The sequence below is a fragment of the Gymnogyps californianus genome, chromosome 13 (genome assembly GCF_018139145.2).
Source record: "Gymnogyps californianus isolate 813 chromosome 13, ASM1813914v2, whole genome shotgun sequence".
In the NCBI taxonomy this organism is placed as follows: domain Eukaryota; kingdom Metazoa; phylum Chordata; class Aves; order Accipitriformes; family Cathartidae; genus Gymnogyps; species Gymnogyps californianus.
In genome coordinates, this window is record NC_059483.1 from 3763858 (window position 1) to 3835946 (window position 72089).

General features: G+C 39.9%; 1 long non-coding RNA gene across 1 annotated transcript; it reads left to right on the forward strand.

Moving 5' to 3' along the window:
- The first annotated feature begins 21727 nt into the window (after nt 1-21727).
- On the forward strand, nt 21728-35164 carry LOC127021739 (uncharacterized). Its single transcript, XR_007767257.1, has 4 exons — nt 21728-21857; nt 23565-23652; nt 28513-28679; nt 35051-35164. It is a non-coding gene; the product is annotated as an uncharacterized LOC127021739 (long non-coding RNA).
- The last annotated feature ends 36925 nt before the right edge of the window (nt 35165-72089 follow it).

Consider the following 72089-nt stretch of genomic DNA (forward strand, 5'->3'; position numbering starts at 1 on the left):
GTTTCCTTCTATACTGTTATTTCTTCTGACTACCATAAAGTTAAATCAGACAGTCTAGAATGTTGTGCTAGGGATGTTCAATTAGTTCCACAGAGTGTCCATGTGAGTTAATGCGATTTGAGGAAAGCAGTACTTGAGTGCTCATATAAGATTTGTGTTCAGTTTTGTTAATTCAGACAGATCCTAGCAGATGTCTGATTAGACTAATTTAAAATTAAATGACAAGGAAAAAAGTTTGCATTCATTTAAAATGATTGAGCAAAAAATGAAAACTCTATATCTTTTTGTTTGCTTAGTGTAGAGTATTTCTGTAATAGCCTAGCTTGGCTTCCTTGTGTCCCCTCTTCTCAATTCACAATAAAAGACACAGACACCAGGCAGTACATTTTCATTGCAAAGATTGCTTTTAAATAAGCAAATGTTCTAAGTTAAACAAACATTTGGTGAACACAGCACTATCAAATAATCAGAGGAACTGAAAATAAGGAGTCAAAAGATACTGTGCTGGTCCTCCACAGGCTTGAATTTTGGCTGCCATCATGGGCTCTGGTTATTCAGCAAAATCAGAAGTCTTTGTTCAGAAGTCCCTTCCATGTGCGTTGAAGGAAATAAGGAACTATATTTCCTGTGCTGGATCAAATGATTGTTCCATCTAATCCTTTTCTGGAAGACATTTTTATGAATTTGAATTGTTTGTGCATTACTTGCAGTTTTTTATTCAGCTTTAGTGTTGATCAGGCTTGGGTTTGCACAATTTATGTCATACAGAGGGTATCAAAGTGAGATGTGAAATATGCTGTGAGTGCATCTTCCTGGATTTGCCTGCTTAAAGATGAAAGAAAAGTATAGAGAGAAACATTCAAATCAGGGTAGAAATCCTGGGTAGTTTAAAAAATACCTGAAAGTCAGGGCTTTTTTTTTTTTTTTTTTTTTTTTTAAAGGAGTTCATATCAGGAAAAAAAAGACAGTAGGAGCCATTTGGTATTTTCAAATGTTCCTAAGCAATTTAGCAAACTAATTGTATCAAGTACTAATTTCAGAAAACTGGCTTGTAGGAGGCGAAGTCTCACTGAAAGTCAAATGCTCCTGATACTAGGTAATGTGGTGAGATTGGAAAGGTGAAATTATTTGTGGCAAGGTCCAGATCACTCATGTAGTACTTCAATAGCAATTGGCGTGAGAAGCGTTTGGGCTGGCGAAATGTCACCAACTTGTCTATGTGCAGAAATCCTCTGTGTGTGTGTTAGTGGGAGGGTGAAGTGGTTTAGATCTTCTCACAGTATTCTTGACTGCTCATCTTTAGCACTTCAGCTGACCCCTTTTGTCGCCTGTGAGCAGTGTTAGGTGGTGTACAAAGGTGTTCACCTGCTTGAGTGAGACCTCGGCCCACTGGCTTTAAAAAAATGCATTTACAAGAGGGAGCCAAGCAGACCGCAGTTCCCGAATTGGAACTGAGCAACATGATATGATTTCTGAATCGTGGGGAAGATGGTTCTGGCTTTACACAGCCCTTAGGCACTGTTTAACTTCTGACACCTTGATGTTTGTAGAAAGGCAGGTGCCAAGGAAACTAAGGGGAGTCATTACTCCCCACCAAATCTCCAGCTCTTTTAGCACAGGACTGGAAATCTGATTATTCCTAGCCCATGCTTGCAGTTTTTCTGCAGATCCTCTGCTTAACATGCTAAAGGACAGAGGTTCTCCACAGCTGCAACTCATACTACAGACCTCCTCCACCATATGAGGTAGAGGCAAGGTGCTACCCCATTTAAATGTTTGGGCCCATTTGATATTTTACATCTTTGAAGGAAAATATCTGATATTGTTCCAAACACCCATATTGCAGCTTGAAAAGACTTCTGTTTTTTAATGTGGTATCTGACTGTCAAGAGCGGACTCAGTAATGCAGTAATGACAGTCCATATGCTTTCAATGTACTACAACTAAAAATTTGAAAGTTTTAAATGGGTCTAAATCCATTGCTGTTAGAGGAAAGGTTGCAAGGGTTTTGCATAACCTGAGTCTTACCTCTTTAAAATAGTGTGTATGCATCTTTCGCTCAACAGCCAAAACTTTTGAATTTTCTCAATTTCTTTGCCATAGTTATCTCTGGAACATTCTTCAAGCAGAATTAAATGATTGCTCCATGATCTCAAGATATTGCAGGAAATATTAAAGAACTACCTGCAATACCTAAGGCTACAAACATAATGTATGCAATTAAGCCTTAGATAATAACTTTTTAAACTTGCCTTTAATATCAAGTAAGTTTCAAATTAAAATGGAATTTTATCCAGTATAGTATCATTTAGTATATTAAAAAGTTCTGTTGTATTTCTTTACTGTAACAGATGCACATCTCAGCTCTTATTTTATACCAAATGTGCTAGCATGTGATTGTGTGAGAGAGTGTTTTTTAGGAAAAGTAGATATTTTCTTTGATTGCTTCATGGGCTGCTGAAGGGATTAGGGATGAGCCAGAGGCTCCATTTCCCGTGTTAGCAGCTTCCTGTGCTGGTGCAGAAGGGGTAACCACACGAAAAGCTGGCTGCTTTCAACTGTTCTTTGCATTGTCTCTGGTTCGCTACTTGTCTTCTCTAGAAAAGGGGAAATAACTGGTTACAGCGTCCTAATTCTCCAGCTGTGAAGCTCTGGTGGCGACCAGGGTCATTCTGCATAAAGGATCTGAAGAAAAATAACAGTGTTGTCGTAAGAAGCACAAATCAATGCAAAGGTTGTGCTATTCAATATCCATGGCTTTCCCTGAGACTTAGAGAAATGAAGCTCTATTTGCAAATAACTTCCAAGAGATGGGAAAGGTCAGAATTTGTGTTTTAAATAGGTTTGTTTCCTTTTGGTTAATTCTGAGCCATGATTCTTGGGGCTGGCCTGGATCGCCTTATTCAGCATGTAAGAGCAGGCTCCTCATTTCCCGTTGTGCAGTAAGCAGCGCGGCTCTAATGCCACGGGTTTAATAGGGTGAGCACACTTTCTGTAATAGAGAATAATGGAACAGTTTAAATCTACTAATACATTTGTTACTTTATCAAGCAGAGCATATCATGCTCTGTGTGTGGCAACCAATTAGCCTTGGTTAATTTTAGCATGTAATACAGATGGCATTTTCTTGGAAAGACAGAGTTTATGTATCAACTCTGCAAACTTCTCACATTCTCCATCAGGTTTATGGAGCCTGGAGGAAAGGAGCTCAGGAACAAGGAACAGCTGGCACAGGCTGAATTCAGGAAAGATGAAAGTGATGTTGTTCAGAAAGGCAAAGTGCTTTAAATAATCAGCCAAGACACTAGTGCCCAGTCTCTGTTCCTCAAGTGCTGCGAAGGCTTCTGGATGACTAGGTGGCATCAGGTTAGCTAAATGTGCTTCTCACCTGCTGCTCCAGAATGAGCTTTACCTCTTCTTTCAGATGGGGTCTCTGCCACAACGATCCACAAATTTGTCATCTTCAGCCTGCATCATCAACACTCACGGATTACCAGATTTAATTTGTTCCTGTTTTACTGCAGTACCAGGCTCCATACATAGGGCACGTGCACATGTCTGAGGAGAAATTTAGCTATGCAGTTAGCCTTTTCATAATGCTTTGAAGTAATTCTGTATCACCAGTGGTGAGGGATGTAACGCAGTTTGGAAATCCCTCCTTGAGCACGTAGTATCTGAAACAGAATAATAAAATGGACAGAGGGACATAAACAGTGAAATACAGTTGATTGCACCACATTTTAAGAGGAAACAAGAACACTGCTACACTCAGTCCTGGGAGAATCTGCAGTTACGTGTTTAAGGGCTCCATGAGCAGACTCCTGCAAGGCCAGGAATAGGATTTTAAGCTTGAATGGCTAAATGGAAATAGGGGATAAATGTTCCTCCAGCCTGCTTTCCCCCTGCTCCCCTCTTCTGAAAAAATAAGGCATTGAAGCTGAAATGATCCCCCAGGTCCCCAGTAGATATCAGTTGTTATGCTGTAGGACAACTCGTGCCTATAGAAGATAGATATATGACAGCAATAGTAATTATTTTTAATTTGCATTTCAGTAGTCAGGTTATTACATATATAAAACTTCAATTATAATTTTAAAAGGCTATTTGGATGTGTTCCAGCATGCACTGTAAGAGATGAAATATCCATTGCCCCAAACCTGTTAACGCTGCAGAGTGGCTGGTTGCTGCAGGCTCTGCTTTCTCTCAAGAACCAGCAGTAGACAAATTTTGGTATCATTGGTATTTTGGTATCAGATATTGGTATCATGTATGGTTTACAGAAGAGCGAAGTGTCGCTCCTAAAATAAGGAGGAGGAAGAGATTTACACTTCTCTGGAGCAGAGTTGTTTACTGGCAAGTTAAGTGCAGGAGATGACTTTCTGATGCGGCTTCAGGATAGATAAAGTAGTTTTTCTTTTATTTATTCACTAATGTCATTTGTTACCATGTGGTCTGTTTCTGATATTATAAATACCTCTATCTACACTTCACCTTAGCTGGGATTGGATTGTAATTTGAGATAACTGGATAACAGTAAGACCTTCTTCTTAAGGCTTAGCAAATCTATACGCGCGTATCGCAGCTTTCCAGCACATCCTCCAGTATATCTGATGGACAACAGAGTGTGGAAAGCTATTTGCCAGGTAGAAAGACACAGGGTGCAGGGAGGTAGAAATGTCTTCCAGTGAGTGTTGTGACATTGAAGACTGACATTCAATAAAATAATGGCGTTTGTAATTGAAATGCGTTTATCACAGAGAGTAATGTCACAAGGTTTATAACTTTTTATACCCTAAAATCTGAGGGCCAGGGGGAAAAAGTGGCTTTTTACTCTGGTTTTGCATATTCAGCAGTACCTCAGTATACATACTGCTATGTATCTCTCATAGATTTCATGAAATTTACGCTGCAGTTAAATCAAAAGAAAACAACCTTGCGAGTATTCCTATGTTGTTGCAAACACCACCGTGAATAAGTATCTCATGGAATAAACATTAGGTAATTTAATACAGTTAAGATTTTTCATAAGATATTTTTGGGCGAGGCAAGAATAGAGCTTCAATGTTAAAGAAGGTCAAGAAATTTCAGATGAGATTGTGAAAAAATAACTGAACTTATAACATTTTGTTTTAAACTGAAGACTGGGAAGAAGCCGTAAGCAACAGACTTTCCGTTTTTGCCTCCAGCATAAAAATGTACAAATGATGCATGAAGTATCAAAAGAAGGAGGAGATGGAAAATAGACTGTCAAGACTGTTGCTCTATTTTGCTTTTAATAAGGTGCATAGAAATTGCTGTAGATGAAGGGCATAACATATTGGTATCTGCAAAGCTGTATACTCGGTGAACCCAGTTCTCCTCCTTACCAATACAAGAGCACAATCTTGTCCTTTAAAGCCATCATTGCATCGAGATCAGTCCCTTTCATCTCTGACTCCCAGCCCGACTGCATTGCTTTGGGAGAGCGGAGCTCAGCTCGCTGGCTACAGAACAAGCTTGTTCACACCTGGAGTCTTTCAGTAGTTTTTCAGGAAGGAAAACTCCACTAATCATATCATTCTTTAATAACTTCTTTGTTGTCTTGAAGCACACGCTCCTTTTCACTTACCTCCCATCTCTGCTTTGCAATTAGCATCTCCGCAGGGGAAACGTTGCTAGCAGGTGCGCGCTCACCTCGCATCTCTGACAGCTTTTGCCATAGCAGCCTTCTCGCCGCGCCAGCTCCCGAGAGGACTGCATCTCCCTTCCTGCCTTAATTCTGACGATTTGGGAGCTCTGGGGGCTGCTTCAGGTATTCAGAAGTGTGAAGGGAAGAAAAGAAATGTGTTTCCATAACCTTCCACACACTTGATTTCTGTTCCAGTAACTTCCAGTCTTGGTAGAAACAAGAAATCTAGCTTTGCCAGATTTTTCTTTGGTCTTATACTATATGGCATGGAATATCCCACTGTATCTCATAATATATAATTATATTTCTGAATTATTTTTATTTAAAATAGAACTGAAGAACTGCAATTAAATTGTGCTTAATTACCAGGAAGTCCTGAGAGGATTATATCCTGACATGAAACTCATTTTGCTAGTTGACCATTAGAAGTTCATGTAGTTGTTTAGATCCTTATCATCACTGAACTATGACTGTTCTTCATAACTTCAGGCAGGATTGTTTTGGGTGGGGATTTTTTCCCGTTATATAGAATATGGCGTTTTATTTGTCACTTAAAAATAGTCAGAAGCAAAGCTGAGATTGCCAAAAAATCAGGACAGACACAAGCTGCACTTAAAATTCAATACCACAAGCGTATCTACCACATGCATACCTACCTGAATTAATCTCTTTTAACTGCCAGCACTAATTTTTGAGCCGACCAAGTTCATCTGCAAAACACATGCTAACTTAACCAGACATGCATTTGCAAGTTTTCTGTTTAAAAGCATAAATCCCTCTTATTATCATCAGCACAAGTTTACAGATCAGTACCTGCCCGTGTGGACATTCAGTTTCTAGGCGCAAGTGGTGTTCATTTGTTCAAACAGTACAGGTTTAGGGGATTCTCTTAGTGCATATGATGTCTTCTGAGGATATACCTTGCCCTCCACTGACAGCAAAGATGTAAAACAGCTTATCTTTTTGTTGAAAGTAATTATTGGCAGTATTATGAAAGTTGAACATAATCATTTCCTATGCAGGTCATATTGTGCTGTTTGTACTACAAACAAGCTGGGTGAAGATGTGCTAAGTAGAGGTAAGCTTAAAACACAGTGTGTCCATTAATGAAAAGACTAGCTAACCATTCCAGACTATTCCATTATGTAACTGGAACCAAAAGAGATCATATTTCTTAAAGATTTTTTCAGTTTTTATACTGAGCTAATTCTTGAAGAAATATAGTCATTTAAAATTATTATAAAGGCAGGCATAGGCTGAAAATACTGTGATTTATACCAGTGAGAGATATGTAGTAGCTATTTTTATGATATTATCTTTTAAAATTAATTTCTGTTTAATAGTGGCATATTTCCCTTTCAGAAGATGTTTGTATACTCAGAAGTCTGTGACATACAAGTAGAGGGTTAAGGGTCAATATGATTCATTAATAAAAATTAACTTGTCTATGTGTACAAATTCAGGCTTTTTTCAGGCATCTATAAACAATCCCCATATGCCTGGATGGATGCAAACTGTAAATGCGAACAGAACTGCTTAAACCTTTGCCACCCAAATCACAAGCTTGAAAATTCCACATTTTAGCATTTAATGGAATTGTAGCAGATGGGAAACTTTTTCTAGTTGTAGTGTTTAAGACATCCCTCTGAAATGTACTTGTTCTTCTACAATATTTTTTTTTCCTACAGATAAACAGCAGAATTGGTTTCTGAGAAACCCAAATCACCAACAGTTCTGTTTATAAATATAACAGCAAGCCTTAAAGTGAATGCAATCGGAGTTTTCACAGATGTTTTTCCAAAGGGCAATAATAATAGTAGACTTTGAGCAACTTTCATACCTGGGAGCTTAAAATGTCCTTGCAGAAAATCTCCTCAGCTGTGCCACATATTCTGTAGCGCCTCTGCCAAAAGATAAGCATAAAAAGAAAAGATATGAGCACAAAGAAGAGTCTTTCTCAACATATTCTGAAATGTGGAATAATATTCCACATCCGTTCAGGGCCAAATTCAATCCTTGCAGCTTATTCCATCCACCACCAAACTGCAGACATGGCCCTCAGCTTGTGTATGGGCTGTGCTGATGCAAAGCAGGGATGCTGATCACCTCTTGTACCTTTTGAAAAAGGTCTTTTTTCTCAGTACTCTAAACGTTGCCCAGATTGCCACCCTCTGCTTAGTTTAATTAAAACCAGTTGAGATTTTTTAGGGCAAGTGAGATAAGAAGAACTTGTTTCATATCTCCTCTGCAGACTTTCTCTCTAAAGGATGCTCCTTCTCCAAATCACTGTAAGAAAAATAAATGACATAGAGTGCTTTGAACATGCAGGCATTAGGGCCGATGCATTTGGCACGTATAATAATTACCTTCTTTCCATTTGCTATAAAGGAGCAAGCCAACAATATCCAGGTTTTTTCTAGGGGGTAGATTATCCACTGTTGTAGTAATTTCAGAGGCAATCCAATTACTAATAAATATCCTCAACACAAAGCATAGCAATTTTGTGCTGGAGTGACTGCTCTCACCTACCCCCAGGCTGAGTCACTGTGCTCTTCGCTCTTCCAAAAGTGAGGTCACTGGCAAGAAAGTTGTTTTTGCTGGAATTAGACAAATGCAGGTGGTAATGAGAGTTAATTATATAACAGTATGAATGCTAGATATCCTAAAGGATGTCGAGCATTTTCCACTGATCCTAATCTGTTTGGGAGCAAGTAGCACCTGTGAAGAAACATTTCACATGAAAATGGAAGTTTGGAGGAGCTCAGCACATGGCCTTGTCCCAGAATTCCTTTTATGCTGAATTTGAGCATAAAAAGGGGGAGATAACAGCTGGACAAGGACTACAAAAAGCGATACTACAGAGGAAAACATACAGCCTATCTGTCTACAGGAAAATAATCTAACACACATGAAATCTTGCTTACAAAGAAGACTGCTGTAAATTTCTGCTCATAGAGGAATCTCACTGTAGAGAGAAAATAAACCCTTCCTGTATGTATAAGATCCCACTGCAGCTGGAACAGTGCATGCAGCTCTGGGCAGCGCATGGTCAGAAGCACTGGCAGACTGGGGGGGAGATCACACCCTAATAACAGAAGTCGTTAGGGGAGCAGAGGATTTCCCCCATCGCCCATCCTGCCTCTCCCTGTTTGAATCCATCTGCTGCCTTTTGTTTTCTGCTTAGCTTTCTGTGTTTCTTGTTCAGGGTTTGCACCTCACCAGCTACAGTAGCAGCGCTCCAAGGGATTACTAATATTAAGTGACTCGTGTTAAAGCAGTAAAAAAATACTTGCATGTGTGTAACTTTGGTAAGCAAGAGCTGTGAACAGAAACCAGGAATTGGTTTTTGGTACAGGTAACTGAATACCTCTGAAAATGGAAAACACTTCAAAGTTTCTAGCACTTTGTTAGAAAAAAATCTTCTCCCAGTGTGGACTATAAACTTCCCATGGTGCTCCTTCATAAAAGTCAAGTTTACTGTAGTGTCCTAACCTTCAGTATTCACCTCCTATATTTTCTGTTGTGCAGCACCTAGTGTTTTACGGTTACCAGGTCTGCCTTGGAAATGACTGTATTTTAAGTATATATAGTGTTGTGGAAAGTCTATCTATTTTAGCAACTGAATCTGCCTGGGCGTCAACAGGACCCTTTGTAGACTCAGGGTTAACCCTGGTTGGAGACAGTAGCTGAATCAACCTCTGTTTCAACAGCTTTAGGACATTTTGTTTCAGTCTTAGTTATTCCATCTGCTTGCAGATTTCCAACCTGCCATCCTTCCTTCTTCTGACAAAAGCACGTGGAGCTTGATGAGAATTTAAAATCAAATAAAAGGAATGCGGCGGGATCCTGGATGCTCGGTTCATGCGTAGGACAGAAATAGCCTGCAGTTTGTCAGCTATAGTGAACGCTGTGCGCAGTTGGTAGCTCATTGTTTCTGTCACCTGGCAACGTAAGGCAGTCTTGTTTTGGGGGGAGACTACTGATATATTTTTCATAGGATAATTGGCTGGTGTCTGCCTTGCCAATACCTAATAATGAGGAAAAAGTTAATTTTTTTTTTTTTTTTTTTTTTTGCATGGGAAGGAGGTAAGGGATTGTTTCAATTCCCTCGGTCTGTAAATGAGCAGTCAGGCATATAAATTAACTTTTGATTTTAAGAAAAGAAGCATTTTAGGGTATAGAGATGGAAATTCACAATGAGACTATTTTAACCCTTTTATCATAGAAATGCACTTTTTCTTTTACCATTATGCTTAATGACAGTGCAGTCACAGGCTGAAATAATAGGACTGACGTCTGGTTTGTGGTTCACACAACCACCCACAATAAGATCAATGCTATTACAAAAACTACTGCTCCAAGCTTTGCTGTGCCAACAGCATACAGTTTATACCTGTTGGTTAAATTTGGATTCATCCTAACTATCGTTTATATTTAAAAGGGTGAGTGCTAACATGTCCAAAAGACCAAAGGCAGTATCATGCAAGAGATTCAAAAAAGGTGGTTGTCTTTCCTGGTTTAAAGAGCTCCTTTTGTTGGAAGATGCACAAGTTCAGAGGGCCTGTACAGAGGGTGCCCCCGTTGCACGGTGCTGGGGCAGTACAGAGTAGTCCTGAGATGTCCAAGGAGGACCACTGGCTGGCGGTGGGCTGGATCTGCTGGTCATGCCGCTCCACGGGGGTCTGCAAGGCTGCCCAGCCCCAGAGCAGAGGTGGTGTATGCTCAGTTCTTCAGATGAAAAGAAATTCAAGGGCTAAATGCCACAAATCCTCACACCATAGTGAGGAAAGCGTGTGTATGTGAGTGAAAGTGTGGTACACGTTTCTGCCCACTGTTGGTAGGAATGAGAGATGAAGGCATTTTATAGTACTGGCCCTCACCTGGAATCTTGTTGTAATTGTCGGTGCATTTTGTTTAGTTTTATAAATAGGAAGGCAGGCAAAGTGGCTATTGAACTGCAAACCAAAGTGGCTATTGAACCACAGATCTTTGCTAGAGACACAGTCAAGCTTTGGGGTGAGTGCTTTTTTCCAAAATATCCTCCTATTAGCACCTGTTTCTCATGCTGGAAGGAAGATGTGTTACCACCTGAAGGGGAGCGTAAAGGCACAGGTATTTAAGACAGTTCTGCCTCCTGTTCAAAGGGGCTGGATCTTCAAAAGTGTTCAGTGCACAAGAGCTCCTGCAGTTTTCTAAACTACTCTTTTGAAAAGCTGTTGAAATCAACAGTGTTTTCTCCTTTGACATGCTTGAGGTTTGTGTCATATCCATCTGGGAGATGGAGCAGGCCCTTCATGGTATTAAGTTTATTACCATAACTCAAAAGGCATTAGAGATTCAGAGCACACAGTAACTCCAGGATGACTACTCCCAGCAAATTAGCTTTTACCTCTTCTAAGCTGTCGGTTTTTGAAGTGTACGAAGTAAGGAGAGAGGTGACCGGTACTTAAAAATCACTGCCTATTATCAGTCTTATCATATAGGTACATGACACTGTATTCAGTTATGTTAATGTGACATGACTCATGTATGTGTGTGTGTGTTTATACACGTACATACAGCAGAGCTGAACCCCTTAAGCCAGGACAAGTAAACATCCATGAAGAATACAGGACATCACCCACCTACCCAAATCACTCAGTGTGCATAAAATCCGCAGAAAATGTCAGTACTTATGAAGAATGGAGCACATTTACATTTTACTGAAAAGTACAGTTAACTTTTTTTATCACAAAGTGAAATTTGCTTTCTCCTGGAAGCTATTGGAAAGCTCTTTATAGCTCGATTAATGCAGCCCTTTGGGAAACAGAAGCTGCTGCGCAGCCTGTTGCAGAGGCAATTTCAGCATGACTCTGGCCTTGCAGGATCACGGGATTTCTTCCGATTTGATAAGGCTCCCATTTCCACAGTGAAAGAAATTCCTTAAACTGGTTTCGCAAAGCTGTTTGCTTGTATTACAATGAAGAAAGATGAACTTTATGTTGGTGCTTCTAAAAGTCTGAGACTGGGAAACATCCAAACTTATGTAGTTTAAAATGAGCTTTGCTTGCTGGAGTAAAATAAATATTACTCCACCACTGTTTAGTGGTGGTATGTTCTGAGGTCAGGACTCTAAAAGATCACAGATCAAGAAGGCAGGGGGGGCGGGCATACCTTCCTTACAGCTGCAGAACTGAACGGAGTAGTAATAAATATTAAATGATGTTTCTAGCTAGAAGATGATCTGTATTCCACAACTGTATTTCGGGTATTAAAGAAAGAGAAGTAATTTAACATCAAAAGGAGATATTTTATTTATGCTTTCTTATTTCCAAACTTGATAAACACAGAAATAAAACTCGGACATATAGAACTCCTCTTAGTTAATACATCTTTTAATCTAATTTTGCTAGAATTTAATAATTTAAGATGAAAATAGAAAAAACATTCCTTGAAATTATCATAATTTGGGACTGAAAATACGCTTTTTTTTTTTTTTAGCATCCACTAAAGACCAGAAAACAAGACATGCCAGGAGACTTTTAAAAATTTCATATTGCAGAGAAATAAAGAAAACCTCCATCAGATGTGAGTCTTCTCATGTACCTCGGTTTCATTGCAGCCCATCTAATGACCCCAGTGGGCTTAACCCTGCTTTACAGTGTTGCAACTGAGAACAAAATAAAACCCATCGTGTGATGTGCAGAGTTGCATACATGGAAACAACTGGTTTTAGCATTCATCGCTGTATATGGTCAGATTTTAAAGGACTTCTCTGTGTATATTATGTTCACATGGACGTTACAATATTCATCACTAGATTTCGGGGAAATCCTGGGACATATTCACAATACAGCTGAATCACAACATCTGGCCTGATCGTCATAGCATTTTGGTGCTCGTGTTACTGCAAGTATTTTTACAAACAGTTTTGCTCACCTGTGTGTTTGGGGAGGTGCTTTTTGTTTGCTTGTTTGTATTTTGTGAGATGTGGGTGTTGAAACCATCTGTGGGCAAACAACCACAACAGGACGGAGACATCACTGGCTCCTCACTGGCAGCAGCCACAGTTTAACCTGTTCCACTAATTCTATACGTTGGGAGATATGGAGAGTATTTAAGGGATTTCTTGCTGTCATTGAAAGCTATTCCTGGTGTTTGGGAGTGGATAATGTCACTGTGAAAGTCGCTGGAAAAGGGACTGGAAGCCCAGGAGAAGAATGCTAGCAGGAGCTGGAGCAGGAAAGGATGGAGAAATAAAAATCCTCGGACGGCAGCAGGTACGAGGGAAGGAGTTTCCCGGAGGAATGAGCCATGACAGTTGGGGTTCACAAATCACTTGTTTGGAGCGAGAGCCTCTCTACAACTGTGTAGCTGTGGGAATAGCCACGATGGTCTGGATGAGAGTGGGGCTGGGCTGGCAGGCAGGCTGCAGCGTGGGGACTCTGCCCAGCCACTGGTCCCAAAAGCCTGCAGATGTCTTGTGCTGCTTTGCCTGGCAGGTGGGCCAGGGCAGTTCTCGGTGCAGGTGGTCTCCGCGAGTCCTTAAGGTGTAATGCAAGGTAATTTTATGCTTTAACATCTTTTCCTCAGTGGCAGCATGCAGATGCTTTTTCTGCTTCTTAGGACCCGAGATTCAGAGATCTGGCACCCATCACCTGCAGGGCATTCACAGAACCATCGGTTTAACATTGCAATTCTCTTGTAAAGAGCACTGCAGATGGCCTTTGCACCTTTAGGTTGCATGGGCTAGCTTGGAGAATTTCCTTGGCTTCAGAGAAAAGGCATGCCTGGAGCTCAGCTGGCCTTTTATTATTTGCAGGTGGCATGTGTTCCAGTATATCATATGAATTGGAAACTACACACATCTGTCCACCATTTCAGGATAGTTAGCAAGTTTCCCTTTCCAGTGATGCTCTTTGGATTCATAGCCCAAGGTGAGGATGTGTGCAAGTCGCTGGGAGGCTGGCCCAGGACTGATGGCATTGAATTGGGATTACTTGGAAAATGTTAAACCACTGATCATCTGGAATCCATTTCATTCCTGCCAGGCAAAGGGAGAACAGAGTGCTCCAATTAGGTGGTGCTCATTTTCAACCATGTCAGTTAATTAGCTGAAGACCAACCAGATGGGAAAGGATTTATCACACGGCTTTCAGAGGCTCAGGCACTGCATGTTGCCCAGTTTCAGGCACTTGGGAATTTATTTTTTTTTCTTTTTCCAGGAGGCTGAAGACAGGAGGGGAAGGTGGACTCCCAGTTCTTTGTTCCTTTATGAGAAGGGTCAGGTACTCATTAGGCTTCAGTTTGCAGCACATTGGTTGTAACCAAATTGACTTTGCCACCTAAAACTGTCTCTCGTAAAAGATCCAGCTATGCTCTGTATCATAATGGATGTGAACTAGGAATGAATTCAGTCCTTCAGGTATCGAGGTATATTTGCTAGAGAATTTATGTCTTCCAGGCAGGTGTCTGCCCACTGCCTTGGCGATCTCAGAGCCAGAAGGGGCAGAAGCAAGGAGACGAGCCCTGCCTTGCACACTCGTAAGGGGGGCTGGTAGGGTTTCCAAGGCACGTCTGTAATAAAGGCGGGCACGGTGCGAGTTGTGTAGCTGACCAGCAGCACTGGGGAGTGATTTGTGGATTGCAGATTGAGCCTTGGGTAAGAAGCTAGAAATCAAAGTCTCCTCTTTCCTATTCTAGCACAGTTCCAACCATCTCGGAGAAGTAGTTATGTTGGACTGTGGATACACGCAGGTGAGTCCATGTCCTGGACAATGATTATATGCAAATCAAACAGTCTCATTTGGCAATGTCATCCCCTCAGATATGAGCATCTGTCTCTGAGAGCACTGATCATGCCTTGTCCCCATGGCACAGAGACTCATCTGCACATTCTTTCCCCCATCCTTTAATTTTTTAGAGAACTCTATTTGCTATAAACAGAGCTTCTGCCCTGCTTCCCCAGACGCTTGTCTTTGCATCCCTTAGCTCAGGCTCTTCCACGATTGCTCACTTCCTTTGACATTTCTTTTATTGCTCTCTCGTGCACTACCTCATACTAACACATGTTACAACAGTAACATCTTTTTGTAGCACTAGTTTTAATTAGTCTTCACCTTCCCCTGGGATGGCTGTTTGCTCTAAAGCTTTCTGCAGGTGTATATTTTGCACTCTGTGACTCACTGCGTTACCTGTATGGTAATACAATGGCCTCGCCAGGAGCTTGTGGTGATTGCTGTTTAGGTGACTGTCCATATTTCCTCCCCAGCGTGCAGAATTCTCTGATCTTGGCGCGTGAAAATTACTGGCGATGTGGGAAGAATATTTTTAATGACGAGAGAAGGGAAAGATGAAGGTGGACACTTTCAAAGCTACTTCTGTGATTTTGGTATTCAGAGCCCACTTGTTTGAAGGGAAATCAGCATCTGAGTCCCATAGGTGGCTTTTAAGAAGTCTTTCTTTCAAAATGTGTTAAGAGCAGAAATGGAGCAAGTAGTTTATAAGACAAATAAGGAAGTGGATGATACAGTGCAAGTAAGCTATTTTATCCATGTTTTGCTGTACTTACAATGACTAATCACAAGACTAACCGGTAATGAAGTTATATTAGTTGTGCTATGAAGGCCTGCAGATCCGCTCTCTGAATCTGCCATACGAGACTTTCGTATTATTATACTCCTGTACAGTGTCTTTGATAATTTCACAGTGTCCTGTGTTTAGCTGGTAGGCTCTGTAAACCTTGACTAATTATTTTTACATTCTACATCTTCTCATTACAGCATGTTTGCCTGAACCTCTGTGCCATGCTGTTCACAGCAAGTTCTGTGAAACATATCGGATCATCAGCAGTTTTGCTTCTCTAAGTCGTGGAAAATACAAAAGCTGGCAATTCTTTCTCAGTTTGCTTTCTAACACCTGGTATCTTGACTTTGCTTATGTGAGCTGCATCTTGGCCCATTTAATTAGTCTTCTGTTTGCATGCTGTAGCTGACAAATTAGCTGTAATCAAAATATTTATTATAACTGCCCATTTACCCTAGTTCTGTATGTGCACTGCCACAGGCTTTCTGTGTAAACGGAAGCTCCCAGTAACCCCTGATCAATGCAGCAGGTTCTGTTTCAGCGGGGAAAAAAACCCAAGGAAGTATTTCAGATTTTCAGAGGGACTTCTGCCTGGGACAGAGGAGAGAAGGACACACCATCCTCTTCCCTGGCCTTGACAAATCCCGTTGTGTTCCACTGTCATACATTCCAAATATTTCAATGATGAATATTTGTTTCTCTAATCTGAGTACTTCATCCCCCTGGCAGTGCTCCGCCATTAGCTCCTCTTTGTGCCGGAGCAAACAGAAGCTGCTTGTTCTCATTTTCATGACCTCTCCTCACTCGGTTCTCTCTCAATTCATTACTGGGATGTTGGCTTCATGGCCCAATAACACCAGTAGGCATTGCTCATCTCTGCCACTTCCAGCGAAGCCCCCGGCTGCGGCTGCAGCACTCATCTCCGCTGTGGGAAGAGCTCCCCCAGCTGTGCAGCCCCTCCGTTGCTCCCCTCCAAATTCGAGCTGGGCTTTCCATCACCCTTGTAGAGACCAACAGCCGGGCCCTGGGTGGGCATCACGGGCACGTCCACTTACCGAGCTCTTTGACTCTCTCTGTCCTTCGTGTGAACTAAGGCATAAAGCATCAAGCTCAGTGAAGCCCTAATGCCTGAAAAGGCCGAGAGGCACACAGTGCTGGGGACAAATATTAGAAAGAAATCCATTCTTCTGTTCATGTACATGTCTGCTAATATTCTGCATGAAAAAACCTCCAGTTTTTGCCTCCCTTTGTCTGGGCTTTGGCCGTACCTTTATACTGGCAGGGAAATCTCTACCTCTGCGGCACAGGTCTGTCTCTGCTAACTGGCTTCTGCCACATGCAGCTTGATTTTTTTTTTTATTCTTTCATTTACTAACTCAACGAACTGGGAAATCATTCCTGTGCTCTTCATGCAATTAGACAAGAAAGTGATTCTTTCATAATTAGCTAATGCATCTATTTACATGTTTTTTAACATGTTACCGTTAATCAATTACTGTTGCGGGAGTTAGTAAAACTGCTTTGTGGTGCTAAGTGTTATATATTGATATCAGTTTAAACTGCTGTTTCTTTCTACTCAGCCATTTATTGTCATGTTAGTCTGACATGCTGTAACATGATGATTATGATGTGATACGTTGTAATATTTTCTTATGACAAATTCTCATTGATTTCAGCAGTATTTTGGAATAAATTACGTGAGGATATCACTTCTGTATGGGAATGTCTGCACTGGACCAGCGGGCCAGTGAGTATATAGGGAGATTATAGCTTGAATTGTTCCTAACTGAGCTTGAGTTGTTCCTAAAAGAGAGCAACAATGGACAACATTGTATGCTCCATTGAATTATTTTCTTCATGAAGATAAATAGTGGTTTGAGGCTCTAGACAATAGTGCAGTTTTGGTTTATTTTAGTTTTAATTCATATTTTAGTGTTCCATTCTTGCCTGGTGGCGTTGAACGTCCTGCTGTGTTCTCTTGTTACTCCCATGAAGAGCAGATATGAAACCAAAACCTGAGATTGTAATTTGACAGTCTTCACTGCTGCTCCTCTCAGCATTATTCATCACTTCAATTATTATCCTTTCAAGACTGAAGCCTGAAAATGCACAGCAGCAGTAGGAACAACAGCCAAAAGGCAAAAGTGCCTGCCTCCAATACCAGGCAAGGAACAGTGCACGGGTTTGTCCTCTCCTTGCAGGAGGAGGAAACACTCAACCCCTCATCCAAGTGCACGATGAATGTATGATCGTCCCACGTGGAGCAAACCTCAGAAAAGCATTTTGTTCTTCAATGCCTTCTTATTTCTTTGGGATTTACTCTACTGCGTTTTTGTTTATGCCATACGTGACCTGTGAACGTGGATTGAGCTGCTGCCTGCGCAAGTGCTACTTTTCTCTGAGAGACTCAAAGACTCAGGAAAATCTATGCATACTCTTGCTCTTTAAGACACTGTGATTTCTGAACTTACACTTTTCTGACAGATTAATAGCTTTGGATATATTAATTACCTTTTTAACTAAGGATAAACTATCAGGGGAAAGAATGTGCTTTGGGCTGGATTGGGGTCCATGAAGGTCATAAGATTTGTTAGAAAAGAAAAGATACAATTTTTACATCCTAGTGTGTGAAACTGCATTATGCCAGAAATCCTCTCACTGATTTCAGTGGGTTGACTTGCCTGACTTGCATGAAGGTGGCTTTATCTTAAGCTGCATTGTCTGTACACTTCAATAGAGTTTAAAAGAGAAAAGTCTGAGAGAAGACAACGAATTAAACAGTTGTGTCATTAAGCCCTCAACATTTGCAGATAGGGCTTTGGCACAGTTTGACTTCCCAGTGGTAAGTACTTTGTTTGGTTTTGGTCATTTAGTTACTTATTAAACCTCTCATAAAGCTTTTCCAATATTTCTCCTTTTATTAACTACTGTCACAGAAACTGTATTTAATGCTTTCTCTCTTTTCCCATACTATAGCCCTGCAACATTCAAATTAAGTAAGTGGGAAGTGCAGTGATTTAATTATGAATCTGGAAAAAAAGTTTGCAGAACTTCCTTCTAACACCCATACAGTAATTTTCATGGCATAAGATGAACAGGTATTGAATCTGCCATTGTATTTAGAGGTAACTGAACCTTTTCAGCTTAGGGAACCTTTTCAGCTTAGCTCCACAATCATTTTTGTTGGAGATAATCTACCATTTGAAAACCTTGCAAGTGGAAATTAGTACACAATAACCCACCCACAGTCCAAAGCAGCTCTGTGGCTTTTATAAATATACTGAACAGGCTCCTGTGTGGAAATAAACAGGGCTTTTAACTGTTTCTGTGATGAGAATTGATGGGTTTCTCTTTGCTACAGTGTCCACCCACAATTTTTTTCATTCAGACAATTAAACACCAATTTGCTGGGACAAAAGTGTAGATAAAAGAATTAGCTCGTGCTTCAGTGATTCTTCGTTAATAAATGCAGCTGGAATTGGTCTGCGAGGGATGTGACAAGCCAAGCACTGACGGATGCTTCACATAGCAGTAACTATTGCTTTTGCCTTTCCAAGTTCAGTTTGAACAAAGTCCTGTCGTAGGGGACTCTGGTTAATGTTGTAACTCTCTCTTATTGTGAGATTTCCAACAAAAAAAAAGCGTTACTACATTAGCTTTCTTGTACTGAAGATCTACAAAGATGATCCCAGTGAAGGGCGGTGTGCTGTTGGACTTGTGTCAAGCTGGCTTATTCCTGCTCAGGACTTGGTACTGCACTCGATCCTGCAGCTTTTGCCTGGCCTGTTGTCCGCAGGAACAGACGCGTGTGGGCCATCCGTGCCACAGGCTCGAGTCCTAGCGAGATGGACGTCAGTGGACTCTTGGGTGGGTTTCCCAAACAGTCTCCCCAGGGACGTGGGCATGGGGCGGCCACAGGCTGCAGCCTTATAGTGAAGTCAAGTACGCAAGGGAACAAAACCAGTTTGCACGTTTTTCTCACTGTTGTATTTTGGGCCTCTTTCACAGCAGGCACACTGCTTTGAAGCATCAAGTGTTAATGTTGTACCCATTTGCATTGCTCCCAGGTACCCTCCTTCACTCACTGCACAGTAAATCACGCTGCGGCAGAGCTTTCAGGAAGGTGCCGGCTGATGCCCAGTAGAGACCAGCCAGACGGCGAGGTACCATAGTGCCTCAGCAGGAGCCACAGGAGCATTATCTCTGGATGTACAACTACCTTGATATCTGCTTTGAAAAAGTCGTGACCTAACTGTCTCAGTGTTAGATCTGAAGGTAATAAGCCCCAAAATGCTACTACCTCATGTTTCCTTTTGTAACTGAGACATGCCTCTAAGATGGCCATTAAATCCGTTGTGTGTGAGACAAGCTGATTTTATCTAGGAATGACATATAATATCTTGGTGGGTTTTACTTTGCTATGATGCTGCAGTCCATGTCCCTGTTACTCACCTACTGCCAGAGAAGGGATTGTGGCCACCAGCAGCAGCACCTTCTGCAGCCCACAGCAGCTGGGCTGGGTAACTTCCCTTCCTACAGGAGAGGCAAGGTAATAGCTTTGGAGCATCACCCTGCTAGTTTCATAAATACATTTTACAGTTTTTATTCTGTGATCTACAGCAAACAGAAAAAATCATACACATAATAAGTATAGAAATATTATATACTAGATATTTTAATTAAATGTTTTATTTATGATATTTTAGTCCATTTGAAATGTTAAGAATAGCTTGAGGTTTAACGCAGGAAGGATTTTCTTTATCTACATATTAAAAGGAAAAGGAATATGGTTGTTTTAACATTTTAAATGCTTTTATGTCAAGTATAAACTGGAATCCTAGATTTTATTTTTTAATGAAACTTAATTCAGCCTAGTTAGGAAACCAATAACCGTATTTCCTAATTCAGTTTATTAAAGTAATAAACACAGCTATTCCAGGAAATGAAAACGTTTCTGGATATGAAATAGAGAGTTCTCTGAAGAAGATATTCAAGTGTGGGTGCCTGACATTTAGCAAGTAAGCCTGTACATTTTGGTATAAAACAGAGTTCTTGATTTCTAAAGATGCTGGGTATCATCCGATCTCACTGATGTCGGTGAATGTTGCAGATTCTCAGCATTTTTGAGAACTCATCTGACTTTATTTGGATGTTTAAGGTGAATTTAGATGTCTAATTTTAAGCAATGAGATATTCATGTGATTGTCTTAGGACCTGATTTTCAAATATGAAGACAGCTTCAGCTGCATTAAGCCTGAAATGACAGAACTGGAATTCATATTTAATAATGCACTAAACTCTTCAGAGGCTACAGTGCAAGAATACCAAAGTACAACATAGTTATTAAGAGAGGCCATTAGTCAAATGCAGCAGAGCGTTTGTTATTCATCATGATCACTGAATTCCTAGAGTTTTAAGAAAGAGTGAAGTGGAAAATACAAAAATTGGTCTATTGCCATCAAACTGGAATAGGAATGTCTAGGTTCTTTCTTGGCAGGCAAGGGCTCATGCAGTTTATGTTGAAGATTTTGTTGGTCTCTTGAGTGACAATGATGTTTTGCCCAGTCTGGGATCTTGGAGCTCAAAATGAAAGGGCTAAGAAGTCCAGGGCTGGGGCCGGTGGAGCTTTGCAGCCCCGGCTGGTGGAGGCTTGTGGGAAAGCCTGAAGGACCTGACCCTTCCCAGATCCCAGGAGGGGTGTCTGAAGGGACATTTAGCTCTGTACTGGTTTTTTGAAACCGATTTTCTCTACGTTGCTTTTGTTAAAATAAATAGCATTTTAAAGAGGCTGTTTGGCTGCAGGTTATCCCAGAGGGAAGAGAAGTACAGGGACAGGCCGTAGCCTCTTGGCTTCAGGTAGCAGAGCGGGGACTGAAAGGAAGGATGGCCTCAGAGTCGCTGCAGATGCCTTGCACCGAGTGAGCGCTCGAGCCCAGGAGACAGATATGCCCCCCGACACAAACTGAAATTCCCCGTTTACTCTATAAAACTTAGATCCTTAAATTGTAAGAGGGAAGATTATAACTCAGCAAGACTTTTTTCACTATGAAAATGTTTGTTTAGAAACATAGGCAGTTTTAACAACCTTTCTTATAAATCAACACACTGATAATAGAGATACATCATACAGCTATAGACATATCAAGACAGCATTTATGGATAAATATAGACTTTTGAGCATTGATCCCAAATCAGCCGATTATTGATATTTCCACCTTTCTTTTAGTCTTTCTGTCTTTCCAGTAATTCAGTCGTCCTTGTTGGTGAAGTTGCCCTTTCTTCTTTTATAGGCACTTAACACAATTATTAAAAAAATATTACATTGTAATTAAAAGTGAGCTAAGTAAGGGTGAATTCCTTGGTTATTGAAAAAGTTTGCATAAGTCTTGGCATTCAGCAGAGGTCACTTTCATTTACCATTTAATGTTTTGAGAGAATTGCAGATGAGAGAGACGTGAGGTTTCCCACGAAAGCCACGTCTGCTGCTCCGGAGCCTTCCCTGGTGGTGCCGTTCCAGGTGGCTGATCTTTCACTTCTTGTCTCAAGAACTGGACTGGGCTTGACAACCTCCCGTTCCCCAGGACCTACAGGAGCTGCAGTTAATTAATCTTTTCTTTTTTCAAAGGTAATTACTCTGATTTGCAATTAAGGATTTTCAATTTTTTTTTTTTTCCAAAGAGGCGCCATTTCACTCCGTTGCCGTGTCACCAGTGGTTTCACACGAGTGCTCGGCAGAGTCCCCGCGCGGTCACGCACCTCTTGGGCTGCGGGACGGGAGCTCCCAGGCCCTGGGCACCCTCAGGGCCCATCACACCCATCAGTTACTAAGGAAGTTCTGAGCTCTCTGTTTTCTTCTGTCTCAGATACCTCTATTGCTTTCTCTTATGATTCTTTAAGAATATTGGTTGGTTTCCCTTAAAAAAGAGAAGAGGAAAAGGGAGTGAGCAGCTCTTGACATGAGGCAGCCAAATATGCACTGGCAATGCTGGGTAGCATGAGAAGCCTTTTCCACCTGCACTGAGCAAAAAGTATTCAGCAGAGCTATGGAGAATATGATACAAAGAGACTACCAGTTATTTCCAGAGTCCTGTCACAAACCAGTATGTGTTCAGTGGCAATATTTAGAAATTCAGCAACTTTCTATCGCCCTCCATGCAGAGCAGATCAGTTGAGTGTGCTTAAGGGAGGCACTCAGAGTAAAATGAGAGCAGAGGCAGTCACGAGAACCAGCCACTTGGAGAAATGCTTCTGAGATAGCTCCCATGAAAAATTATCACTTATCAGCAGCTGCTGAATGACACAGCAGTGTTGCCAAAGCACCAGGCTGCAGCACCTGCTCTCTGCATATTGCTTTTTTTGGCAGTGGGTTGGGAAGCATCGCGCCTGTCCTGCAGCTCCCCAAAGCAGCAGCTCCCTGTATCGATTCCTCGACTCGGGGAAGGGATGCTGTGCTCACAGGAGCGCCGCTTTCTCTTTGATTGCATTAGCCACAGAATATCATCTGGATCCATTTTTTTGTAATCTGTGAGTTGTCTGTGTGCTGAGCTTTGGCTTTTAACCCAGAAACTTTTCAAAACCATACAGTAAGGTCACTTCTTGTTTCTATTTCAGTGCGGTGTTTACTGCAGTTTACATTCTAAGAAACAGCATTAACATGCTGTAATACGTTTGAATAAAAGTGTTTTATTTCCTACTGGAATTTCATGCTGCTTGTGAATATATGAATTGGATTTCCAAGGGATAGTACTAAGCTCAAAGCAATTTTCAAAGGGGCAGGCAGAAAGTCATTAGCAACACTTTGAAAATAAATTCTTCCTGTTCTGCATCAGTGAGATTTGTGATCCCCTTTACATATATTTTATTATGATTATTCATTGGTTATCTTTTTGGCACTATTAAAGTAATCTGGAAAAATATATTGCATATTATGAGTACCACTTTTATTATACCAGTCTCCTAAGTAGGAACACAGGAACACTGAAAGAGAAATAGAAGTGGGAAAAGATCTCCTGGGTTGGCATATCCTGTCTCCTGCTGGCACATCACATCATATAATTCCTTTCATAAATACAAGTAATCTAAAATTCTATGTTCTGTTGAATTTGAAAGGAAAATATTATTCTAGTGTGTCTAAAGATGATTAAAATAAGCCAATAATAAATGTAATTATTGTGAATTATAATAGATAACATGAAGATTCTATCCTTACAGTTGCCTTATTTTGAGGTTTTGGGAAGAAGAGTTGGTTTTGTTCTGTTTAGCTATCATTTGTTTCCCTGAGTGGGCTTTGTTGAAGAAATTGAAATAACTTAGATTATCTTCTCGTCCACAGCCTCACAAGAAAGCAAGGTTGGAACAACAGGATGTCAGTGCGTGTTATGGAGGAGCAGTTAAGTGCTCGGATGCTACTAAAAGTCACGGTATATGGATCTCTAACTCTTCTTTGTGGCAGTCAGTTCAAGGCTCCTGCAGACGCAGGTTGGGGATGTTGTATCTCCACCCTGAGCTCCTCTCGAACTGGCCTGCAGCCCGTGCCACCTAGCCCAGGCCCACCACATGAAGAGTCAGCTTATTCCCCACCAGTCTCACCTGAGGAACTTGCAAAGCTATGCAACGTTTTCCTTGCAGATTTCACTTTTTTTGGTCATATGAAGCTATCACTTCACTTGAAAGTAAAGAACTGTTCAGCAGACCTGTTTCTGCTGCCAGTGCCGCAGTATCCTCATCACATCTGAACAACTGAATCATTTCCCATGTTGTTATTCTGCACCTCTTAACCAAAACGAGTGCATCTGCACTAGTGGTTTCATTCAGCCCAGGGAGTGCCCATTTGAAACACACCTCCTGGTTGTCTTCCCTTACTGCGCTTTGGTTGCCATCTCAAAGTACCCCCACTGGGTCTCTTCTGGAAGACGGGCTCCAGGAACGTGCCTATATGGTCCAGCCACGCGGACGTGGAGCATTCAGTGCATGGCCATGAAATGTGTGTAGTGTGATCAGCAGGTCTTCAGGACCAGTTTGCCCTGAGATCCCCTCTTCCTGAGCTGTGCTTGCCAGCGCAGGCACTAACCAGCGTGTCAGACAGTCAGAAGACACCCTTGCTCCAGTAGCACCATCTTCAATTCTCATCTTACCATACAAGTGGAATCCCGTTTTCTCATGATGCCTGAGAAACAGATTTCTCACTACCACACAGAGTAAATAAGATTTGCTGTTATATATCTCAAGTATGAGATTTATTTTAGGCTACAACAAGGATTTCATCTAAAAATATTTTCCAAAAAGGAGAGAGACGCAGCTGAAAAAAACCCAAGTTAATTCTTCAGTGCCTCGCCTGCAGCATTCTCTTTCTTCCAGCAGAACCCAGTGGAATTTAACAGCACAGTGGCTGAAGAGCTCTTTCAAATTACAGAGAGAGCAAAATAGCTCCTGTAGTGTTTTTTCCTAGCTTGTTTTAGCTCTTTCTCTCTTTCCGGTTGAAACTGCCTGAAGTGAGACTAATCAGCTGTTCCTCCAGAGAAAAAAAAACAGGCAATGGGAAATAAAAATAATAAATCATGGCATTTTAATATAAAGAAACAATATACATCGAGGGAGTGACTTTTACAGCGCTATATTGCTATTTTCAACAATAGCAAGCTAATAGAATGAGAAGTTAATTCGAGTAGGTTGTTTCTAGGAAATTATCACACATACTGCCATGTCTACATGCACATTATCTGTTTCAAATTGCAGTTAGAAGTTAGATTTTAAGCAATGATGGGGTTTATCTTTACTATTTCTTTCCTGTTTTCTGAACCTTCCTTAAGGGAGATTATTTTTCTCGTACAGAAGCACCCTACAAGTGATGCAGTTTATTAATGAATGGGCATTTTTTGCTACGGCACATTAGAGATACCGGTTACTTATAATTTTATTTTGGTGTGCACCAGAGTCTAGTTTTCATTCAAGGACATGATTTTTTTTTTCATTCTTTAAACACAACTCAGGTGATTGGATACACAACTATTGGAAGAATTTTGCTCTGCTTTTTGTTCAGCTACGTACGTTTTAGATAAATGATTTTCACATGATTTACTCCTATGGCCTAAATGAGAAGGCCACTGTCTCAAACACCGTTGTTTTTTCGGTCACTTGGCTAGAGGTCCTACCATTTCCTACATGTTTGTGGATTTTTGTATCACAGTAGAACTCAGCATCTGGATGTCGTAGCAATGTTTAAGAGCAACACAGAGCTAACTAAAGGTGTGAGAAATCTGCAGTGTTGTACGATGATGTTTGATACGCAGCATCCGATCATGAAACTGAAAGATTGCTATAGTGCACAAGTCTGAAAGGTAACACGAAGGCTAAATTCATTGCATCATCACACAATGTACAACACCATCTTTTAGCTTTTCACAGACAGATAAATCCTTCACAAACTGTCCCAAAATAGAAACAGCAATAGAATTCAGTGAAGTTGTCAACAAGATTTCTTGAATGAATTTCAACTCATTTTTCCTCCAGGAAAATGTTTCTATAGCAAATGTTTCTACAGCAAATTTCAACTTTCCACTGCCTGTTAAAAATAACTTGCAAATATATATATATATATTTACATGTAATTGTAGAAGAATCCATGTTTTTTTGTCAAGTTTCCCCAGAATAGCTTACGCTTAAAGAAGCCGTGTCTGGATGATTCAAATCCAACTGCAGAAATTCAGAAGGTTAAGAGTTACTGAAAACGTGAGTTAGATTAAAATTTTTCCTGTAACGTTAACTCTAGCTGTTGGCTAGCTTTTTAAAAATAAGTTTCTAAACAGCAAAATGCTCCAACACTCATATAAGCACATGAATAATTCTGTTACTTTCAATAAGGAAACTAATTAAGGATGCCCAAATCCAGAATTTAACAAGATGAAGCAGTGATCATTACTGAATTAGCATTACTTGACTGAGTTACAAATATCGGACTGGTCACCCTCCAGAAAACATGGAGGGAGACAGAAAATGCCAGGTGAAGGTTAGCCCAAAATGAGCAATCCTTTTCTAGACTGCTCCCAGAAACAAGATTTGGTAAGTCATAGCTCTTAGGTGTACTTGAGGCCATGAGTATCTGAAAAAAACCCAAACCCTGAAGTTGCAGCTCCGCAGAAGTTAAAGTGAAGTCAAATTTCTCTGTTCTTGCCTTCCTGTGGCATTGGGGTGCTCCACCCTGGAAGCTTCTTCCCGTGGCATGTGAAATGGCCCACCACACCGAGGATTTCAGAGCCACGCAGGAGTCAACATTGCCTCAAGGCACGGTCCCTTACAAGGATTTTTCTGCTAGCACTCTCCCCTTTACAAGGATTATTCTGGTAGCAGTCTCCCTGCGTGCTGGCAAGCCTGTAAGTCAAAAAGTAATCGTGTGTCCGGTATGTGTTGCGCAGAGAGTTTGTACTACCTGGCTTCAGAGTTTGTCAGGACCAAAGCAGCTGTTAATCGTACAGTGCAAATGCCTCATTGTTCTTGAGGAGGCACTTCTGATGGTGGAAGCACATTCAGACTCCTAATCTAAAGAAACTCAGGTAAATTAAAGTGATGGAGGGTTGTTAATATATTTAAATGAAATGCAAGATAAATTTCCTTACTGGAAAGAAGAATCAAACAACTTCCTTTCGATAGGATTACGAACAATGTTTTAAGTTCCTTTTCCAGCAGCTACCTTTTAATTACAAACAGTTCAACACAGTTTTCACATCAAAAACCATCTAGGATTGTTCTTGAATCTCATAAAAAGGGGTGCCAATGTTGCATTTTTACTGCTGCAGTTCTAACTTTAACTGTTTTAATCATTAGATTATTAACCTTGATGTGAAAAGTGACAGAGGCCTTTAATGGTTTAATAACTCAGAGGAGTCCTGGCTTTTGAATGAAGTTCATAAATGTGGCTTAGAATTGATATACGTTATCTTCAGATGAATACATGCCGTATCCTTCAAGGATAAGGAAAACCAGCTTAAACAGAAAGATTCTCTGTAGAAATAAAATTTTGTTTAGGATTGTTTACATTATCACATCCCCAGATGCGTTGCTTTTTACAGCTGATGTATTCCAACATGATACTGAATTATTTTGGCACTCTACGCTATCAGAGGACCCAGGGCAAACTTCTGCCATTAGAGAAAATGCTTATATATACACACCTGTGCGCACGCGTGTGTGTACGAATGTGTATACGCTCAAAACTCTAAGGATGAAAGGACATTTTTCTGAGTATGCATTTATATGCAGCTAAATGATGCAGCTTCTGTAGTTCTTCGTTGAGGATGTTACTGCTGTTGGTCCCACAGCGCAGGCAGCGTGTTCATTGTAGAGGCACTTCATTTTATGTCTCTCTCTGCGTTGTGACACAAGTGATGTTGTGTTGCTAACCAAACGCACATACTCTATGCAGCTTCTTCCCTGTGGCATTTTCTATCAGTAAAATGTTGCTGTTGCATGTCCAGCTGCTGCTTACACTGAAGTCACGACATTCAGCCCAGTTTGTGTCTTCTCTATAGGCCGCATAAGTTTTTCAGAATACAACTTTCTGAGCTGTTTTTTATTGCCCTTATGCTGATCATATTGTTCTCTCCAGCCTTGTGTTTAAGTTCTTTTTATATCTCATCTTTCAAGGCTCCTTCTGGTGTTAAGCCAGTTGATGGTTATAGTGTTTGAATAATAAATGTAATTTGTCAGTTCAAATAAAAACCTCCATCTCTATTTTTTCATGTTACTGTTCCTTTTCTTGTAAATCTTGACTACTTAGTCTAATGATCTTGATCTTTATAACTTTGTCAACAAATGGAATGGTCAAACAACCTCTCACCATTATGCGTTTCTGCTCCTAAGAGAGCTGTGCTTTGTGCGTATTTGCTTCCCACTTGGTTCAATTTGTTGCAGTGCACTCTCAATCTTTTAAAGTTTCAGTGTCATCTCTAGCACTACAACAAGTTGTTCTGCTTCCTCCCTCTTTTTTAATACATGATGTATCAGAAAACAAATCACAGTGGTAAAGTACATACTGATGGTTTATTTGCTCTTTAACATACTAGTAGGGGCCTGTTTTCTTTTTTAGTGACAACCTAAAGTCTTTAACCTTCATTTGCTAAAAGCTTCTGTTCCCTTTTAAAATGTACTGGTTTTGATTCAATCTGTATTTTCAATCTCAACTTGTATATATATATATATATACACACACACATATACATGTGTGTATATATATACACATACTTACATATACATATGTTCATATATAAATGTGTGTGTATACACAGGGAATTTCACAGCATTATGTTGGGGATGTCCAAGAACAGACCAGCAAAGCTGAGTAAGGTCAGAGAATTGAAGCCTTCAAGGCAACTCTGCAAAGATACGGATGACATTGGACCAATGAACGAGGTGGTCGGTTTGCAGGTTGTCTTTTCAGAAGACCCAGGAAGAGGTAAGCTGCTGCAGTGGTGACTGGCTGGGGCTCACCCTCTGACTTCATGGCTTTCTCTCCCGACTGAAGCTGGGTTCTTCCCCAAATCCCAAACTGTTCTGTTTTTAGCTCTTTCTATGTCTTATACATATCCTCTCTTACATTATACACATCCTATCTTTTACAGATCCTATATCTTACGCATCCTCTCTGCTTAGGGGGTTCATTGCCGTGGTCAGCATCAGCAGCCCACACACACAAGACAATTTTCTGTCCCTTCAAGCAGGGTTGTGCAATGCTTTGCAGCATGACATGTACACGGAGTGGGACACTGTAATGTCTCACTCTATCACTGGCCATGTTGCTTCGGCTATGTATTTGCATTGGACTAGTAAAAAAGAATAAGTTGGTAGAGAAATTATTCTCTTCTGCAGTCATTTCACTCTGTTTTATCCCAGCTAAGGGAGCAAAATTGTCAGCTCAGTGCTTGCAAGTGGCAACGTAAGGCTGTGACGCTGCCTAACGGAGTGCTGATAGAAAAAGCTGAGGTAGCCAATGGAGATTTTAGAGAAATGGGAGCCTGAGGAGAGTAGTGTTTATTTTCCAGCCCTAGGAAAAGACAAATATATTATCATATGGGTTGTAAAGGTTGATTAATGCCAGTACTCCACTTCCCCTCTCTGAAGTGTGCAGGAAAAGAGCTTGTGGAAGTCAGTGGATGTTTTGCCACTGCCTTCCATGATTGGGCTCCAGATGAACGGTGATTCATGGAGCCACTTACATGGTAAATGTGAAAAATGAAAATGACCTATCCGTTAACTTAATCATCATTCCATCCCTTCTCTAAGGCAAATAAAGTGCTAGATGGAGGCAGATGTTGTTGTAATTGAGGTCTTTTTCATTATTTGAAGGGACCAATTTCTAAAGGTCATTGATGGAACTTGATTGAAATAAGCCTTTAAAGTGTGAATATTGATGGCTGAATAAAGTGAGTCTTCAGAAGGAAGACTGTGCAAAAAACCATAACTGTTTTTAAAAAAATTATGGGTCAAATTCTTCTCTCACTCAGGGCACTATAAATCTGAAGTCATCTGAAGAAATCATTGACTTCACTGTAAATGAGGGCACAGCCTTCCTCACTGGAATGAGCTTAAGACTTTTATCCACACAGAACAGAACAAAACAAAATTTACTGTGATTTTGCTACAGCCCTGATAGAAGCAGAGAGAAAAGATTATGACTGTCAGACATCGATAAGAAAGTTCCTTTTTTCACTCCTCCTTGGCTCTGCCGTGCTCTCGCAACCCACCTGCGCTGTACCTGGCAGGGACTTGCCCCGGTGTGCCGGCGTGGCAGAGCCACCTCCGGCTCTCAGCAATTCCCCCCCGTGCTCAGGTGTGGAGAGGCTGCTCTCCTGCAGTGCACCCTGCGAACAGCCCACGTGGGGAGAAAAGGGAGCTCTACAACTCTTAATTCCCTTCTATATTAGAAACCTCAATATTTAGTCCTTATAGTCCTAGAAAATGAGCTAAATAAATGGTTGAAGCATTGATATCCTCACAAATGTACTGACTGGAAGGGAGAAAGAGGATCTATCACTTTTTGTTTCAATTACTTTTTAATTCCTGTATTGTCCTCTGACTGGGTTTGCTTTAATTCTTTTCTTTAATTCTCGGTCTTATGATGTGGCATCAGCAGTCTTATATTTGTCTTGAGGAATGCCTCTACCTTCTCTGTGCTTCACCGAGAAAGTAGGTATTGCTATATGGATTGTTTTAAGGTATTTTTGGAAGTTCAGAAACGTATATAGACACCAGGCAGAGGTGAGCTTTTGTTTTAGTTTTGAGGACCAATTATTATATCTAATTTTTATGCTTTAAATTTATTGAAAAATACATATCCCAAAATAGGTATGCTGTTTGTTATTCAAATAACATTTTTACATAAGAGCAATCCCCCCACTGAAATAATAGTAATCTGTATTTATATACATGTTTATTTTATGCTTCTATTGTTTCTATTAGGCATTTAGAATATATCAGTACATTTTATTTGCACATTATTCATAATTATTTCTATAAAGCACATCTAGATTTATAAACATAAAAATAATATCCTTAGCAAAAACCTACATGGATTTTTAGAGCAAATGTTTATGGCTACTAGAAACTTTTGAAGGATGTCATTTGTAATACTTTTCTGGCACAACCTTAGCTGTCATAGCACAAACAGCCCTACTAAAATTCATCTCCTTTGGACAGCTGGTATGGTGTGATACCTAGCAGATAAAAGAAATCAAGGAGAAGAACCAGGATAGCCTAGAATACAGGAGTGAGATAAAAAAACATCACAAGTAACAGTCTCTCTCTTAGCCAAAAAAAAAAAAAAAGAGGGGGTCAAATAAGTTCATCCTTCTGAGAATAACATATAGCTCAAATACGCAGCTCCTCTCCAGGCAAAAAGAAGATAAATTTACCAACATCCTAGGAAAAAAGTATGGATCGATGATGAGAATTATGCTGCATGATAGCAACCTGTAATACCATAGGAATGGAGAGCAGAGGAAGAGAGATGTTTTGAGTAGGAGAATCAGGGAGAAGCTGGCAAGAGAAGGGATTGTCACCGTAAGGAGGAGTGACAGCTGGGAGGATGCTAGCTACTGTTTGGCATGCCTGAGAAATGCAGAGACAAAATTAACTAGGCAGAGAGACATATACAAAAGAACAAGATTGCTGAGGAAAAGAAGTTTGTCAGGGGTTGAAGAGATTATCCAGTAAGCAAAATAAATGCAGATGAAGTTCAAAAAAGAGGTAATATCTAAAGGGTACATGTACCTTGCAAGGCAGATTGCTCCACAGGTCAGACTTAGAATAACTCCTGGGGCTTTGTAAGGCAGAAAAACTAGAATTAGCTTAGCCAGTTTATGGGAGCTCCTCAAAGACAAGCATAGGTAGTTGTTGTTTTCAATAATATTTACTATAGGACACTGTAGTAAGACTCTGGTTTGATTCTTGGAGCAACTGTATTCTGCTAGTCTTTCAAATAGTCGTAATACACAGTGCCAAGCCTTTATGTAATGCAGCAGTAGCTAGCAAAGGCCAGTTTCTTATTAGCACTCCAGTGTTCCCCCCACTACTATAGTATCTACACTGCGCGCAGCTACTAATTCCATTTGTGTTACTATTATGCAAGAAACTACGCAATGCAAAAATAATGATTGTGTTGGGTTTTATGCAAGTTAAAAAGTTGCAAGGTAAACTTTAGGTAAACCTAAAAAAAGGTTCCCATGTAACAGTTGTTTTGCAGAAGTTCACTTTTCATAAACATAAATGCTGTTTCAAATGTGAATAGCCTTTTGTAGTAAGAGAAAAGAATAAATATTGATTACATACTTTACAAAATTAAGATATTTTGGAAGATTTTTACATCTCTACCTGCAGAAGGGTGGTGGCCTTTCAGTAGTCTGCACTGGATAGACTTACTTTTTTTTCCTCTCAGCCATATAAAAGCTAGAGTTTGAAAAACGTAGTGCCTTACAGTAGCTTTAGTCACTTCTGAATACTTAGCCATGAGTAAATATTAAGGCACATGAATACAATCTGCTAGGCTAACTTGCTGTGGTGAGATTTTCAGTCCAGGCAAGGTGGGCAGTGCACAATTTCCACAAGGATTTGAGGTCTCTGTCTTGCTTTTATTTTTTCTCTGGAGTAATCCTTGAAATCTTTCCCCATAGCTTTGAAAAATCTGTTCAGTCAAGTTTTCCCAAAGCTACATAGAGGATCATTTCACGATGCTTATAAGTTTCTATTTTCTCAGTTGGGTACTAGCCATTGCTATAAAATGACGACATTTATTTGGTTATGCTTAAGGTTTTCCTGGTTTCAGTTACCATTTTCAGAATGAATATCTGCTGACAAAACACTGACTTCTGCAAAAAGGTTCATAAATATAACCGCCTTTACTACATTGATCAAGTTTTCACACAGAATCTGACCAAAGAGCACTCTCAAAATCCCTGCACTTTCACAGTTCTTAGGAAATTTGATTTTGATTACTAAAAGTGATCTTTTGCCCATTTGTGTGCAGAAATTCTTCTGTTTTGCAGCTGGTGATGTGTTTTTCAAGCTTGCCTGGCAAATATGAGAGAGTCAAAACGTAACAGAAAGTTAGACTCAAGGATAGATTTAGCAGCGTCATAATTTTAATCTGGTCATGATTTAAGACTTGCCATTGCTTCAAAAAAATACGTGCTATTTGATGTGATCTTTCTGCCCAAATGAGATTCCGTTTTGGTCATGCTTTTGGTGTATAATCACCTAAATTTGAACTGAATTCACCTCGTATACTGCTAACACAACAGTTAGTAGACAAGCAAGGAGCAGCAGCTGGCAAACATTAGTTCATTTAGTACATTACTAAAACTATTTTTCAGGTACCTGTAAATATTGGCAATACGGTTTTGCTAGAATTCTGAATATTTCTGTTTGAATTAAGACAGCTCAGCCCACGCATGTGACTTGGGATAGAAGTGCCTGTGTTATCACTCAAGTGGTATCTGCAGTTTGAGCAGCCTTTGTATCCCTAAAGCCCAGGAAGCATGACTTGTCTCGACTGTTATTATCGGGCTTTATTGCTGGACATTTTCCACCGACACTTTTATACAAATGCAAATAGAAAAATGTAAAATGTTTAACCTTCTATTCAAGCCTCGTGATTCACTTAGCGTGTGCAAAAATCCAGAGAGTTGTCCATTACATCCTCAACTCTTCCAAATTTCCCTGCCTGTCCTTCACACCTAAGCCATCTGTTTCTCAATTCTTGGCGCTCCCTGTACCTCTTTCACAAACGAACCATCTGCTCAGAGCCTTTAAACTTCTATTTACAATACATACTCTTTTATCTATTTTACAACTCTTTGCATATGTCAAAATTTTAATTACATAGTCACATATTAGGATGTCATTGGCTTGGGGGGCTTTTTCTAACAACAGTGTCTGTGATGGGCTAGAAGGCATTTAAAATGTGTTTTATGGCTCGCTGATATATGGTTTTTATGAAGAGTGCAACAAATTTTGAAGTGAAGAAGCAGATGATGCATGAAGTCAATAATTGTTCCAAGACACCTCCAAGTAATTGATGTCTACATTATTCCATAAATGCTATTGCTTTATTAAAATACAATAACAATATTAATCTATATGAAAATTCACTTTGGCTAACAGCTAGTGCATTTAAATTTCATATAATCTAATGCAATCCCATCTCCTGTTAGGCTGGGAAAAAAAAGAGGTTTCTTTCTAGAAGTTTGCTAGATATCTCAGATCTCATAAAATATAAGAAGGTATGGAAGATTTTTATAAATGTTATAAATATGATTAAGATATCCACCTCCCAAAGAAGGGCAAAACTGACCTTGCTAAACAAAAAACAGCTAAGAAAATTTAAAAGTACCAGTTATAGTACAAGTACTGTACGTACATACATAAGGCACACATACAAACAAAAGATTTCCTCACTCCGTTCAGATGGAGTTTCATCTACACAGATGAGACACTTCTCATACAAATTGCTGAGGAAAGTTCCCTGTTCTTTCAGGATGAGTTTGCTTAGTTGATACCATTTTAGAACACTACCTGTTTTGCATGGTGATCAAGAGTGGAGGGAGCTTTAATAAGACAAGGTGTTAGAGGAGAAAGAAGCAGCAGGTCTCTTGCCACATGGTCCACAAAACAAAAGAAAGAGGAATTACTGAGCATTAGCAGAATGAGATTCCCTTTTGGTGGACTTCAAGGGCTTTGCCTGCATCTATCTTTTCTGCCCCTTAAGGTGTGAGGGTTAGTCAACTTGTCTGTAAAAAGGAAGGATGTACCAGCAATGAAATCTAATAATACATGGAAAGCACATCAGTAGGGAAATGTTGTTATCTTTGGCTTTGGGAAAAAACCCAATCTTGAGAGAGATACAAACCAGTTCAGCGCTATCAGAGGAAGGGCTCCCACTGAAGCACAGGTGAGATGAGTCTGGTTGCGCCAGAGCTGATCCTGAATTGAAGGGGTGACTTGGAAATCACCCTGGCTTAGTTGTGATGTCTGCAATTAGCTTTTTACAGAACTAGGATATGCTATAGAAACCTCTGCTTCCCCATCTGCTTGCAGGGAGGACTAAGAGCTACATAGAGGTCCTGTAGAGTAGATCTCAATCAAAACAACATTAAGTACAGAAACACTTGCCAGTGTCTAAATGAAAAACCTTTGAAATGGCTTAATTTACTATAAGTACAATTCTAGGAAACAGTCGTTGAAATTCAGGTGCTTAGGGCAACTCCGTCTCAAACTGAGCACAGAATCACTCCAAACCACTTGACAGTAAATTGATCTGTGAATGTATTGCAGGTGGCTGCTCCATGGCAGACATACACACACGCGTGTCTGAAGACCAACAGAAGACCAGCTGGTGGGAGGCAGGATCGTAAAGACGACTTTTCCACAAATCCCGCAGACACAATAGTAGAAGTAAGCCATTTCCCAAACAAACCTGATTCAGAGCTTAAATAACCCCATCCTTAGGACTCCACAGCTGATTGCTAGGCTGACACATACAGCTGTAGTGTAGCACCATAGACTATTCTGTATGTCATTTGCTTCAGGATGGCTGGGAGAAGAGATCCTGGAGAGAGAGAGTCAACAGCACAATTAAATCCCATCAGGGAAAGTGCATCTCTTCCCTTTCATTTCCATTTTTTCCCTTGGCGCTTTGTTACACTCAAAGACTTCCCATGGTACCGTACACCCTAATATTTCTGAGAGCAGGGGAAGCTTTGCTGCAAGGTGGTGAGATAAATCAAGCATTTTGATACTACTTTGCTTCCATCTAGTTCTGCACACAGTGATGTATTTTTTCTGAAATGTTATTAGCTTGACTAGAGTGAGCAGCTGTCCTAAGTCTAAAATTACACAAAGTATTGGAGCAATTCCGAAAGAGCTATTCTAGGCATGCAAATGGAGGAGACAATCCCACCTATTTTTGTAATTGATTAATGTAAATAACTAAAGCCTGGAACAACTTGAAAGGAGCCCCTTCCCTTTTAATTATGCCTCTTTTTTAATAATGTAGCTTTTGAAATCACCATCATAACTCTGACAGAAATTTTAAGATCTACATCTAATGCTATTGTGTACATATCTGCAACGATGGCTTCTTTACAGGAGTTAAGGAAACCAAGTTCCTCTTAATATTTTTAAAAATTCTTTAAAAGACTGGCTATCATGATCCCTCAATTTACCAACTGATTTTCTGTTACCTAACTAGGGCTGCACAAATTAATAACAGATTTAAGTCATCTTCAGGCATTGTGATTCCTCTTCTCCACCTATTCAAACAGTGGGGATTATACTCATAACGCAGATCAATACTACCTGATTTAATACCCTATTTTCAGTTGCTTTCAAATCCTCAAATTTAATCATGCAGCCTGAATGATCAGCTACATTGTTTTGGAGAAATTTCAATTTTTTAAAAAATGCATTCATTTTGGAAACAGGTTTAAGGAACAAGACATCATATTTTTATATAAAAGTTCTTATAAATTTTCAGCTGAAATGCTTTAATGTTTCTATGGTTTAAATGAGTGACTTGGAACACCTTTTCTGTTCTTCATAAATTGATGAAAAATAGTAGGCAACAAAATGAATTTCTTTCAATATGGAATTGTCTAAGTTACAGATCCGTATAGAGAAAACTCATTAGATAATAACTCTTCCTGTGGTGTCAACATCAGTTACCTCAGTGCTTTTTGTACTGTTTCTGTACCGGCAAAACTAGAGTTTAGAATCGATTGATCTATATTTTCTCGCCAAAGAAGACACAAAAATATGATCTTCTGTGATATATCTGTTCTTTTTTTACTGCGTATATACAATGAATTCATGCATATTTTATGAAAACCTTTCACCAAAAGCTCTTGCATTCCTATAAAAATGCCTGTTTGTTTTTTTTGAGATGCAGGAAGATTGATATTTGGAAAAATGATGGACTTCAAAAATAACTTTGGATTCTCTGACCTGTTTCACTAATGCACGCTGCTGTAAAACCAGGGTGGGTGGAAAGTGGCATTCGCAGAGAAGGAAACGTGGAGGCATGTCCTGAAGCTCCATGGCACTGATCATGAACTCTCAGCCAGGCACTCCTGTTGCTGGAGCTGTCTCCTCCTATACCAACCTGCTAAGCCTGGTGAGAGAATGCATCAGCCCCATCTGCCTAACAACAAAGAATAAATCTGTGCTTTAAAAGTGTCTGTCTCTTGCTTTCTGACTATTCCTATCGTAATTTAATCATTTTTCTGCTGTCCAGCACTCTGTGATCAGAGGGAGGCGCTTGCACCATTTGTTATTAATGTTTTTTCCATCCATTCTGGTTGCCACAATAGCTCCATCATCAACAGGCTTGAAGTACGAACAATTAGATCATAATTTTCTTTAAGCATGTACCAGACATCACAAAAATCCAGCTGTGTGAACAAAGTAAAGAATCATCTTTGAGAGCAAGTGCTGTTTGCAATCTTACAATTTGCAGACTAAAAATTAAATGACTATTTTTATCCTCCCTTTTTTACCAGACACTAACTAAATTTGTCAAAGTAAGCATGCTTAGGATTAAAGTTTTATTGATTTTTTTTTTCTTTTTTTTTTTTTAAGGCAAACTTAAAATATGGCACATTAAGTTTTCATAGCTGCATTAGACTGCAGAAGACTTCCTGGCCCAGATTCCAACTCCTGCCGCCTCCAGTTCACCTGCCAAGAGCTCCTGATCCCAATCATGGTGACAGTCTTCAATCCACTGCTGCTACCTGGCTCACAGCTTGGTTGGGGCCACCAAACTCTAGTGCAGAAGGGTTCTTAAAGAAAGGAAAAGTGTGAGAGACGGAGACTGAGAGAAACACCTACGGGAAGGAAGAAGATTACCCAGTAAAGGGCATCACGCGCAGGTTAATGGGAATGGTCATCAGCCTGGGAGCAGTTTGCAGTTGTGAAGGAAAGTTAGTTTATTCAGTGTTCGCTCTGCAAGGCTTCTGTAGGATTATTTTATGCTGCAGTATTGTTTTTATTCCTAGGTTTGAGAGGTGACTTAAGGCCTTTTTTTGTGTTGAATTTCCATTAGCTTTGTCTTTCATTTCTGTGAGTTATCTTCTATTCCCTTCTTAGCATTTACCATCTGCAAATCCACCGTTTTGAGATGAAAGGAAAAGCAGAAATATTTTAGGAACTACTGTTTTCACAAGTTCCCTTGATAAACTGCTTTCTGAGGTGGTTACCCACCAGCTTTCTATGAGCTTCTAGTCCCATTCTCTTGAATTCAAGAGAGTCCCATGGTCTTTGGTTAACTAGATTGAATCGGGCACAAATTTTTAACTGGTTTTCCAAATGGCTTATTGGTGTTCACTACCTGAAATGTTCCTCGGGTTACGAGTAGAGGCTTCGATACCTAGTTTCTAATGTAAAATTCAATAGCTTTTGTAATATTTTCATTTACTTATAATTACATAGCGAACGGGTAGAATTTAAATGGTAGCTTTTTACCTGTGTTACAGGAGATGAAGGAGGAGGTCCTGGAGTCTTATATTATGTACTTCACTGAGTACAGCTGAATTCCTGAAAACTTCTATGAGGTCAGTGAAATTAATTGTGTGGGATCTGTAGCCATAACTGCTAAGAGGTCCAAGAGCAGCTGTAGTGAAGGGAAAAAGAATTAGTTTATGATGTTATTCGATAACGATAGGAGTGAGTAATTTTAATGCAATCCAGAGAGATACACCAATTTGCAGCGTCTGCTGAGACGTCAGCTCCACCTACAGAAAAGGCTGTTGTATAGCTCTTGCATAAGCATATTGAGCAGACATCCGAAACATCAGCGCTTGCAGTAGTTGCTCTAGTTCAGAAAGATTACATACCTATAAAGAGGTACAAACAAGAAGCAGATTAAAGAGGACTGCAGGGGATTACTGAGTCCTATACAACTTCATGTAGATGAATTTTTAACAACAGGAGCAAATAACTACTAGAAGGTACATTATTATGTAAAGTACAAAAACAATTTACATGTCTTCTTCCTGAAGCAATCAGGATTTTTCATATTTCTATTGCTAATTGAAAATAAGATAAAATAAAACACATAGTCTGCCCAGCAGCATCTTGAGCCTCAAATAACTTAGTCTCACAAGTGCTGAGTATAATCTGTGGTGCCAGCTCTGCTGGGCAGGGTAAGGAGTTTCCCATAAAATGATCCCCAATCTCAATTAAAAATTCTGCATTTACCTCTTCGTTTATCTGAAACTGAAGAAGGCTGCTCTCTCTTGCAGTCAAAACATGTCATATGCATATTCTCACACAGAAAGCAGTAGAGGCTCTAAAGCCTATCTTAGAGCGTGTTTGGTTTCCTGGCTGCCTTATTTGTTTACAACAATGCTCTTAAAATTGTCTCTACCATCTGTGTGGTTTCTAGTTGTTTGAATGAGAATGAGATATTAAAATGCCATCCAGATGTCTAGATGCATATCAGCATTAACATATTATGCAAATTGTCACAAGGATGGGTTTTTTCCTTCTTAAACAAAACAATATGTTTAGATGGAATGGAAAGAAGTAAATCTGTGAAGGATGACAAGCAAGAAAAATGCACTGAGCATATTCAGCTGAACTTTTCAATCACTTTTTATGAAAGGGTTAGGTACAAAGTGTCCTTAGTTGTTTTTACTGTAAATCTATAGAAGGACAGTTGGATGAAAATATAATCTAAAAAAAAAAACAAACAACACAAAAGCAACGAAGCACCACTAAGCCTGAAGATCTCATAAAATGAATTCAACAAAGTGAAATGTAAAAGTTGTCTCTGTGTATTTATCTCATGAGAACGGGACTTCATGAACAATAATAACAAATATCTATTGGCTACTGAGCATCTAATTTAAAGAAAGCTTTGTCTCTGACACTACAGAAGTTTACACTTGGAGATGAGATAAGTCCACAGAATCAACAGTGCAAGATCATACTTGAGCCTTCAATGCTCTCAAAAAATAAGAATCGGGATCAGAAAATTAAGATAAATGTCTTTAACTGAGGTTGATTTTTTCTGGGACCTTGATTCTTACAACTAAAAAGAAATATGATGTCTCTTGAATTTCTCCCTAAAGTTTGGTGTATTAAAAAAAAGCAATTACTAATGGAAAGTTGCAACAAAACCCCTGAAAATTATTTTTGGGTCACTGTTGGTATCAAGAACTAAGGGTGGAAGATGGCCCCAGCTGGTAGGTTCTGCAGGGAAGCTGGGTACCGATGCAGGGAATGACCTGCAAACAGGAGGACGAGATTCTATCACTCAACAAGCAAATTTTCATGGCTTTTAAAATTGGAAAGGAAATTGGAATTAGAACAACTGGAAAATTGTTTGATCTCCTCTAGCTCATGGAATTTCACTCGGCTCCCATGCATCAAAGCCTGCCGACATATTTCCAATGGCCACCATTTTTAGTATATGCTTTATAAGCAATATGTTGGCAAACTGTGCAGAACGTCAAAAGAACTCACGCAAGCCTGTGAGAACTTTTGGGGTTGATGTATTTTGACTTAGTTTAACTCAACCGCATATGGTACATTAGCTAGAACAGGGCCTGAGTGCAGAAAGACATTTGAAAAGCAGTAGTAGTTCAACTACAATCACCATGAAAAGAGTGTTTGAAAAAGATACAGTATTTGGAACAAAGAAAATGAGGAAATACATTTTACAAGAGCATTCTTGAAGAGGCTGTAGCCATCGTCAAGGAATTGTTGCAAATGCCGGGAAACTGAAGTGTGATTGCAAAAGCATCAGTGGTGATTTCATGCTGGGGTGATCAGATGAAGGAGTAAAAGAAAAGCCAGGGAGGCTCTTCCCAGATGCATTGGAAACCTGTTGCTGTACCATAGTCTAGTCAAAAGCCATCAATTTTGCCAATTGAAATGGTTTGTAGTGAAACACAAAAATCATAGATATGTTATTTGGCTTCAAATATTTTAATGAATTCTAACCTTAAGCTGGATATCAGGACAAAAATAAAAATGGAGTCATGTAAAGCAGGTGTAAGAGAAGAAGGGTTTTTACAAAGTCATCCACTCCATCATTTTTATCTCAAGATAGCATAAACCAGACTTAAATCGTGTCTGACAGGTGTCTGCTTAACCTGTCCTTCCACTAATGGAAATTCCACAGACTTCTACACTATTTATTCCACTACCTATCTAGCCTTTAGGCTGAACATTTTTTTTCCTAGTGTTTAACCTGAATTTCCCTTGCAATTTAATCATGGAAATTGTCCTATTCCCTCCCTGATGGCAAGGAGTACACTTTACAGCCTTCCTCCCACAGAGGACAGAGCTAGAGCTAATACCACGTAGGTTAGAACAACCTTTCACTTACATGAAGGCATTTCACCTCCCTTACCGTCCTTCGCCAGACTAACCAAGCCCAGTTATTTCAGGCTTTCCTCACGCTTCATGTTTTCTGCAGTTCTGACTATTTGACATGTTCTCCTCAGAATTCCCTTTAGTTAATCCATATCTTTTTAGAAACGTTGGGTCCAAGACAGGCCAGAGTACTCCAGCTGTAGTCTTACTGATGAGTAGCCTTGAAGAATTACTTCACATTTAAAACATGCTATTCCTGTTAATTTATCCTGATTTACTGTCTGCTTTTCTTTGTTAATGACACTCCTACTGTCTCCCACCACAGCTCCTCTCCTGCAGACATCTTCCCTATCCTTCTTCCCTCTCCACCTTATCACTGAAAGGCATTAGGTTAGCTTGATACGATTTATTCTCTAAACATCCATGGTGGTTCTTTTCTTATCATCTTTCATCTTCTGAGTGCTTAAATAGATTGTCTGACTATTTATTCTGGTACCTTTCTGGACACAGAGCAGAGAATGATTGGTCTGTAATTCTTCAACATCTTTTGAACATGTTACCTTATTATTGTTCTTTCTTTTGTCTGATACCACTGGCACATAATCTTCACAAAGAGAGTGTCTGTTATGTGTATACCGAGGGCTTAATCCAGCTACTCCTGAGCGAGGATGACAGTTCCAGTGTTCAGTGGATCAATAATATCACAAAAATTGATCTTTAATAAATAGGCTGAGAGTTTGAGTAGCCTGTAACAGACAGTAAAAACATATGCACTATGTTATATACATGTTATATATATTATAGCAGAATATATGCACAATTCCATCCTGAGGGGGATGAAGATGTATTTTATATCTTTCAGTTTGTTGCATTTTCTGAGTTTTTGCTCTAAAACCACCAGAGACTTCTAATGATAATTCTCAAATGCCAGTCTAATGTCACAGGAGAGTAAAAAGAACAAAACCTAATCGTATAGTTTAGTTCCTTCAGTCATTAAAACAGGAATCCCAGCCTGGTTGAAAAAAATATTGCTGTTTTGAGGATTGCTAACTATTCAGAGAATAAATCTGTTTGTGGATTATTAACTGCAAAGTAAAAGCTTATTTGCAATGAATGAACAATAGCTGCTTTTTGTATTGGTGTGTTTGGAGTGTCTGCAGCCAGAGATGCAAACATTTGTAAACAATCCATCCATACAGCTTCATTTAGAGTTCCTGAGAGTTATGAACTAACGCCAAGAGGATAATAAATAGACTGCCAGATTTTTTTTAAATCTGATTTTTGCTTGGCGTGAAGGGAGCAGAGTTTTGTCTTCTGAACATCACTAACTGCAAAACATAGAGTTCCTGTTGGTAAGACCCTCCAAAGGCTAAAAGCAGAACCTCATTTACAATGTACTGAAGCAGGGGTCCAAACTCACCCTATCCCAGACTTGTACACCCCAAACTTTCCCAAAGGACCTGGCAGAAAAAGGTCTTGTGATATTGCTTTAGAAAGGAAACAATACTAAAAACTTGGTTGGCTTGAATCCTTACAGACTATGCAGTCCTCCTGGGTGGCAGCTAGTCCTTATTTACAGTGTAATATTATCCCTTATTTACAGTATAATATTATCCTAAAACTCAAATTAAATGTAAGGTCTCTCAGCTTCCAGTGTTGAGATGCAGTAGAGGATTAACATGCATTTCCTATGCACGGTTACAAGCAGGATGAATCTCTGCTGCTGCTGTTCACCCTGAAAAACATTTGTGATCGCAAAGGCCAGCTCAGCTGGTTTTCAGCCATTCACATGGAAGTTTTAATTCATGCTCTCACAAGTCCCAAGTATGAATGACTGATATAATCTATTCTAGGGTTTAGTTGTTGTCATTCTTCTGGCTTTTATAGTTGCTCTCACACGTGGTGGTCAGCCTGGATTTCATGTGGGTATAAGCAGTGGCTGTATTCTCACATGTTTTCATACACGCGAGAGTGTTTTGCTGTGAACTATTTTGACACTTTCAAGAACAGCTAATTATGAACATTTAGAGGTCTCTTTCAAGGCCTTACCCAAAACATATTGATCTTCCATTGACTCTCGTTGCCCTTAACAGACTGATGGGCACTCAGGCTCTTTCTGCCTTATTTGATCTCTGCTGCTTACCAGAAATGCAATTTCTTTTCCAGCAGAGATCTGGACGCACTTTTCATTTTGTATCTTCCTGCATTACCTCAGTAGTTGTTTTTCCTGCTGTTTGAACCTCCTGCACAGAGACCTTCAAGGGAAATAACAGAATTGCATCAAGGGAAATAAAAGTTTTGATGTAATCCTGAGACAGGTTTTAGTTAAACATAGGCAATTTGTCTTAGAGCAGTTCTATATCTGGATATAAATATATGGCCTTTGTATACCTGAGATGATATTGTCTATCCCAGAAAGCTACGACTCTGTTAATTAAAACAGATCAAGTGATAGCAATAATTTTACTGGCATATTAAGAAATAATTAATTTTTATTTGAGCCTGAGTCCTTCACAATGACTTTGCTCAAGCACTTGATGAGTGAGCTTCAGTTGCACAAAATATTCCAATAATTTTAGCTATAAATATTTTCTTTGCAGTTATTTCTTAAATGCTTCTCAAATAGTATATGGAGAGGTAATATTAGACTTCTTCAATTTACCGTATTATCTGTTTGTATGTAACTATCATGTGCAGATAAAATATCTGATAATTTGCTTTCAAGTACCAATACTTTTTCAGAAGAAATACTTTTAAATCTACTCAGGAATATTTCACAGAGTAAAAGTGATGAAATTAGGTTAATACATTATTTATGATGAGTGATTTGCTCAGCCCTATGCAAAATAGAGGAACATTTTTAACCAGTTAAATCAAAGCTCGATGAAAAGAGGTGAAAGCATATTGTTTTCCTCATTTTTCTCAGTTTCATGGCAGACTGCCTTAATTAGGCCTTAACTTTGCAACTTGTCATGTGGCAGCTGACAATAAAGAGCTGTGCCCGAGAAGATGAGAAACATCTGGGCAGTACAACGGGGAATAGCGGCATTGCTGCTTGATCTTGTCTCCTTTTTTAGCCACAATGTCTGTGTCCTTTGCTTGAGGTTTTACACAGCATGTCTTCTTCCCCCTTTAATTCCCTGAAAACATAGTTCTAACAAAGATATTGCAACTAGAGAAGCAATAGAGTGCAGAATGGAAAATGAATTCACGTTAATCATGCAGGTACACCTCACTGGATAATTAATAGCACATCTTCCCACCCGCATGTAGGACTTCAGAACTGATTAACCGGCAGCTTTCACTGCTGTCCCACCATATAAGAAAGTACGGCAATAAAAGAGGATTCAGCTTCACAGCATCATATAAGCTTAAATTTCAGTGATAGTAACAATGTGAACAAGAAAATGTGAGATATGGGGAAAATATCTCAGGGAAAAAAGGACAAGAAAACAATTCTTCAAACCTAAAAATAAAAAAGCAGAAGAACAATGTACCAACGAATGTAACAAATTTCTAAACCGAGGTTGCAAGAGAAAACACTTCAATCCCACAAGAAGCAATTAGAAGATCCTGTGGAAATAGTGCATTAAAAAGATGAGTCTCCAAAGGAATGAACTGCTTTTTCCTCATATCTTTTCTTTATTATTGTTCACATGGAATTCATCTCACTGCATATTCTTTCCACAGTGTTGGAATGTTGCTTTCCCCTTTCAGAATGACTATCTGTCGTCTATTGTAAGGAGGTATGAATAAGCAAAAGCTTTCAAGGCTGCTGAGAAGGTTGAAGTACTTTTTTATTTTTCTTTGTAGAACACGAAGCCTGTAGGAGGGAAATTGCAAAATATTGTTCTTCTCTAACATGTGTTAGAGAAGTACTTGGTTTATTTACTCATATCCCACCTGAAACAACCCACAGATTCATTTAAATAAATAAGCTTGCACTGCACAGTAGGTTTTTATGTGTGGAGTGGGGTAAAGAGAGTAAGGGAAATTCTCTCTTGTGCAGAGTGGATTAGTCCATCCTTAGGCTTTGGGGGTTTTTTTCCCTTTTTTTTTTTCAGTTTTACTGCTTCCCTTGTAGAGGGGGTGTGAGCTGAAAGAGTTTGGGAATCTCATAATCCAGGGCACTTAGTCCTTGGTTTTAAACATTTATCACCTTCTAGATCAGCTCACATGTGGTTTAAAAAGCATCTTTCATTGTAATTCTTCAGTCACAGTCACCTGGAACCTGAAAAGCTCTTTATACCACTGAATCTGTTACCTGCTATCGTGCCCATAGTGATTATTGCTCTTCCTTGCAGGTAACTGGAGACATATTACAAATCTAGGTTAATAGGTTTTATGATCAATCAACTCAAAGGCACATACCTCTCCTATTAATAATGCAAATGTGATAGGATTATTGAGTTATGAGTAGCATATACACAAATATTAACCACTAATACATTCATTAAAGCTGAGTAAGGTATTAATTAGCTTTGATGCTGCTGTATTGCAGAGTAACAGATAGTTTTACCAAGTCCTGCTCAAATTGATCAGTGTGATCCCATGCTGTGCACTGTGTTTCCACAACAGAATTGATCTTTTTCCTAGATGAAGGCAAACAGCATTCTAAACCACGTTCGAGGATGTTTCTGACTAAGCTTAGTTAGGGAAATAAGTAATAGGAATATCCTGCTAGGGAGTTTTATTCTGTATGGGATCTTATTCTGAAAGTAATCACTTTAAATTTGGTGTGACTATTTTTAGATCCAAAAGAAAAGTAGAAGAAAAGATTCTCCATTTTCACTGTGCACTGTAGGGGTATAGGCAGTCTACCAAAGTGGGATTATTCTCCAGTGTTCCTGAAATGCTACTTCCTAAAGTGATATTCCTGTTCTGTCAATCTTATTTATCAAGAAACTGTCAGCTTTGACTTTTCCGAACTGCAGGTAGAAAAACCACCATGCGATAATGTCTACATAGGCAAATACCTGTAGCTCATGCTTATTACTGAGCCATAAAAATGTGGCCCTCAGCATCTATCGTCATCCAACTTAACAGCGGCAAAAAATGCATCTCCATACTCACGAGAGAGGCCCAAAGTACTGAATAGTGCAGTTGGAACACAAATTATATATAAGTAAACATAAAGATCACCGCTGGCACACTTATTAGTTAGGCAACCATGCACTCCTCAAAGATGCTCAGGTATGAATCATGTATTTTAAAGCCAGTTAAATTACTGTTGCAGAAATAAGGTCATAAAATATTACTGCCAATCACTTGAAGGAGATCTATGTTCTTCAGTAATTATGCAATAATTGAAAAAAGTTTTTATTTCATTTACTTTTTTGCTCATTTCATCTTGGAGGAATGAAGGCAACAATCATACATGGAAAATCATTATCCTAATGGGGTAGACACTGTGGATTTCTGTGCTGGTGAAAGTAAGAATAAAGTGGCCTTCGCAGCATGCTGACCACAACATCAATGTGGGCACTCATTGATGAGGGTATAAATATCGGTACTTTAATATCGCACAGGTTTAATAACAGGAACCTTTTTTTCTCTGTATCTTTTAAAGGGTCTGAGGCAAGCCTATGAAAGACCATGAGATTATTTCTAACAATATCACTGGCCTAAATTGACATGGGGTCATTTCACTGCATGTATTGAGGGACAGAAAAGTTCTTCAAGGTTTGACCTGAGTGAGTGCCACACAGAGATGAATATTCTCAAGGTCTGAAAAGGGTCTTGATCAAGGAAAATTTCAGTTTCCTCCCAGTTTTTTCCCCAGCTCTAGACAGCTCATTGTCCCTGTAATATTATCTCATTTCTCTGACTTCTGAAAGTACCTTTTCGTTTGTAGCACTTCACTGACAGTGAGTGGCAGTTGTTCATTAACCATTATCTCTTCTAATTTTCTGTGAACTAATTGTAAGGAGCATAAGAAAAGCTATTAGAATAGTGGAGCACTGAGGGATAACAGAAGAAAAAGAGCGGGTCAAGATTACATTGGGTCATTGCAATTTACAGCAATATTTCTTTCAAGAAATGTGGAGGTCTAAAAGTCAATTGTTAAAAAGAAGGCAGAAACAGACCTGCTAATATCAACTCAAAAATCAATAGGAATGTCCAGTTTGATACGAACTTCTATAGCAATTTCTAGGGAAAATACTTACCTTATGACATGACAAGCATCTTTATTGCATAGGTTAAATGAGCCAGTAAAAGGAAAAATATTGCTAGCATATTGGAACATAGCAGTAGAACTGAAGAACAGACATACCCACAGACAAAGCTAAGATAGCCAAAAAAGAAAAAAAAAAACAAACCCACAAAAAAAAACCCTGTTTGAGCTGATGCTTACGGTCTAAAGCTGATGTTTGAAGAAAGGAACATGTTTGGTAATCAAAAGGCATCATTTATCTGGCTAATGTTTTCCAGAATTTTGAAAGAAATAGAAATAACATTATTAAAACTATTGCAGGTTATGACTGAAGTAATTTTGCTCATGTCTGCATTAACTTGACTAACCACAGCAGGAGATTCCTTATAACTTTAGCTGATTATGAATACAAATAATCAGATTTATATACGTATCACTCATGGTTAAAATTCATTTTTGATAGCAATGAATGAGGGCGGTGAAAAATTGTAAATCAAAATATGTACTTGAACAATGTCCTGTTGTGTCAATGTCATTTCAATAACTCACAGTAAAAAGGTAGAAAAATGTGAATGACAGTTGTGGGAATAAAATTTTTCATATTTTCCTGTCTTTCAGAATTTAGACTAATAGGTGGACGTAGCATGAAAAGACAAACAATGATGGAAAAAATAGCTGCATTGGTCGCATGTAGCAAACAAGTAAGATATAGGCATCTTTATAAATCATATCTACAGCTAGAGCACAGACGGATTAACAGGTGGTGAAACAACAGATGACATATACAACACTGATGGTGAAGAAATATGACCAGGTTGAATAGTTTGGACAAGCTTTAATTCAACACAGCACACTTTTGAAAATTGATGGCTTTTAAAATAACTTAGGAACATTTCTGCCCTACTCATGGTGCCTGAAGGCCCCTGGGACTAGGAACTAATCCAGCGCCATTGTTAGGATAACAAATAATAAAGCTGAGCAGTTGCTGATGATCACTTGCACCAATTTGAAATGATTCTTGTGACCAATTACTCAGGCTGTGACTGGAATCAGTTGGAGTTGTTCTGACTACACCGCGCGGTATTTCCACAGCTCTTGATGCACCACCAGATTAGAAGTTAAAATGTTAAAATAATGTAAGGCAAAGGATTCATTATCATGCAAAAGTTCCCGCTGCTTAGGTGGGGGATAGTGGGGAGGGTATTGCTGAATTCTTTATGGATGGGATCAAAAATAAATGTTAGCCTTGGAGTAGATTAAAGGCAAGTAAACAGAGCAGCAGAAATATCAGTCATAATAATGAAGGTAGAAGTAGATGGCTTTTCCAGATTGGTAACCTTCATCAAACAAATGCAGGTTGAGATCATTTGAACACAGATTGGAAGAATTATGGAATGAAAAATAAATTGAGTAAATCAACAAGCATGTCAGGTGACACTCCGCAGCGAAGATGGAGGTTTCTTTTTTAGTTTACTGAAAAGGCACATTCTATTCTCACAGGGATGAAGCTATAAGGACTCATTGCCAAGAAATGCTACTGGATACACACCTCCACCCCCTCACCCAGACGACTGTTGACGTGTTAGCAGGACAGAGATATTTATGAAGAAACTTTTTGTACAAGATATGCAGTGTATGTGCATGTGCACAGTTCAATTTAGGACTAGAATAAGTGCCTAATGTGCAACATCGATAAAATCAGAAATGCAAGCAATGGAATAAATCAGACTGAGTGTTTAGTCTGTACCCTTTTTATCCTTTTAGCTGGTCAGAGTTCTCCTCTGTATCTTTCTTTAGAAAGCTGCTTGCCTGCTCCCCAGGCTGTTAAAAGGAAGGATTGATTCGAGGCTTTAACCTATGCAGTTCCAGCTGGGACATTCAGGCTGGGCAGGCAGTACATGAATGTTTTTCTGAAAATAATAATATTCCATAACTGGTGATACCAAGTAATAGTAAGAAGAAAGAAGGGTTGTGATTTATATCATGTCATGATGCCATTGGAAAAGGAGGAGATCCACTCAAGCCTCTACATGTTTCTCCTGGGAACAGCACTGCGCTCCACTCAGCTCAAGATTGTGCCCCAAGGTGTATTTTGACCAAGACAAAATAAAACAGTCATGTAGACTGGTGGGTACCTATAATCCCAGTAATGACAGTAGCATGGGCATACCAGACATGCTTTCAATCTTTCTAGACTTGTGTGTCTATATCTACCTCACATGCCCTAATTTTGCACCTTGGGCAAGTTTTGAAGCCTGTTCTGACTTCCACACAATTTAAATCTTCTATTTAGATATCACTAATATATTTAAAACTATTGTTCATCTGCTGCCTAAACTCTTAGCCATCTAAGTCTTCCAAAATGTCTGTACCATCTGTCACAGTCTAAGAATTACCATTCTAGTTATCATCAATAAAGAGATGGAGTCATTTGATATGAAATTTATGCATAGCACCAGTCACCTCTTCACCAAGGATACGATTGAATCTGCCACTGGGGAATTTTGTATAACCACTGAGTCAAAGGCTGGGTTAATCGTATGCATAGAGGGCTAGGAAGAGTATACTGGAATCACGTGGATAGTTTGAAAGGGTGGGTACGAATGACCATATGTGAGACAGAGCAAGGATGGGCTTTTAATTGGTGATGGTAAAAGGAGGTTGTTTTGGAGCAGAGTGTGGGGATGAGGGAGATAGATAGGCATTTCTTCCAAATAATGGATTATACTAAAACTAGATTTACCCAGTCTTTACTTTTGTACATAAGCCCGAGCACAAAGCAAGATTTAGCGCTCCACGGTGAATGGGGCCATGGCGACCACAGGTTAAAGCACCCACCTTGGAAAAGGAAAAAATTCTGCTTTCCACCCCTACTCCAATGAGTTTACGAAGACTATAGCAGTTGATTTTATGCAAGTTGAATAACTTCATAAGAAACATCGAGCAGGCGTCCCTGATGGTTAACTGGTGGCCTAGTCCAGGGAGGACATTGAGAGGCAGGAATTCAACCCTCCTCAAGCAGAGCACAGAGCTCAACCTCAGTCTGCGACTTCCCAGATCAGCGATGCAATTAGCAGCCTTCTAGGTGGAAAAGACACAAGGGGCTGTGTTTTGCATGAAGTTCAGACCATGATATCTATTCGTTTGGGTCCTTCAGGCATCACAGCTGTGGAATACCTGCTCTGACACAGGCTCATCTGCATGGCCAGATAACTCCAGGGCTTGGTGACATCTGAGCTGAGGTTTTGAGGACATTCATTGAAATGTTTGCATCAAAAAATCACAGTTACGGAGATTGAAATACTCTAGTGGGTCTAGCCCATGGCACTTAAACAACATAAAAAGTTATCTTTTCGGTGATGCAAGTAGCATATGATAAAAAACAATTCAACGGAAACTGCTGATGGGAAATCTGACTAGGTTAATACAGTTATTATCTAAGTCATGCTGCAAGCTATAGACGAATATTTTCCACAATCCGTTCATTGTTAATGAACATCCAAGCAAGCAAATTAAAATAAACCCATTTTATCACTCAGATTTAATGATTTCCTGCTGGGCCTTTCTAGTGTTCAGAATTGGCCTTCTTTGAAATACTTAGCTCATCAGCAAATTTGCTGTCACTCTTTCATTTCATCTCCACTGAAGGTAACTCTGAAATTTTCACCTTTTCCTTTCAGATGTTTATATTTAAAGATGACCACTGCCAGCACGAACAACTTTTACCTCTCCTTGAGCTCGGTGTTCATAACGCTGTTTGAACATTGTAAGCCCTTAAGTACTGAAACAAGGTGAACATTCAGCTCCAGAAATTCCAAATCCAGGTGAAGTGAACTTGCTGATTAACTCTGTGAATGAAATGAGTATTTTAGTAGAGTGCTAGGATGACAGCAAATGAAAATCTGTCCTAAAATATAGTAAAAGCTGCAGGAAATACAAGGTACTTGCTGAGAAACCAGCTTTCTCTTTAGCTATAATGTTTAATCTTTTTGATGCTTGCCTAGTTCTTCTGGGGTAGAGGGAACACGGGTACAGATTTCACAGCGCTGTCATCACCACTGAAATGCTCGTATTAATCTAGATTTGTATGCTATGTGACTGTTGGCAATAAGGACAGTTAACATTCCAATATCACTTTCCCTTCAAGGATACTGAAGAGCATTGGAAACATTAAGCTCTGAGGTTGGTAATTTACTAATGAGAAAACTGATTCAAAGAGAAATTAGGACCTTAATCTCTCATCCATTGAAGCCAATGGAAATAATTTTGTGATTTCCTTGGGCAGACCATGTGTGGCTTGTAAAAGGTCACGAGAAATCACAGAAAAATTAGACCAAAAGTCCGATAACTTTTTGCTTGTTCAGTACAAGAATAACTGTCCCTTATCCTATGCCTGAATCCTTTGTATCTGAATCCCTTTTCCTTAATGCAGTTTAGAAATATTCCGATAAATTTAGATTTGCTAAGATTACATTTTTGTATCACCACCAGCTGTGTGCTGCAGCAGAGGAGACGTGGAACAACTGATAGCTTTGGAGCACTACTATTTTTTTATCCGGGCCTAACATCATGGGTCTCCTGAGCTGGGGCCTTCACTGGCAGTGGAGGCTGAAGCTCCAAACAGATTCTGGAAGCAAAGATCTCTCAGGTGAGTTTCCTACAGAAGAAGGACAAGCCAGTCCCACCGAGCTGAAGAACCAAAGCCTTTGTATCCTATTTGTATGCTCACAATTATTTTAAGCACTTTAGTACAACTGAAAGCCATACCTTATGTCATAGAAATGAAATGTTCAAATTCTTTGAAGTAGTTAAACATTAACAAAAAGCTACTCTGTATTGCTGAGAACTTTCATTGAACTAAAGCATCCGGTTTTCAGAGTGACATGACGACATTGAAGAAGTTGCAATTAAATTCTTCAAACTTGTTATTTTAGAGGTAGTATTCTCCAAGGACCTGATCCAAACCACTCTGTACTCAGTAGGAATCTTTCTGCCTCGGGGCTCCCTTGATGTTTTGCAAGATCCTCTATCTCTGGTAATATTTCAAGCAGTTTATTACAAAATTCCATAATGCAATATGCATTGCTTGTGCGGCTAGAAACCTTTATATCAACAGTCTAGATAAATGCCGGTACTGCTATCATAATACACTTCAACAGAGGTAAGAAATATAGTGCTGTATTTACAAATTTGATCCATTCAGGGCCTAGGGCTGTAGTAACTTAGATATAGGAGTGTTTGTGCACAAAATCACTGGAGCATACACATGATTATTTATCAAGATGGTCTATGTATAGTGCTAGTATTATGCATTAGCACCTACTTGATATAACAGGAATAAACATTTCATGAAAGAACACAAAGGACACTGGAAAGGTATATCACGAGCACAGTTTTATAATGAACCCGTGGAATATTTATGTTGTACATTCCACATAAAACATGTGAGAGCTAGCCAAGTAAAGCCCTCCCAAAACTAGGTAAGCAGGACACTTTTATAATGGTGATATAACTGAAAGAGCGTTCCTAGACTTTTATGAACCTTATGTTTTCTATTGGTGTTCCTTCAACTTATGTATCACTTAAAGGTCATTCCACAGCACGATTGAAAGAATAGATGTATTTTCATGATATACAGAACAGATTTAAGTTTTTGCACTAATCTGGGCTTAGCAAACTCTAGTGTGCAGTGAGTGGCAAAGGTATTATTCTACTGTGTCATATAAAGGATTATTTCAGATATTTGAAATAATGCATATAGTTAAAGGTTATGGTAGAATAACGTTAAAGCAATTCATTGTTTCTGGGCCTGATGGTAATATGAATGATAAAAACGTGATTACTATTATAGCCTTGAAGCATTACAGTCATTTTGCTATGATAATAGTCCTCAGATTTGGTTATAGCCCTAATATGTTACCTGAAAGTTAAAATTAGATTCTTAGGTCTGTTGGCACATAATGATTACTTATTGTCTGGAACGTAATTTCTGAAAGAAAATGAGAGTTGATCTTGAGGATAAATCCTGGTTTCTTTTATCGTTTTCCTTTTTCTTTTTTTTTTAAGAAGAGCTAAACATGGAGTTTATATTTCAGAGAAGGAATCAATTTAGGATCATCATTTCTAGCTTGAAATACGCCAAGATAAATCCCTCTCCTGCTCCGTGCTTTTATCACGCTTTGTACCAAACTATTATGGACCACGGGCGGGCAATGTTTCTGGTGTTCGAAGCAATACACCAAAGCTGTCAAGTGACTGAGAGCTTCAAACCAGACCCTACAGAGTGTTTTGGGTTTACTTTTGAGCTAGATACTTTAAACAGGCATATGCAGAGGAGCAGCTCACAGAAACCTGTCCTGGCTGTTAGGCTTGTCCGGGGGGGTTACGGTGTTGTCTGTCTGAAGGACACAGGCTCTAAGATGACTTTTCTCAAAGTGAGTCCCAGTCTTCCCCTTCCCTACAGAAGTACATAGCAGGAGAAAGGAGTCAGAGTCACAATTTTTACTCCTTCCCCACCACACCAGGCAGTTGTCCCAGCTGTTTCAAACAGTGCCCGTTATCGTAATATTAGCACTTCACAATCCTTAATGCTTGTTTAATCCATCATTTTTAGGGCTCTCAAATGAAGGACTCACTGTCCGTGGTCACCGCTACCAGTGCAAACTGTAAGATTGCAATCTGAGCCATAACAAGGTCACATAATAAAGCACATATCAGAAGAAAGACTAATAATAATTTTCATTGTGTATAATAAGTATATAATAAAGTTTAGTAGTAGAGAGTAGAAAAGCTGTGAAAGTCAAAGCATTTCTTTTCTATTTCTGATTCTCCCTCTGCAGACAAACACACACACACAAAAAAAAAAAAAAAAAAAAAAGACAGACAAGGAAAAGGATGGAAAAGGATGAGAATAATATTCCAGCTAAAGCTGAGCTGGTTCCAGACAAGCTGAAAAAGAAATGAAATGGTGTCACAATTATGACAATGCCGAATGGAAGTTCAATATTTGTTCTGTAGTTTGTGCTCTGCTTTACTTTAGGGGACTAGGAAATGTTTGATTAAAAAGGGAGTCGTGTTCGCAGGGCGCATTATTCATTCCAGATTTCACTTTTGTAACTCAGGATAGTCAAATACATTTCTTACCCCAGATTCTGCCTGATGTCTCTGTATTTCTGGAGCTTCACACAGGTGACTGGAAATCAAGCATTCAGGGGGAGATACTGCAGTTAAGTATTAAACCTGACAGCTTTTATATGTCTAGTACAATAATTGATTCCATGTTATGCTAACCTACTCCGCAGGTTAAAGCGGCGAGGATAGTTCCATTTCATAGAGTAGTCACTGAATTATTATTTTTAAGGTTTTAAAAGCACTGAGGCAATTTACATTTCTATTTTCCTTTTTAAACATTTACATAGATGAAGAATACAGTGAACACTTGCACAGATACGAGGACAAATTCAACCCTGACATTTCCTCTGAGAAAAAAAATTAAATATTAAAATAGTAAAAAAATCAGTAAAATATTAAAAATAAGTTAAAACTTCTTGAAGGGAGGGATTATACGTTTATTTTCTCTCTCTTTGCTCTGATCCATTTACTACCTGCTTGTGGCTTCTTGTTGGAGTGGGGAGCTGGGGAGTGCTTGGCGGTGGCAACAGTCTGAGCGATTTGCAGCGTTTCAGAGTTTAAAGGCAAACGAACTAACACTCTTTTAAGCAATATGGTACCAAACCCACATTGGCATAATGTCACTGCTGACAAATTTTGGATTCACCAACTCTCCTCTTGCTCAGAAAGGTTTCAGAGAAGAACCAATACTTCTTCCATGTCCTTGGTAGAAGGGTTTTTTTCTAGGTAGTCCTCAGACTGGAGTAAACAGTTTGTTATAATGCCCCAAAATGGAAATTAATCTGTATTCCAAAACATTGCTCTTTTTTAAGCACATATGTTAACATAAGGAAATAAAGGTGGGATTCACAGAGTGTTGTTGGACACGATGAAAGTTGCCCAACTTTCTTTTCCAGGGTACATAGCCCTTTCCCTCTGCTTCAGATTCATCCCAACCAGTCAGCAGAGCGATTTAAATGTGGGTCTCTTACTTTTTAGGAGGCTCCTTAAACTGAAAATAGGATGGTTTAGGTTGAACTGCCTTCAATCTTCCCAGGTATTACCGTTTCGCTTACTTAAATACATATTACACCTGGAAAAGAGAGGCTGCTTCTGTGGGCAGCTGCTCTGGGTACTTGATTCGCATCCCGATCTCACTCAACAGTCGTACAGGTTATGCCAAGTGGAAAACCATTAACTTCAGGATTAATTAATGAGATAATGTCTTTTTACCTACCGTTACAAGTAATTGCCATGACCCAGTGCCTGTTGAAGTAACAGCATTTCTACTTCAGTAATGACCAAATCAGGTTGTATATGGTCAGAGACCACTTCTTTTTCCAAGTAGTTTTCACTGTGTATTTATGGTGAGAAATGAGTGTCGCTTTCTTTTTGCACATTAGGACTGCTGAGCTGAAGAAAATGGGTATAACTTTTCTTTTAATTCTATAATCTTATTATCCTAGCTCCAATAAAAACTGATAATGAAATCTGAGGATATTGAGAACTTGGATTTTTTCCATTAAGTTTAACTTGATATTTTTTTCAAGCAATGTGGTACTTACTATAGTCCAACTCTTTTTAAGACTATCCAGGGAAACATAAACCCTTGCAGGGAGCTATTTTCTGTCAAAATTACATCTGACCTGCATATTTTTGCAATTCTCTGATGCATTATACAGTCAGATCAGGTTGTTCCTTGACCAGTTGTTCACCCCTATCAATTGCATTAGCATTTAACCTGTCAGTTTAAATTACAAAGGTAACAAAGGTTTAGGAAGGTTACAATAGATCCAATCTCACACAGAAGTGTGGAAGAATAATCTTAAATCATCCTTCAATGCGAGTGTTATTTTTTCTCCTGACGTACATATACTCACCTTCTAGAAGCATCACTGTAACTGTGGGCAACTTTTTATGGTGAAGACTACATGAGATCAGCAAAGCACGTGAAATAAGAGAAGTACTAGCAATAAGACCAGCATGTATATTTTATTCGAACTTAGATTGCATCTCCTGTATCTTCACTCATTTTCTCTTCTATTCTCCATCCTTTTTCAGTGCTAAATTTCCTCTTTTTCTCTCTCTAGAGATTCTGTTCTTCATTGTGTCTGATTAGTAAATTAGGTCCTATTCTATAGTCACATAAGCACATCATCAGGCATTGGAGTTCTTTACATCCTTAATCCTTTAGACTTGAAGATACTGTGTCTGCAAGAGGGACAGCCCAGCCTCTCCTCAAACCATCCATCATCCTGCGCTGGACACTTACAACTCTACCACATCAGTTTCGAGTTTTTGGGTGGTGTATTAATAAAATACCAACCTATGATGCCAGCACGCTAAAACAAAATCTGTTCTCTTTTAAACAAATGCATACGCTTGGAAAAAAATCTATAAATCATATTCATTTTGCCTAGGATCTTTCATATTTCTATAATGATTTTATAACACATGGGCAAACGGCAACCTATCGCTGGTCCTGTGGGGTTGTTCCGACGTGGACGGAAGATCTGCAAAATGCCTCCCCCAGCGCTGCAGCTCCGGCCCTGCGCGAAGCCCAGTACACCAGGAGAGCGGCGTGGGAAACCACATTTCAGCTGGCTCGTAGGGAAGGGGTCAGCACAGTGCGTCTACGAACCATGATGTCGGAATTGCAACTGCAGGTTGCCTGAACACAAAATACGACATAATTCCTACCACATCTACCCGTACCAACCTCTCTGCGCCCCTCCCAGCATCAACACAGGCTGTTGAGTAACATAAAAGCACTCCGTAGCCTTTTGCTAAGCTAAATCAGCACGATGAGCCAAAAATGCCACTGACTGAAGCATTAGAAAAGAACACAAACAGAGAAGCGAAATCCTGATTCTGTTAACCTATAAATGCCATGATATTTCCTACCTATTTTCCTCTCTTTCTTACTGAGGGTGAAACAAAGGGCTTCTGCCAATAATATTCATATGCACAAAGCTCGCATCAAAGTTTGCCTGAATGTAAACTGCATCATTAAGATAGTAAAGAAGCAATATTAAAGGTAAAACCAGATTGTGGCTGTTACTGAGTTCAGGAAACACAGTTGCGTATTTCCTTTAATGTATGTAGATATTTTATAAATATTGTTTTCAGTGTGTCCAGAACGCATGTTAAAAAGGCTCTAAAAATAACAACGCCTGCCTGTATATTAAGTTTGAGCAATAGATAAATGCTAAAAATAATGATGTTGGAAAAAGAGTTTAGGCATATATCTTTGCATGCTTACACAAATGTCAACTTTACCACATGCAGCTGCGCCGCATTAGCTGTGCCATGATGAATGTTGTTTAATAAGCAGAAGAGCGGAGGGTGGCCTGCATTTGGCTAGGGTGCCTGCGCTGCTGAAATGAGGACGTGCTGGTTTCAGCTCCCCAAACGTGGAGCAGCTGCTCCACCCTTCATGCAGAAGAGGGCTGAGGCAGGGTTTGCATGCTAGATTCTGGGCAGGACAGTTGATTGCTATAATTATCTGCGTATGCAGATGTATTTAAATGCATAACTGATAGAAGATTGTCATGAGAATCTATTCAGTATCCAAATAGGAAATACAACTCCGTGTCTGTCAATATGAATTTCCAATGAGTCTTTGGGGCCATACAGGTGTCAAAAAAGACAATCTTTACAGTGACAAGACCCATTCAGACCTTACTGATGTAACCCACAACATTACTGCTCTTCAGCAAAGATAGGTAGATTACTCTACAGTTGCATGCCAGGTTTTATTACAGAGTGCGTTGGGAATTGTCAAACTTCTGAGACGACTGCTATACTATCTGTGCACTCAGAAGGCTCTTATGGCCTTTTCCCAGCAACTCATATTCTGTTTTCAATACGTATGGAATAATGTTAAGGAAAGAAACAAAAGGTGAAGTGATTTTCATCTTCAGTGCAACATTCACTACTCTACCACACAGCTGCGGATTTTGTTACTCCTTGCACAGAGACAGAGCTTGGATTTAGATTTTTGGCCCCATCACATCTTCGGTTTGTAATAAGAGCTGTTTTAAACCGATCATCTAAACTGGCCAGCTGAGGTTATTTCTCCAGAGGTGGTTCCTCCACCAGAGTCATTCTTCACTGACCTGGGGGAGAAGTCCCCTACGACTGAGGTGAGGCGAACTGGATAGAGCTGCTGAGCTGATTCCCTCAAAGAGCATGCGGATATCAGAACAGATTTCCTGGTGCAAAATGCTCCAAGACAAAAGCAGATTTCATTCGAGGGTTCTGCTTTATAATTCCACCTCCCTTGCAATGAGTTTCTTTGGTGGATACATTTGAGGAGTATCCTTTTCAGTTTTTCTTTTTGAAGAGTAGAACATTAAAACCATATAAAGTGAACTGATTCTAGATTTGTTTTTTGTTGCTTCACTGTAATTTCCGTCTTTCCCAAAGTAAGCAGTTCATTGTGGAACAGGCTATCCACTGCCCCCAAGTGTTCTCAGGAACACAACAGAGGCATAAAGTTCAAGCAAGGAGGCAAAAATATGAGCAAATAACAGAGACCCACAGGCTTTCAATCAGCACTTGTATTCACATCCCTGCAGCCACCATCGAGCAGCCAAAACTAAAGTTAATTAAACTTTGGTCCTAATCTTTACATTCCAGAGAAAAAGAAAACAAAATAATAACTGACAAAAACCAAATACAAAAGTATTTAAAAGCTGTGTTATCGTATTTTGACTATGCAGATATTACTTCTTTGAACCAACAAGAACTGCTGTCCCCTGATCAGGGAACCCTTCTTAAGAAAGGACGAAATACTTCTCTTGTCTCAGATAATATCCTGGGATATTCCAAAGGAAAATGAGCATTGAAATATAGCACAGGCCCTATAAAAGCATCTCCTCAAGACCTGCTTAGAGTGCACTGGTGCATTGTAATATACTTCATAACTTCTTCGGCGAGCCAAGCACTGGTGAACCACAGTCCATTTCCAGTTTCTTTAAATATCTCCACAAATGCATGAGGAAACGCTCCCATATCTACCTTTGTAACTCCAATTTAAACTACTGTTTCTAATATTATATATTCATAAATAAAATCCTAAATTGTTTCATTTCTTGTGGCATAAACCCAAATGCAGCCCCCCAGTCCTGCCAAAAATAAACCTTAACACCTTTTGGTACGTTTTTCCCATGAATATTTATAGTGGTGCAGGTGTCAGAGGCTCTTTTCAGTGAAAAAAACCTTATTCAGGTTTTATTGATGTAATTCACGATATTACTGCTCTTGTACAAACCAAGGTCACACTGAAGTTATATGTCAGACTTCATTAAAGTGTGTATTGGGAATCATCAACTTGTGATGCTCGCTGACCCGAGCACCTTGCAGTTCATGAACGTTAGCAAGGCTTTCTCACGCCACACATTTGCAACATGTTTGCATAGTCAGCTAATCAATATCGGTGAGAAAATGAACCAGAAGTTACCTGACTGTCATTATCATTGCAATATTGCAAACCTGATGATGTTGTCAGCTGCGAGTATAGCTTGCACCACCACTTGATAGTTTCAAGTCTTTCTTCTGCTTGATTCACAGCAAGCATTTGGAAATAAAACCTTCTTGCCTTACCCGGGAAAATAATCCCGTTTGGAGGATGTTATCTTTTAAGCAGAAACAGTCATGGATCAGAGAGCTGGTCTTTGAAACTTCCAGCAAAGCTGAGAAATTTGCACAAAAGAAGTTTTTGTTTCAACTACATCCCCTCCCTTCCCCCAGAAAGCTTCAGAAAGAAACAAAAGAGAAAAAAAAAAAGTTCTCGGTTTCCTCTATTTCTTATTCTGGATGTATTCTCAATATAAATGAAATTAGGTCATGTATTCGATATGGCACACATCCACTATTTATGGTTTGCAATCAAGCTGCAAGCTGTGGAGTTCAGTGCCACTGTCTATCATGAAGTCAAACTCTGAGGCTAAATAACTTAATATCCTTAAATTTTGTACCCACCATATATTCATGCTTTGGAGAGCAAACGCCTCGGCTGAAGGCTCCAATGTAATTTGTTTGGAGTGCTGACCTTCCTTTGAAGTATTACTAGTATTTATCACTGTTATATTCATGATAGTAGATGAGATTTACCAGTCCTTGTTGCCTGTGTTATCAAATTGCTTAACTTAAATATTTAAATGGAAATGGCTTTGCATTTTTACTGACATACAGAGTAATTCAGATCCAAGGGCTTTGCAGTACAGCAGAGGGAAACACTTATGAAGATGATGACGCACTGCGATTTCTTGTACTGTCTTGGTGTGTTAATGTACAACAGGAGAATTCCACCCAGATACGACATTGAATCTCTGATTAACAACAGGGAGAGAAAGAGAGATCGTTTTCACTTACCCTCTGGAGAGCTCTAGGGCTGAGGAACTCCACTGGACCAAAAAGCCCACCCTATGTATTTCACATCACACACTGTTACACTCACGGCATTCATTTTTCGTGTGGTTGTTTTTGTGGGTTTTTCCCCCGATGCGTACATTTGATAACTGCCAGAACTGCAAAGAAGATAAGGAAAATAAAGAAAATTATGCTTAATCACGGTGAGACTATCAGAATCCAGTAAACAAATGTTTTCCATGCTTGCTTCTTAATCCTAAAATTAATGTAATCTGACTATTTTCCTAATACTACTGGAAATCTGAGGTTCCTGTAGGCTTTAGAGAGCCTTCTTGCACTGAGTTCAGTGGGAGCTAGTAACCTGATTTCTGTAGATGCCTCTGAAGAGTCCAACTGTAAAATTAGACAAAAATATTAAATATTTTAAAAGTGATTTGGGACGTCTCCGTTGATAGGTGCCTATCAAGTCATCCAAAAGGTTTTCTTCCCCCAAAAAACTGTGGGCAAAGAAGATTTTGTGTAAAAAACATGGACACAGTCAAATTTACTCACTATTTTGAAAAGTAGTCACGTTTCGTAACATTCAGAAAACCACAACTCACATAACAGAATACATTGTTTGTTGTATACATAACAAAGACATTTCAAACTGACATACATTTGTATGGCGTTAAGTAATTAGGTGAATTTTATACCTATTAAACTAACCAATACAAAACACTGTGTGAACCCCTTTAATTCAATTCCAATCTGGTTTTATTTGCTTTGGGAAATGTACAAGTAGAAACTCAATCAAGGAAAAATACCCCTGCTACTCCGGTATATGTCTCCAGTTGATAGCTTTTCACAAACTTAAGTAATTGGGGAGGCGGATTCAAATAAATAAACCCTCTGTATTTAGACAAAGGCACTGTCTTTTCTGTCAACATCTCTCAGAGAAATAAGAATAATATTTAGGATAGAGAATTCATCAATATTCCCCTCAAAGTGGACCGGTTAAGTGCACTAATTAAATTAAAAAGTCTGAAGATTAGAGTCTCAATAGCAAAGCAGATGTTTTGTACTCACCAACCTGCTAAGGTGGGAGATTTCCATGCGCTCTACTGGGCCTCCGTTACAGGCTGAAACTCCTGGGAGGGTCATGCCCAGCACAAATGAGAGGCCCCACCAGCTTATCATCTGTCCAGATATTTGCAAAGCACAAAGTTCGCTTTTAAGCATCCTTTCCCTTTACCCTCAGGAGCTGTAGCTCCAATCAACACCTTCTGGCACATGTTCCCAATGGTCAAGGTCACAGTAATCCTCATTTCAGTAATGATCTTGCCGTCCTGAAGATCGCTCTGCTATGGTTTAAATATAAGGAAGGTAGTGGGCAGAGATCACAGAAGTGCGTGTGTGCATCCAAGTTTGTGCGTTCCCTCCTCGTTCACCGTTCAGCAGATTGCCATTCATGACAGGCAATTGCCTGAAATAACAACCGCTGCGCTCGTGTTTAGTAGAGGTGGTCACAACACTGTCTTGTCACGTTCAGTCAAATATTTCTTTATTGCCTCATGTCAAGTTCTGTTTGTGTATTGTCAACCTACGAACCGCTCCGGCAATATGTGGAATGGTCTTTGCAGAAAGCTCTCTCCAAGCATGACGTTTGGATGAGTGTGCAAGGCATGTGCTTGGCATGAAGCTTGCTAGCTGGATTTTGGAACTGGACGGAGGAGCTAAGCAGCTACCCCATCTCCTTCAACTAAATAGCAGGCTGCACGGCTTCCAGCTCTGTGGCAGGATTTTAAAATGGGCTGTCCGGAGGATGCTCAGGTGGCAGCCGCACCAGGGAGGGTCTCTCTGGGCTGCAGAAGCACTTGCAGATCCCAGAAAGCGTCGTGTGTCCAGCCCCAGAAAGCCAGGAGGACGTGATGCTGAATATGACCTGGAGCATCCCGAAATCCTGCTGACAGAATATTTTCTTTTTTAGAAAACGTATTTACAAAAAATAAGTAAGCATCAGAAATACCATGCCATATAATCTGTAAAAATACCCCTGTTATTTACGTCAGAAGAAAGATGTTTACATTATCAACTACAAAGAGGTTTCAGGAAACTCTTGGATTTCTTGTCAGTGTACAAAGCTTAGAAATCATATTTTGCTGAGCTAAATGTCTTTTATATTTGCTTTTCAAAATAGTAGCTGCTTTATATTTTAACTATGACCTTTCCATCTGTTGGGTCAAGGATATCGGCTGACCGTGGAGTTCAAAGTAAAATAATTCCCAACAGACACTGCATTTTATTTTTTCTAAAAGACAGCTTTAGCCTTTGGCTCCTAGTCAATATTTTGAAGAATTACTATGATTCTTAGATTTTGCTAAAGAAAAATGAATAATCATATCTTTTCCCTAAACTGTAAGTCTCTTTCTATCCATCCATCTCTTTCCTACAGCTAATACTCAGTCTAACCTAAATGAGCGTGCCACTCAGTCTAACCTAAATGCAATCACTGTGTTAACAGTACAGACTTTAGAATAATTGTAGTCACAAAAGTCTTAGATGATTTTCCTGTGGAGTATAGCAGTACTGTAAAAGGAGAAACAGTAGCTCAGATTATGCAGTCTATTATTAACATTGTGGCTTTACTGAGAAATTTAATGGCGCTATCAGAATGAGATGCTGACATATATGTCACAATAATCCTGTCATACCTGGTGCACGTACCGAATGCAACTTCTGGAACTGTTCGAGTAATCTCTACTCCACAAAGTGAGGAAACTCCTGTTGCAGCAACTTTGGTGGTACCTAAATTTGTCTAAGTTTGGTGTACATCTTATTTGGCCAAAGAAAAAGAGACAAGGGAAAACAATGAAAACAATCAGGCATCAACCAGTATCACCTACGTGGAATATTGGGGGTGTTTTTGCCATAAGCTGTCATAAAGACAGAGCAAAGACATGATAACAGGCTTCAGGTACTTAAAAGGTAGTGGCAAAGGTGAAGGAAAGAACTTCTTCTCTTGGCCATTGACAATTGGGCAACTATATTGCCAGGGAGGTTTAAGCTAGCCTAACTGCAAGGCCAGTTCAGACCATGGCACCTCCATCTCCGTCACTGGCATTGAAGAAAAGGTCGGACACGCAGCCATCGAAAATGTTGCAGGTGTGGCTGATCCTGCCTTGGGGCAGAGGACAGTTAAGGCGTGTGACATTTCTAGCTACAGCTAGAAAAATGTCTTACACTTCTGACTCAGGTTTTTCTCCCCAGATGCATCTGTCCGATGATAGCCCCTGGCAGAGGCCGGCGTGGGGCAGGGGCGGCTGGGGTGCCTGCAGACCTGGCTGTCCACCCCTGCTCACCCCTGCAGAAGGGGACGAGAGTCACTGGGGCAAAATCTTCTATGACAAGACCTATTCGTGTTGTTTATCAATAAATATCTAGCTGCAGATTTTTAAAAGGTGTTTAGATACTATATAAGTTTTAGAGGTACATAAATAACTAATTGCATTTACAGAATATCACCCTTAAAAATATTCCCCTTAGTCTGGCAGACCTAGGGCTCTTCAGTACTCGATGGCATTGATTTCTGTATAACCTTAGAGAGCAGATGCTTTACTCCCTTGTGAAAGGTAAAATACAAAGAAACGAAGGAAAAAATAGGAAAACTTGTGAGAAGAGGCAGAGAAGGTAAGGCAATAACTTCTGCGAAGGTGAAACCGTTCTGCTGAATCTAGTTGTCTCGGGCAGAACTGAAGTAGATGAAACACATGTTGGCATCTTAATGCTTAGTTTTTCTTTCTTCTCTTTTCTTTACCATAAAATGAAGGAAAGTATTTCCTCTCCCACCTTAGAGCTATCCATCAGACAACAGATCAGTAAAGCTGTGTCAAAAAAAGAATAATGTTTCCAAAGCAATAGAAATTCTTGAGGAAGTACCTATATGTTTGCTTGATAAATTATTTCTTCATTTCTATATTCATACAAAGCACATGTATTTTCACGCACCATTGAACAGAGAAATACTGTGAATTTCCATAGAAAGCTGCTGCTAGGTTATTTTTCTTTTACTGAAGAAGTTATTTGCTATGGCTTTTCAAACCATAGCAAAAAGCCTTGCTATCCTTCCTGCACCCTATTGAGGGCAAGTGCAAATTAATTTTTTAAAATGTTATTAATGGAAGATAGTTTCAGATTTTACTTCATTTCAAGTGTTTTCTCTGAACGAGACTGTGTTTTCAAACTAACTTGACAGGATCCTGATATTACAGTAATGCAAATCTCAAGCAAAGTCATTATTAGAAATGGATCAGTATCAGTTTATCACAAAAATGTGACATTCCGTAGGATTGAGGCAAAAAGGAGATGCTCAGGAAGATCCCGGCAAAGCCAAGCAGGACCAGGGATGGGCTGACACACGCTAAGGAAGAGCTAAAAGACAAGCAGGACCCCAAGCTCGACTCGACTGGCAGGGTGATGGAAACCAGCTGCTCTCAGGAAAGCAGAAGACACCAACCAGAAGACACTGAGAAGGAGGCAAACAGGCTGTTAATGCCTTCTGCATTGAGATGCTGGTTTTTCCCCCCAATTTCCCAGGTTTTCTATAAGCAGGGGTTTGGAGGGTATCAGCAGTGTGGTGGCACGGCAAGGAAGTTCCTCACTGAGGGTGGATTGTGTTTCCTTGTCCCACAAGTTTTCAACAGTTTGCAGAGAAATTGTGTACGAGACAGGGTGTAAATCTGCGATCTCACATTTCCACCCACCAACACCCCCCGTCTTTTTTTGTCAGGTCAGTCAAATTAATTGGTTTCAACTTTTTTTAAGTAGAAGTTCATTAAAATTTTGAAAAATTGCCATCACAAGAAAAAGCACAATCTTCGGTTAACAGTGTCAACCCGCTATTGCACTGGCTTCTTTTTCTTCTTAATTGGATATGTTGAATCAAATTACGCTTAGCAAACAGTTTTGATTTTGGCAAATCAGCATTTTTTTCCAGTGGGGAAAAAAATTGACAAGAAATTCCCAACCATCTCAAATAATTTCCCAGATGTTGTGGTAGCTTAATAAAGTCGTAGCCTATTTAAAACTACATTCTTGTATCTTTTAGGTCTTCCTGAAGTATCAAGGGACAATCAGTCACCACGTGTACTCAATAAACTAGGAGACGATACTACAGGAATCGATGCAGCTCTGTAGAGATTTGAAAGATGTGCATATATTGGAGAAAGCAGTAAATAAAAATAGAGCCTCACTGGAATTTAATTCAAGTATCCAATGGGTGAGTTTGTACTTGTGTGCATATATAAATAACTTAGCCAAAGTAAAGGGAAAGTTGTAAACTTAGCAAGTATTGACTAATATACAAAAAATAAGGCCAATGTCATCAAGTTATACTCTGCTATTCTAATTCTACATTAATTTACACAAAGGTCCTTGCTGACTGGATGCAGATAATTTCTGGCTCTCCACTCCATCAAGAAAAATTGATTTGGGGCTATTATGGACTAAACCAACATTTTCCCACTCTATTACCAGTGTTTGTTGCATATACCAAGCTGCATTTTTCATACAGGTATGTTTGTGTTGCCAAAGGTAACAGGGGGTATGACGGGCACTGTGAGCGTGCAGAAAGTATTAGGAATAATGTTTTCTCAATATTGAGTCAATACTATTAATGGTAACATTTTTAAAGACTTCTTGGACAACTCACAATTAACATTTCTTCAGTCTTCTTAAATTATCAAGCATTATGAAAATAGACAAGGTCATTGTTTTATCTGCAATAAAGTCAACGGAATTGCCGGAGATACAGCAAGAGTTTTACACATATAATTACCACTGTGGTAATTTATTCAATAAAGCTCTCATTTAATTACAGGAACCTATTACACTGAGTGATGTGTTAAGCGTGATTTATATCTCAGATGTAAATATTCAGAAAGAGGCCTCCCATAATGAAAGCAGCTCCTCGCTGGTCTCCGTCCGCATTTCACTTCGGCGTGCCGATACAAGAGGAGGGCACATCGGCAGGTCAGGCAGCTGCCGGATGGTCTGCGTGCCTGGGGATTTACAGGCAGAAAAGAAGGTGGCTCAAGCAGTGCGGTCTGCAGCAGTGCTGCACAGCCCCAGGAGTTGTCCCAGTGGGACGGATGCACTCGACCCCCCTTAACCAAACAGCAGCAGTTCGGTACAGGCTCCAAAGGAGGTAAAGGCCTGAGCCGTAGCATCCAGCACATCCTCTAGGAAACCCACAAAGGAGCAGAGCGACACAGTGAAAGTTGTGGGTACGAGGAGCCTCGTGCATACCTCTCCCATTGTATGCAATTTGACTACGAGCCAACTACTCTATCCCATAAATATGACAGCCTCAGTGAGCCTTCCTTGAGCTCTCCCTGCTAGGCAGCCTGGCTGCATGGCGGTGATCTCCCCTTGAGCTGGAACGCCTCTCCAGGTTGCTTTCCTGAAGCAGCGAGATCTTTTACCAACGACAGATTGTTGGATGAGCCCAATTTGAGCTCTCCCTGGACGGCAACTGGACTGCATGCCAGGCAACTCTCCCCTTGAGCAAGGATGCCTCTCAATGTTAAGAGATATTAGTCTTTTTAGCTTAAATAAGTAAGTTTTAAAATAGAATGAATCACTTGGAGTTATAATGTTGTGTGATTTAGTATGCTGTTTGCTTAGCTCTACTTACTTAGCATGAATAGCTGGATGTCCTGAACTTGTACTGAACGTGTACCTCCTTAGTCAAAACAGGGGCCTCCAGAGCCAGCGTAAATCAGCAGATAAGGAGGCTTCAAGGCTACAACCATCAACAGTACCTGCAACTCGACAAGATAACGAATGGCCTGTCTGGAGACAGGGAAGGAATCCAATACGGGGTCAGAAGGTGTCAGGCCAGAATCACAACTGGACCAAAGCGTGCATGGAAGATGAGCGACGAGAGTGTGAAGAATGCGTGAGGGGCGGGTGACTACTCTGTAAGGGTATAATAGCCCAGGGATTTCTTTGTTCGGGTTGTTCCGTCCTTCCTTTTTCCTTCCTTCCTTCCTTCCTTCCTTCTTCCTTCCTTCTTCCTTCCTTCCTTCCTTCCTTCCTTCCTCTCCTTCTCCTTCTCCTTCTCCTTCTCCTTCTCCTTCTCCTTCTCCTTCTCCTTCCTCTCCTCCTCTCCCCCCCAGCCCCTTTGGGGTCACCCAGCTGGAGCTGACCCTGCTGCTGTACCACTCTATTAAATTATTTCTTTTTATAAGACTCGATGCCTGAGAGTCTGTTTCGGGAAACCGAGGCTCGAACTTTGGAGCGAACTAACACCGGACGTCTGGACGGATCGGTAAGTGATTAATAGCATGCTAAACTTTGAAATCCTAACTAAGTGATATAGAGGATTGATTGTGCACGTATGATTCCCTTAGCCATAAACCGTTGACCAAGTCTGGGACTAAGATTGGATCCCGCCGCACCTGAGCTCCATTAGGAGCAAGGGGGTCTGTTCCGAACCTCGTGACTCAGCGGGAGGGTCTCCCTTACCTCTTTGCATCTCCGATCTCTGTGCAAATCAAGGAAAATTGATTCTAACTTGATTTTCCTTTGTATGTTTCTCCCGTGTAGTAAGTAATAGAGTGAACCTTGCCATCGAACTCTGTTAAGTCGCACTTTTACAGATTCCTTAAGGATCCTAAATCACTCATCCGTGACACCCAGGGCTTGCAACTGGGAGCAGTATTTCATATCGGCACCTTAGAAGCTGGCAGCGATCATTTTGGAAACACTTAGCGTCCACTGTTGGAAGCACGACTGATGCTTCCTTGCTCTCCAGGAGTGTGGCCCTCGGCCACCAGTTGCAGACACAAGCCGGTGGTGAGCTGTGACACATGACTTACGTTATGTCCTCTTTTCTATGTTATGCCCACCAACAAACACTGAGAAAGTTGAAATGGTAGAATTTTGTCAGTAAGCCTGCCCTCCTTCTGCATCCATCAAGACACTGCATCTGAAATAATAAAGTATGAATCCATACTGATTTGCACTAAGTTAGAAACAGAGAGAATTTTTTTTTCGTATTGTGGAAAAATAAATATTCCTCATACTTGCAAATAAGTTGTTTCTTATTGGTATGATATTACGCACTTGTACATGCAGTGTGCTCGCAGCTGCCTGCCTGCACTCGCTCCCCTCACTGCTCTTCTTCCTCTGCCCTTGGGTTACCCAAAAGCCGATGGAGACTCTGCACAAAGCTTTTAAACCCCAGAGCTTTTAAAGGGAGATATATTTAGAGCTGTGATAAATCACTGCCTCTGCATGAACTGTACCTGTGCCATTTTAATACCAAAAGCATAGCAAATTATTCTATTACTTAAGTCTTTTCCTCCACAGATCTCAGAGCTTTCACAAAAAACAGTAGAATGAAGCAGTTTATATTTGAACATAACACGTTTTCAATACCATCTCTCAGAAGACGATCACTTATTTTATCACAAATTTAAACAACAACAAAATCCTCAAATCCAGTCAAACCCAGCCATGCCAAGCCTGACAGAAGTTGATGACACTCATAAAAGGCACGGCTTTCTAAAGAGACATCTTTCTCGTGGAAAGTGTTAGCCAATTGATAATACAGGTAATATTCAGCACTCTACATCTATGCTGATATATAAAACTGCTGTCAAAGCTGCTGTCTTTATTGGCATCATCATGAATACTTTGCTCCCGAGGTAAAGACATTGTTGTCAGAAGTAGCTGAAAACATTATGTAAGATATTTCTCAGTTTAACTACATAAAAGTCTGTTGTTAGAAACTCTTCAGGACTCCTTAACATCAGAAAAAGCACATTCACAATAGCACGTCGCACTTAAAATCTTCAAAGAGCATTTTACCTGGGAAAAAAGCACGGAGTCGGTGTGACTAGTCACTCCAGGCATGGGCAAACCTAGCTGTGACTGCCCACGTCGCATCCACGTCCTGTGCACAGACCTGCCGAGGGGTCGTACAGACTTAGAGAAATCCAATTGATGAGGAAACTACTCAACAACTGACCTTCAAGAGGCTGAAATAAGAAAATCAATCCAGCCACAGACGGCCCCTCGCAAAGCTCTGGAGTTGTGTATCATCGTGGCAGCGCACCCAGTGTCTGTCAGCAACGCTAAGGAGCGACAGGCATCTGTGGCGGAGCAAAGCATAAATCCTGCTGCGCCCGTTGCTGCACCCATTGCTGCGCCCATTGCTGCACCCATTGCTGCGCCCATTGCTGCATTCTCCTTCACCATACACTGAAATTAGTACCATAAACGAAAGGAATAAACCATTGCCTCCCTCAGCGCTGGCCTTATTTAACCTTGCTGTAATTTGACAGATAAAACAAGCCACTGAAGACCAAATCTACAAAAAGATTTCAACAGTTTGCCACCTTGTGGAATCAAAACGCAGAGATGCTTGCTCAGGGGTAAGCCTGTGCCTCGGTCCCGTTGCAGTCTCAGCCCTTCCTAATGACCCCCTGCCCCGTTCAGGGGATCAGAGGTGAGCACATGCCCGCACCGTTTCGCCCCGTTGCCGTCCCCATGACATTTTATCCCACTCAGCTCTTCCCTCTATTCTAATTTGACTGAGATGGAGAAACCTCGCGCTCTCTAGAGATCGATTCTCCTCAAGCGCAGCACATAAATGAATATTTTAGAAGTCATATAAATGCAGCCCTTTCCATTTTTCTTTTCCACTTCTGCTGTATGAAGGCAGATGCTGGTACCAGTTTATGGCGTTAAGCTCCCATCTCAGGGGCAAGCAGAGATTCCTGGCGTTCCAGCCGAGGAACCTTCCTTACCAACCTTCCCCTTTCTAGGGCTCCCTCCTAAGCGCCAAAAATAACATACGCTGCTGTTTAGTATGTAACTTTTGACATAATTTTAACTCCCACTCAGCTTAACAGTTGATTATTAAAAATGTGTGATTGCTCATTTGTTCTAGAAAACATCTTCCAGAGGTCCTGTGCATCAGCGGTCTGCAGTGACCTCTTTGTCAGTAAAAAACAAATCTGCACCGCAACTACCAATGTGTGAAACCGTCTTTAATAAGAAAATGCTCTCTACATATGGTTACATTCTTTAGCACATAGTGGTCAATAGCTAATACGATGTACCTTAAATGTGGCTATAGGGAATTAACACTTGACACCTTAGGGTTCCCCTGCAATAGCCCTACGCTTTTGACTTCAAAGGCAATAGAAGAGTAATATTGAGATCAAAGAATTCCAGCACAATTACAGTTTTTGAAGTTTGCAAGCCACAGAAACTGGAGGCATTTTAGTTCATTTGCTCTTGTAGTTTTCTGAAATCCTGAATACTTTGAGTCACTTTTCAAACTTTTGATGCAAACTAATGTTTTGATGCACAAGGGTCTGAAAATGCCAGGGAATTCCAGATTAATCCATGCTGACAGCAAGGGCTCTCTTTATTTTTCCGTTGTTTGTGCAGATAGTTTGAAAGGTTTGGAAAAAAAAAAAAAGCTCTGCTGTACGTTCTGATGAAAAGTGAGCTCTGCTAGTTGGGGCAAACACTATCTTTTCAAATATGTATATGCAGCAGTCCTTGTTTTTGAATGAGGCATACAAAAATGTAGGAAGTTGTTTCTACATTTCACTGCCACTGGAATACTTTGCCTTTTCCTGCTCCTTGCTTGTGCACCCTCCAACGGACATAACGGCAGCAGATCAGTTAAGATTCTGGGCTCCTTTGCACGCTGCTGCTCTGCCATTTTAAGTCTCTGATGCAGTTTTATTCTGTAACTGGTTTATGAAGGTATGTAACCATCCGCTCATTGCCATCATTGGCTGAGCAATGCTCGCTTCTGCTTCTTCCCAGCTTGCTCACGCAATCACGGGATACAAGTATAGGTCTAATGTCACTCCTAAAATCTCAACCAAGGAATAGCTCCAGCCCAACTTTCTTTTATAATCGATAGATCAGACACAAATAGTAAGTCAGACACTCAGAAATGGACGATTTCCCCATGCACTGTGCCAGAGGCACAGTTGCCCATTTCCTGCTACATATGTTTCTCAAATCTCTTTATCCTTTTCTATATTTAAGCAATCTTTTCCTCTTCCTCATCTACTTGCTTTTATCAATATTGGTTATCTTGCTTCCTCTCGTGAAAATTATCCAGATTGCTAGATGACGGATCATTTCAAATAGACAATTGTGCTTATCGTGAAATTCAGTATTTTTGCGGGAAAGTATTTTTAACTTCTTGCTGCACAGCCATTTGTAACCAAACTCTCCAAAGCACAATGAATGCTCGGTCCTTTTCCCAGTTCTTGAATGGAACAGCAGACACTGTTTTAAGGCTTACCTATGGCACAGGCTAGAACATACATCCAATATTCACTC